Source organism: Strongylocentrotus purpuratus, unplaced genomic scaffold, assembly GCF_000002235.5.
Source record: "Strongylocentrotus purpuratus isolate Spur 01 unplaced genomic scaffold, Spur_5.0 spur5_scaffold_12, whole genome shotgun sequence".
Taxonomy (NCBI): Eukaryota; Metazoa; Echinodermata; class Echinoidea; order Camarodonta; family Strongylocentrotidae; genus Strongylocentrotus; species Strongylocentrotus purpuratus.
Genome location: NW_022145597.1, coordinates 11,888,932 through 11,941,399, shown reverse-complemented (window position 1 = coordinate 11,941,399; position 52,468 = coordinate 11,888,932). Strand labels below are relative to the sequence as shown.

At 37.2% G+C, this 52,468-nt stretch overlaps 3 protein-coding genes across 3 annotated transcripts; 1 reads left to right on the top strand and 2 right to left on the bottom strand.

Annotated features, from left to right (window-relative positions):
• Nucleotides 1-14,367: 14,367 nt before the first annotated feature.
• LOC115922468 (probable E3 ubiquitin-protein ligase HERC4) lies at nucleotides 14,368-26,001 on the bottom strand. Its single transcript, XM_030981368.1, has 11 exons — nucleotides 25,774-26,001; nucleotides 24,834-24,985; nucleotides 23,585-23,665; nucleotides 22,634-22,729; nucleotides 20,085-20,318; nucleotides 19,272-19,379; nucleotides 18,230-18,351; nucleotides 16,952-17,113; nucleotides 16,129-16,303; nucleotides 15,528-15,630; nucleotides 14,368-14,642 (listed from the first exon to the last, which is right to left on the bottom strand). The coding sequence occupies exons 1-11, from the start codon at nucleotides 25,904-25,906 to the stop codon at nucleotides 14,368-14,370; spliced, it is 1,641 nt and encodes a 546-aa protein (XP_030837228.1). The 5' UTR covers nucleotides 25,907-26,001.
• A 138-nt stretch (nucleotides 26,002-26,139) lies between these two features.
• LOC115922467 (regulator of chromosome condensation-like) lies at nucleotides 26,140-34,383 on the bottom strand. Its single transcript, XM_030981367.1, has 10 exons — nucleotides 34,167-34,383; nucleotides 33,370-33,577; nucleotides 32,067-32,143; nucleotides 30,849-31,088; nucleotides 29,607-29,698; nucleotides 28,406-28,530; nucleotides 27,328-27,796; nucleotides 26,871-27,049; nucleotides 26,478-26,568; nucleotides 26,140-26,175 (listed from the first exon to the last, which is right to left on the bottom strand). Exons 1-10 carry the CDS (start codon nucleotides 34,342-34,344, stop codon nucleotides 26,140-26,142), a joined length of 1,695 nt encoding a protein of 564 aa, XP_030837227.1. The 5' UTR covers nucleotides 34,345-34,383.
• A 4,143-nt stretch (nucleotides 34,384-38,526) lies between these two features.
• LOC115922466 lies at nucleotides 38,527-50,014 on the top strand. Its single transcript, XM_030981366.1, has 9 exons — nucleotides 38,527-38,763; nucleotides 39,998-40,185; nucleotides 40,694-40,907; nucleotides 42,101-42,177; nucleotides 44,663-44,878; nucleotides 45,301-45,392; nucleotides 47,774-47,904; nucleotides 48,444-49,539; nucleotides 49,901-50,014. The coding sequence occupies exons 2-9, from the start codon at nucleotides 40,008-40,010 to the stop codon at nucleotides 50,012-50,014; spliced, it is 2,118 nt and encodes a 705-aa protein (XP_030837226.1). The 5' UTR covers nucleotides 38,527-38,763; nucleotides 39,998-40,007.
• Nucleotides 50,015-52,468: the final 2,454 nt, after the last annotated feature.

The following is a 52,468-nucleotide window of genomic DNA, read 5'->3' as shown; positions in this document are numbered from 1 at the left end:
CGTGCGAGCCTAACGCAACACACATGGGAATCGTACAACTTGCATAAATTAAAAATAATACTGCTATATACATGTATCTTCATGCCCTAGATCATTACAAATCGTACTTAATGCCAATATTATTGTCTCAACTACAAGATAAGATATCAATTAACACTTACAACAATCTGATTGTACAGGATTATGAACAACTGTTGGAATTCAGGCAACTTCTAACTTTCCTTACGGAGGAATAATGCATGGTACATGTAGGTAGACGTCGAGAATCATCGATAATTTGTTTATGCTCGTTTCCTAGCTACTAGACTTAAAATCATCCTCGTGCGTGCCTAGTTACCTTTGACAATTAATATGAACGACCACCCGAAAGCAAAGTAGTTTTGGTTCAAGTGGGAACATATTAAGTAGGTCAGTGGAATGAGTGACGGTTTGTTCGTCTCTCGACAAATGCGCACTACAAAGGCACTTTGTAATCACCTGTAATCACTCTGTAATCACCAAACAATTAATGTACGCACACGTGATCCATTTTGACGCTTCTCATTTGCTACATCCTTGAACCCATTCTATAATGCCAAATGGCTCATACATTCGTGTGAGCCTAACGTAACAGACATGGAAATTGTGCAACTGGCCTAAATTAAAGGGAGAAAATGCATATCGTACCTAATACCGTTATTCGATGTCTTCACTACAAGAAACGATGTCAATTAATACTTACAACAAAAGGCTTATATACAGGATTAAGCAAAATTTTTGGTAATTCGGGCAGTTTTTCTAAGTTCCCTTACGGAGGAATGATGGCGGCTCGACGTCGAGAATATTCGATAATTTTTTTATGTTCGTTTCCAAGCTACTAGGCTTGGGCGCATCCTCGCGCGTGCTTAGTTACCTTTGAATTTGACGTCAAAAATCAATATGAATGAGTATTCGGAAGCAAAATTAATAGTTTTGGTTCAAGTGTGAACATAATACGTATGTCAGTGAAATGCGTAACGGTTTGTTCGTCTCTCGGCAAATGCGCACTACAAAGGCACTTTTGTCGGCAGGAAAAAAGGAAGAGAAAAATATTGATGAAGGAGAGAGGAGAAAGACGAAAAGCCAGTAGATAGATAGAGAGAGAAAGAGAGAGAGAGAGAGAAAGAAAGAGAGAGAGAGAGAGGAAGAATTAAAGATAAAGGGAAATGAAAAGGTAAGACACAAATGGAAGAAAGAAAAGAGAAAGGCTCGCGAGAGAAAGATACACAGAGAGAGGGGCGAAGGAGGGGGGGGGGGGGTGACGAAAAGGAAAGAACTAAAAGAGTAAATGGACACATGGATAATATATGCTCGTGTGAGCCTAACGTAACACATATGAGAATTGTGCAGCTTACATGAATTAAAAATAATACTGTTATACACATGTATCTTCATGCCCTAGATAATTGCAAATCGTACTTAATACCAATATTATTGTCTAAACTACAAGATAAGATGTCAATTAACACTTACAGCAATCTGATTGTACAGGATTATGAAAAACTGTTGGGAATTCTGCGGGCAGTCTTTTAAGTTCCCTTACAGAGGAATGATGGCAACTCGACGTTGAGAATCATCGATTATTTGTTTATGTTCGTTTCCTAGCTACTAGGCTTGGGGCATCCTCGCGCGTGCCTAGTTACCTTTGAATTTGACGTCAACATTAATATGAATGAGTACCCGAAAGCAACATTAATAATTTTGGTTCAAATGTGAACATATTACATATGTGATTCCATGACATTTGCTCCGGCGACAATTGCTCCGCTGTAAATTTCATACACTAATCGAATGGCTAACTTCAACCCTGGATTCAACACTATACCCTACCCTAAACCTAACCCTAAACCTAACATAAAACCCTATTGAAACCCTAACCCTAACCCTACATCTTAGACGAAATAAAGCCCGGAGCAATTGTCGCAGGAGCAAATGTCGTGTCACCACATATGTCAGTGAAATGCGTAACGGTTTGTTCGTCTCTCGGCAAATGCACACTACAAAGGCACTTTTGTGGGCAGGAAAAAAGGAAGAGAAAAACATCGATGAAGGAGGGAGGAGAAATACGAAAAGCCAGTAGATAGATAGAGAGAGAAAGAGAGAGAGAGAGAAAGAAAGAGAGAGAGAGAGGAAGAATTAAAGATAAAGGGAAATGAAAAGGTAAGACACAAATGGAAGAAAGAAGAAAGAAATGCTCGCGAGAGAAAGAGACACAGAGAGAGGGCGAAAGGGGGGGGGGGTGACGAAAAGGAAAGAACTAAAAGAGTAAATGGACACGTGGATAATATATGCTCGTGCGAGCCTAACGTAACACAAATGAGAATTGTGCAGCTTGCATAAATTAAAAAATAATACTGTTATACACATGTATCTTTATGTCCTAGATAATTGCAAATCGTACTTAATACCAATATTATTGTCTAAACTACAAGATAAGATATCAATTAACACTTACAGCAATCTGATTGTACATGATTATGAAAAATTGTAGGGAATTCTGCGGGCAGTCTTCTAAGTTCTCTTACAGAGGAATGATGGCAGCTCAACGTTAAGAATCATCGATAATTGTTTATGTTCGTTTCCTAGCCACTAGGCTTGGGGCATCCTCGCGCGTGCCTAGTTACCTTTGAATTCGACGTCAAAAATTAATATGAATGAGTACCCGAAAGCAACATTAATAGTTTTGGTTCAAGCGTGAACATAATACGTATGTCTGTGAAATGCGTAACGGTTTTGTTCTTCTCTCGGCAAATGCGCACTACAAAGGCACTTTTGTGGGCAGGAAAAAAGGAAGAGAAAAACATCGATGAAGGAGGGAGGAGAAAGACGAAAAGCCAGTAGATAGATAGAGAGAGAAAGAGAGAGAGAGAGAGAGAGAGAGAGAAAGAAAGAGAGAGAGAGGAAGAATTAAAGATAAAGGGAAATGAAAAGGTATGACACAAATGGAAGAAAGGAAAGAGAAAGGCTCACGAGAGAAAGAGACACAGAGAGAGGGGTGAAAGGGAGGGGGGGGGGGGGGTGACGAAAAGGAAATAACTAAAAGAGTAAATAGACACATGGATAATAGTATAAAAATTAAATTAATGAAATTACTACCAAACATCTTCAAGGGTACGATAACAAGGGGGAAAAATAATGTCCCTTCAATGGCTGGCCCACATGCAGACCTCATTTCTGAGCTTTACTTGAATAATATAATGATCATGCTAAATCTTAAACTTAATCATGCACTTTAATTCAATTCTATATTTCTTATCGTGCACAAAAGGAGAGAAGTTTGATGACGAAATATTAGTTGAAAAATAAATAATAGTTTTAAATTAGTTGCAATTTTACCAAATAAATCAAAGCAATTATTTAATTAGCACGTGATTTTACCTTTGCGTATTTAGCCACCTCCATCCCCCTTCTCATTCTCTCTCTCTCTCTGCACGTCTGTCTTTCTCTGTCTCTATCTCTTTTTCTGATGCTCTGCCTCTTTCTCTATTATTTTGTTTAAGATTTCAGTACTAAAAATGTTATTCAGATATGAGATTTGATGAAATGAATGTCATTGCAATGACTTACATAAACAATACAAAGACCAATCATAAAAATAGCACAAGACGAAGATATTCAATAATGTAATTTAAATCAGAGATGACATAAGTATTGATAAAACACCATTTTGATGGATAGATCATAAAAAGGAAATGTTCCATAAATATGAAAGAATTTTATTTTTTGATGTAAAGCGTAGAATATGTAATATATGTAGAATTTAAGGAAACTAAATAATGTTTTTAAAAATGCGAATGAAGTATAAGCTATACATTCAAGTTGTAATTGAAGTTTACCCCCTAAAGGCTATGATGCAATACATAATTTAGATAGTTTCGACCCCTCCCCATAGTACTTGCAAGTCATAACATCTGATAAGACCAGTGGTTTTGTAAAGGAATGTGCATATACAGATGCATACATTATAAATGAAAATAAGCCAGTAAATAATTTAAAGAGATTATGCAACTGTCCCCCGCCCAAAAAAGGAGTACTAATTCAATCTAACAGACTACTTTTGTCAATATATGGCACTAACCAGGACGTACATGTGTAGGAGGATGTAGATAAGTGAGAGTAGAACATTCTTAAAGACATAAGGAGTGAGGGTATGGTTGTGGAGAAAGATTACATAGGGAGTACATATAACCACACTAGCAAATGATTAGTAATGCATGAAATCATACATATGTTATGATAAAACCAGAACTTAATGACAGGTAGTTATGTATGTAATCTATTTGTGTAAAAACTCCGAAATCTGGTGATTTTGACACGGAATGCATTATGCTTGATAGTGAGATTTGAACACCACCTAGGTATATATATAGCGTGCCGAGAATTTATGAAAGTAACTTTTATATTTAAACGCTGAAATGTACCGATGGTGCCACCTTCCTTTTGTTGTCCGTTTTGCATGTGTCCCCAGTGTACTCTATCCATCTAGGAATCATGTGCTGTATTTCATGCTTGGGTAGGGGAATAGGAATGGGGGCAAGGCCGGTGAAATGTTTTCAATTGACTCGGTAACATTGTTGAAGGGTCATGAAAAATGCGTATTTTTGTATGAAATGTCACTAATTATATTCCTTGAGCTGTACTAACCCTCTAACATGCAAAACATCATGAAAAAATTATCAAACCACAACGATATTTATGTTTTTTTTTAAGGCAATTCTCTCAACCATTTTTGATTTTTTTTTTCCAACCATTTTTCCATGAAAATAAGACATAATAGACAGGCTTTAAAAAAAAAAAAAATCTTTCGACACTTTCATGCACGGGAATGGTATATAGAGCCAATTCATTGCTTTGTGACGATATTACATTCACGTAAAAAAAATGCACTTAAAATTTAATAATACAGTTGGGAGAATTAAAGAATCGATTAGATCATTTTTTCCCAGTTTATGTCATTACAAACGGTCTATTTTCACTCAAACTTTCAGATTATCTTTAATTGTACATCTAGCATTCAATTCACTACCTTAGCACCATTTTCTCTCATCTGAACAATGATACCAAGTCCCTTTAAGAAACTTGACAGGAGTGTGATGATGATAGACTTTGTTATTTTACTCTGTAAAAATTAACATATAAAACTACCAATAATAAATATCATGCTAACCGTCATATCTGTAACACAATTCAATCTCATCAAGAATAACAGATGCATTGTATGCTGACTTGCATTCAGATTTAATGGAAAATATTCATCAAATAGCACTTAGCATTATGAATATTTGCCCGTTATAATATTGACCAAGTTTCATGTCTATTTTCTTAAAAGATTTATGAAATGTTGCTTGTAAACTTTTTCAAATTGCTGTCAGTATTATCTCATATTTCCGTATATACATGTACAAGCTGGCCGGATACACAACGTCTGTGTATATATATGATAACTTCTGATAATATCACCGAATGTTCCTGCCTAAATATCTACCCCCTAGATATCTCCATGGTATTTGGGCATGCAGGTACCCGAGTACATTATATTCTATGCCGGTAGATGAATAGAATGAACTACATTTCAACTCAACAAGGGCATAAATAGCCTAATAACAAGAATGCACTCATATGTGCCTAACTTATGGGGAAGCATGGAGCTATAATAGTTCCATTATGGAAGTATGACCCTCTAGAAGTCTAGGTACACAATAACAACACAAATTCTACCTCGATTCGTGTCCTCATGATATGCCACAGTTGTATGGTTACCTGACATGATACCCCTAACCTTCGCATCAAATAATAATCTTTAGTCCTTTTGTCTCCATATAGTTGTAAACGTACTTCTAGTACAGTGCCCCCCCCCCCTTTGTTAACATCTAAATGCCTTTGAAGTACCCGCCGGTACATAATTATAATGACATGCCTATATGCATTAATATACAACTAAAAGATGTTTGCGAGTGTATTCGTAAATATGCTCTGCACGCAGGTTTAGTCACAGTCACAGTCAACGATAAAAAAAAAAAACGTGTCTCGGCGAGTTCATTGTCCGTCTCATTGTGACTTTAAAAAGTGCAGTGCATTAGTGCATGAGCTAACGAGGTGGGTCTACAATATGAGTATGAAGTCGGGAATTTGACTAAAAAACAGATAAAAAAAGCCGAGAGTCGAATGATCGTGGCAGCATTAGCATCATAAACAAACTGCAGTGCATGCTGTTGCGACTTCGCGTAAACACCCATTGAATTACACGCGGCGTGCATTGTGACTTTTTGTTGCACCTTTTTTGCACGACTGTTATCACCAAAAAAAATGAATGGACGCGCACACGTGATCCATTTCGACGCTTCCCATTGGCTACATTCTTGAACCTATTTTATAATGCCAAATGGCTCATACATTAGTGTGAGCCTAACGTAACAGACATGTAATTGTACAACTTGCCTAAATTGAAGAAAAAATAATAAATTGTCTTCACTACAAGATAAGATGTCAATTAATACTTACAACAATGGGCTTATAAACAGGATTAAGCTAAATTGTTGGGATTTTTGGAAGTTTTCTAAGTTCCCTTACGGAGGAATGATGTCAGCTCGACGTCGAAAATATTCGATAATTTGTTTCTGTTTGTTTCCTAGCTACTAGGCTTGGGGCATCCTCGCGCGTGCCTAGTTACCTTTGAATTTGACGTCGAAGTGAATATTAAGTAGTCTTGGTTCAAGTTGGAACATAAGTAGATCAGTGGAAGTATTGACGGGTTTGTTCGGTCCGGCGCTAACCCTGGCCTAACTAACAGCTGCATTGAAGCGTCTCTCGGCATGCGCTGAAAAGATCGAGGAAGAAGTGAGGAGAAAGAGGAAAAAGCCAGTAGAAAGAAGGAGAGAGAGAGAGAGAGAGAAGGAAGAATTTTCAAAAAAATGGAATGAAAAGGAAAGGTACAAATGAAAGGAAAAAATGGCAAATTTTGTGAGAAAATGAGACGGAGAGAAAAAGAGAAAGACGGGGGGGGGGGGAGGAAAGGGAAAGGAAAATACTAAACTAAACGTAGGCACCGACTAGAAGGAAAGTATTAAGAGAGAAGAGAGGAAGGAGAAGACGAGCTAATACAGAGAATGGATAATACTATATTGTAATATGATACTACTATCAACAGCGAAAGTAGTGACCCTTCAATGGCTTGGCCCACATACCTCATTTCTGAGCTTTACTTGAAAACTATTTTGATCATGCTAAATCTGAAACTCACCTATATCATACCTGCATGCACTTCAATTCTTTTCCATCTTTCTAATCATGCACGCAAGGAGAGAAGTTTTATATCGTGGGTATATTAGGAAGATATATAATTTTGAATATTTTTTCTTTTTAATTTGTTGCAATTTTCCCCAGATTTTCTAATTAGCATATGATTTCCCTCTCTCTCTCACTGTGTGCCGTTGTTTGTCTGCATCTCTGTTTATCTGTCTTTCTCTTTGTCTCCCTGTCTCTCTAGCTCTCTCCGATTCTCTGCCTCTCTCTCTCTCTCTCTCTCTCTCTATATATATATGTTTACGATGTCGGTGCCTACAATTATTATTCAGATATGAGATTTGATAAAATGAGTGTCATTGCAATTATTTTCAACTGAACCACACATAGACCACTGATACTAGATAGTGCAAGACAAAAATATTTAATATTGTAATACAAACCAAAGATGACATGAATATTGATAACACATTCCATGGAAAGATCAGTAGAAAAGAAATGTTCCACAAATAATAAAAATAATAATTTGTAATGCAAAAAGTATAACGAAACTAAATAACTGTAAAGAATGCTAATGAAGCGCAAGCTACATTCAACTTGTAATTGAAGTTTACCCCCAAAAGGCTATAAAATAATACATTCATTAGTTAGTTTCACCCCCCCCCCCCTCCTCATAGTACTTGCTGCCTCTGAAATGCTCAATACTATAACATTTGCAAGTAATAATGCCACTCTACTAGACTACTTATGACAATCTATGGCACTACCTTAGGGTTGAGATGTTTCAGTTTTAGTTTATTTATTTAACCATAAAAATGAAACATGTACATACAAATGAGTAACATAGTAAACATAATACGGTAAAGGACACCCTTAGAAGCAAATTGCTTGTGGTGGGGCCTTAAGATGTATAGCCTAAAGATTTAGACAAGTGAGGGTAGAAAATTATGAGAATCCCCTTGGGAGCACAAAGGGTCATGTACAGGAGCAAAATTAGAGGAATAATTAGTAATAAATAAAGCAAATCACCAGTTTCACAGAAGTCATGAATATCAAATGTGATAGCCTAGTTTGACAAGCCTTCAATTAACACATACAAATACATTTTCTGGTCATAGGAATTCGTATCCATTGCATGACATTATGAGGAAAGCAACATCCTGAACACATAAGGAGCAAGGATATGATTATGTAAAAAATATAACATAGAGAGTACATATATCTGCATTAGCAATATTATTCGTGTACTAAATCATACAAGGTATTATAAAAGTAAAACTAAATTACTTGTAGTTGTCTATGTTGACTTGTTTAAATAAAAACTCCTACATCTGGTAATGTTGACACGAAATGCAATGTCGTTGATATTTGGCGTTAATCTTATACAGCGCTTGGGGGGATTTCACAAGTTTACAAATATAAAGCTTCAAAACTAACAAGACACGGCTCATTAAATTAAAAATTTACCTACTCCCCATACCTTTATTTCGTATTACGTTAGCTTTGTCTTGAAAGTATCCAACGATATAGCCCCTTGTACATCATTTGGCAAATTATTTCATGTTAAGGCCTCTCTATATTTAAAATATCTGTTCAAAGTCCCAGTCTTTGATCTTATTTGTTTTCATATTATACAGACTTGATCATGTATAGTCAGCAAATATAAACCTTTCGACTTATTATTCACGAGCTTGTTTTGAGACAATCTTATACATCATAATTGCTCTATTATTTGTTCTATTATTGTCAAGTGTATTCCAATTTAGTCTTGTTAAAGTTTCATCTGATGAGGAATACCAAACGGACCTATTAAATATTTGTGCTGCTCTATTCTGATTTTTTGTTGTTTTTGTTTTGTTTTTGTGTACTTCCAGATCCGAACCATACTTCATGTACATCACAATAATATCACTGTATATATATATATATATATATATATATATATATATATATGGGTGTGTGTGTGTGTGTATGTGCGTGTGTGAGGGATTTGAAAGGACCCTTTATTGCACATACTTATTTAGATATTTGTTTTATCCAGAAGGGGAATTTCTATTATAAAGCATATTTATCCAGACTGGAAAAAAAAACAGACCTGAATTATTGCAAAGTTATGCTGAATTCGCTGGCTCTTAGAATACAAAAATCCATTGAAGCGTTTTTTGGGAGACCCTGTAGCACTGCTTTTATTTCATCTTTATTGTATCTGCTTTTTTAATGTAAATAGAAGTAACATCATACAACGTTAAACCTGAAGAGGCTATGGAAATAACTTGAAGAAACAATAAAACCATGAATCAAAGAATATAATAAATGAATGAATAATTAAATAAAGACAAAAACAAACAAACAAAATTAAGAGGTATGAAGAAAAAAACGAATAAAATATGGTAAAGAAATATCCCTGACCCTAAGCGATATGAAATGGGCAGTCGTAATAAGACAGGGCGACGGTCAAACGATCTTCCATGAGTTCGAGGCTGGTATACATAGGCAGCCGTAAGGCACGGCGGTAGCCATGGTTATCGCAGCCATGGCCCACTGGCAACATCCGGTAAGTAGATCAGTGGAATTATTGACGGGTTTGTTCGGTCCGGGCGCTAACCCTGGCCTAACTAACAGCTGCATTGAAGCGTCTCTCGGCATGCGCTGAAAAGATCGAGGAAGAAGTGAGGAGAAAGAGGAAAAAGCCAGTAGAAAGAAGGAGAGAGAGAGAAAAGGAAGAATTAAAAAAAAATGAAATGAAAAGGAAAGACACAAATAAAAGGAAAAAATCGCAAATTTTGTGAGAAAATGAGACGGAGAGAAAAAGAGAAAGACGGGGGGAGGAAAGGGAAAGGAAAATACTAAACTAAACGTAGGCACCGACTAGAAGGAAAGTATTAAGAGAGAAGAGAGGAAGGAGAAGACGAGCTAATAAAGAGAATGGATAATACTATATTATAATATGATAATACTATCAACAACGAAAGTAGTGACCCTTCAATGGCTTGGCCCACATACCTCATTTCTAAGCTTTGAAAACTATTTTGATCATGCTAAATCTGAAACTCACCTATATCATACCTGCATGCACTTCAATTTTTTTCCATCTTTCTAATCATGCACACAAGGAGAGAAGTTTGATATCCTGGGTATATTAGGAAGATATATAATTTTGAATAATTTTTTTTTTTTATTTGTTGCAATTTTCCCCAGATTTTCTAATTAGCATATGATTTCCCTCTCTCTCGCTGTGTGCCTATGTCCGTCTGCATCTCTGTTTATCTGTCTTTCTCCTTGTCTCCCTGTCTCTCTAGCTCTCTCCGATTCTCTGCCTCTCTCTCTCTCTCTCTCTCTCTCTCTCTATATATATATATATGTTTACGATTTCGGTGCCTACAATTATTATTCAGATATGAGATTTGATAAAATGAGTGCCATTGCAATTATTTTCAACTGAACCACACATAGAGCACTGATACTAGATAGTGCAAGACAACAATATTTAATATTGTAATACAAATCAAAGATGACATGAATATTGATAACACATTCCATGGAAAGATCAGTAGAAAAGAAATGTCCACAAATATTTAAAAATATAATTTGTAATGCAGAAAGTATAACGAAACTAAATAACTGTAAAGAATGCTAATGAAGCGCAAGCTACATTCAACTTGTAATTGAAGTTTACCCCCAAAAGGCTTTAAAATAATACATTAATTAGTTAGTTTCACCCCCCCCCCCCCCTCCTCATAGTACTTGCTGCCTCTGAAATGCTCAAGACTATAACATTTGCAAGTAATAATGCCACTCTACTAGACTACTTATGACAATCTATGGCACTACCTTAGGGTTGAGATGTTTCAGTTTTAGTTTATTTATTTAACCATAAAAATGAAACATGTACATACAAATGAGTTACATAGTAAACATTTACGGTAAAGGACACCCTTAGAAGCAAATTGCTTGTGGTGGGGCCTTAAGATGTATAGCCTAAAGATTTAGACAAGTGAGGGTAGAAAATTATGAGAATCAAACTCCCCTTAGGAGCACAAAGGGTCATGTACAGGAGCAAAATTAGAGGAATAATTAGTAATAAATAAAGTAAATCACCAGGGGTGGTATTCTGAACCCTGTGTTATCTCTAATATTGTTGTATCTTTGGAGATAAGATAAAGTTGGTATTCTGAACACTGTTGTAACTTTTGTGTTATCTTTTCTTGTATCTTTTCTCTTATCTCATTGGCCGCGCCTGCGCTCATAGTTTGGTGCGCTTGTAATTGTGCGTATTATTAATAAAGGGGCATTTAATCCCCATTTGCATATGCGCACGGGAGATAATTATGTCGAGATAATTGGTATTCTGAAAGTTGTTGTATCTTTTATCTTATCTTATCTTGCATGGTATTTACAACAATATTTACAACAGGTAGGGGGTTGTTTTATCTTTCGTGGTGATATAATGGTGGCAATATTTTTTGCCCAAAACCAACTTCGTGCCAATAGACGAGTTAGAAAAAGATTGTGTGTGGACCGGAAACATCACAGATGAGAACTTTTTAAGATATTACATGCTAGGATATGACGATTTTAATGCTCTCATCTTAACCAATATAGTGAAAGCGTGATTTGTCTTCATGATCCACATTCAACAGCGCATAATGATGACGCGCGTAATAAGTGCTCAAATAACTAATTACGCCCAAGATTAGTATGCGCTAGGCACATCTTCAGATATGGCATAAAGTATTCATATTGGTTGACCTACTTATCATGCTTATATAAAATAGATTTTGATTGGTAGGGTCCATAAAAATGTTAATAGTGGTCAAAGATAAGATAAAGGCGGTCCTTCAAGAGATAACACAGGGATAAAATGTTGTTCAGAATACCAACTTACAACAATATTAGCGCTGTGCTATTTCTGGAAGATACAACAAAAGATAACACAAAACTTACAACAATGTTCAGAATACCGCCCCAGTTTCACAGAAGTCATGAATATCAAATGTGATAGCCTAGTTTGACAAGCCTTCAATTAACACGTACAAATACATTTTCTGGTCATAGGAATTCGTATCCATTGCATGACATTATGAGGAAAGCAACATCCTGAACACATAAGGAGCAAGGATATGATTATGTACAAAGATAACATAGAGAGTACATATATCTGCATTAGCAATATTATTCTTGTACTAAATCATACAAGGTAATATAAAAGTAAAACTAAATTACTTGTAGTTGTCTATGTTGACTTGTTTAAATAAAAACTCCTAAATCTGGTAATGTTGACACGAAATGCAATATCGTTGATATTGGGCGTTGATCTTATACAGCGCTTGGGAGGATTTCTGATAGTAACTATAAAAGAATGCTGAGATGAACCGATTGCGCCACCTGCCTCTTGTGGTCTGTTTTATCCGCGGTACTTTCTGAAAGGTGTGTAATGATACAGACTTTGAAAGCTTCCGAAACTTCTGGTGAATTTAGGAAAATAAACGTTTATATTACGTAATCTGTGTATATACCATTAATTTTAAATAACAAAAACAAGAGTGGAGCTAAGACAAACCCTTGGGAAACACCATATATATAAGTTTGAGTTGAGTTTGAGTTATTTCATTGATACACGGTAAAAGCCCAACACAGTTTGCAGACTGGTTTCAATCAGGGCCGTGTTGATAAAAAGCAACATAATTATGACATATGAACAAAAGTAATAATAATAACACTGACAAATTTACAACCAAATACAACAATATATAGAAAATAAACTAGAAACACTTCATTATTTAAAGCTATATTTATAGGCCTAAAAGATAAACAATTAAAGAAAGTTATGAACAAAAAAATCTGTTGGTTTATATAAATATAAAGAGTATTACAAAAAAGCGAAGTCTAACAAGATAAGATATAAGTTAAGAATATATTTATGTATTTATGTTTAATATTAAATAGGTAAAAGTTTAAAACAAACACAAAAGAGAACACACATACAGGTAAAGTTATATATTACACAGAAATCTGGACAAATGCGTATTCTATATTGTGTAGAAATAAAAAGAAGTTTGGAATGATAATAAATACAGCAGAACATATGAATATAGATCAGTCAAATATTACATTTTTTTAAGAGACAGAAACTGATACCGTATTGCATAGATCATATTACACACAATTAGAGTTTCAAACAAAAAGTGATTTCATATTGTGTAGGAGTAATAAATAATATGTAAGATAATGAATTGGCTAAAATTATATAGACATGTATAAGTTTACAAATATAAAGCTTTAAAAACTAACAAAACACGGCTTATCAAATTAAAAGGTTACCCATCTCCACACACACTTATTTCGTATTACGTCAGCTTTGCCTTAAATGTATTCAACGATATAGCCCCTGGTACATCATGAGGTAAGTTATTCCATGTTAAGGCCCCTTTTCATTTAAAAGATCTGTTCATAGTCTCAGTGTTTGGTCTTTTTTAAATATTCAAGAACTTGTTTTGAGACAACATTATACATCATAATTGCTCCATTATTTTTCCTATTATTGTCAAGTGTTTTCCAATTTAGTCTTGTTAAATTTGTTTTAAGGCCTCATAAATGTGAGATCCCAGAATAAAAACCGTGTCGATCATCTAAATTAGTACCCTTTTGTGAGGCATTAATCCTCATTACTGTCAGTTATGACTTAAGGACATAGGTGCGCTAGTTGATTAGCATAGTAGCACACACATACTTTAGCAGTCATGCAAAAGAAACACTCGCAAATTATTGTGCAATACAATCTGAGAATGTATACTATTATCTAGATCTATTAGGAATAAATCATTGTCAAAATCATCCCATAAATTGGGGTAAAAAAAAAGATTCCACCATTATGACCAACAGTGTATAACGTTTAACCTGAAGAGGCTATGGAAATAACCTGAAGACATAATAGTTATATGAACTAAAGAATATAATAAATGAATGAATAATTGAATAAGTAAATGAAGATAGAAAGAAATTAACTTACATAAGAACTGTATAAATGAATGGTAAACACCATTTATATATAAATGGTATAAATAAAAAGAACATGAATAAAATATGATAAAGAAATATCCTGTTCATCTAAGCGATATGAAATGGGCAGTCATAATAGGACAGGGCGACGGTCAAACGATCTTCCATGAGTTCAAGGATAGTATACATAGGCAGCCGTAAGGTACGGCGGGAGCCATGGTTATCGCAGCCATGGCCCACTGGCAGCAGCCGGGTGAGTCTGTCTTCGGTGTCGCACGGTTGCTCGTCCAAGGAATCGTCCATGGGTACCTGGAGGTGGTCGATGTGGAGTCCTAGGTTTCGTAGTCCACCAACCGGGACGCGATCAGACCCAGCGACAAATACTGCAACAAGATAAATCATAATAATCATAGTAATTATTATAATGAAGAAAAAAATAGTAGTGAGGATAATGATAATAATTTGAATAATGATAAAAAAAAAGATGATATGAAAAATACTGATAAACCTCACGACATCAACATTGTCGTCAAAGAGAGAGACAAAAGACTCCAAAACAAAGATCTGATGATCTTATCGAATTCATACTACAGACGTGCATAAGTAGAACAAAAGAGTATAAAAAAACTTGCACTTGATTGCACTTAGTGCTTTTAGTTTTTTAAAGTCCTTCGAGACACAAAAACGTTATACATCATTATAATTATACCTCTCTTTAGAATGTTGAAAAAATCTAGTCATCTGACTGGTCGAAATTGGAGTCGTGATTTTAGCCATGTCCGCCTACCGGTATATATAGTTGTTTTTAAAGATGCCTGCATGCCCCAGGTAACGGGCCGCAGAAACAAATTTTCTAAGATCCCCATTGGTTTACGTGTAAAAAGTTTCTATGTGCGAGCGCGGATACCATTTAGTGCGTTTTGCCCCCGATTCCCGAATGATCGTAACGTTCAGGCAAATTTCCAGCGAAGATGGTGTCTCAGACTTTCTGTGATGTATAACCAGTCTTCATCCAAGAAAAGGATAAGGTAAGAATTCTTTGTAGATTTGTTTGTGAATTTGGTATATAAAAGTTATATATCAACTGCTTTAATATTCGAAGCATAGCTGTTTCTTTACTGTCTCTCGGGGACGCCCCTGCGCGCCTAGGGGGTCATATCAGGATGTAACGTCCCCTTGAGCCTATAGAAAAAGCGATGCCTCTCATAGCAGTCAATATATCAATATTATGGAATAAACAAAATGTAAATCAAACATTTTAGACTTACCAAGAAACTTTCTTTTCATGTCATTGTCTAGAGCGTGAAATACCGTCCAGAACATTTTGATGGTTGGGTGTGAGTCTGTATATGGCTGTTTATACTGGGTCGACTGAAAATAAATCAAATTATATATCATAAGAAAAATAGAATGTGCAAATCTTCAATGTGGTTTGTAATTTGGGGGAAGTTTGACAAATATTAATGCTCTAATATTCAGTCAATAACCAGATAACGAATCATTCTTAAACTTTGTCGATGTGCTATTTGTATATAAGTGCCCTTTTGTGAGGCATTAATCCTCATTACTATCAGTTATGATAAACATAGTAGCATACACATGCTTTAGCAGTCACGCAAAACAAACACTATTATTCAATACAATCTAAGAATGTATGCAAATAGATCTATTGGGAATAAATCATTGTCATAATCATTCCATAAATTGGGGTAAAAAATGTATTCCACCTTTATGACCAACAGTGTACATGTACATGTATATTTAAATGCATAGTGGTACACTTCCGTGTTTAAAAGATCCGTTGACATTTGCGGCCATTGACACCTTGTGCTAAGTGGTCTATCATCTATTTTTGTTGGTCCGTATTACCTGCTCAAGAGCTTTCCAATCGAAGTGTTTCTCTCCCATGACAAGCGCTTCCAGCTCGATAGGTCTGAACATATCAAAGGCGGCGGGATTGAAGACTCTGTTGAATCCTCGCTGGAAGGCTGCAAACTGTGACGGAACCAGGTAATCTCGAACCATATTGTCCACGTAGAGATGTCTTTAGCGCAAAGAAGATAAAATAATAGTTGGAAGATTGAGATTATCAAAAAGCATTAATTAACTGAGGATTTACGCAAGGGTATGCAGATCAGAAGCATGCAGTCGGCGTCACTAAAGATAATATTAATGGACTAACTGGACAAAGCATAACATTAAAATAATACCAAATGTTGTCGTTATTAACGAATGAAATTCTTTCTGTATTTATTACCACCATGCCTCTTGTTTTTTAGAAGAGAAATACTAATGTTCTCCCGGCAGGAAACTTACAACACTGAACCCAGTTACCCACTCTGGCAAGACTTTTTTAAAAATCTCCTATAGTCCTGGATCACTCATCATCTTCATGATCGGGTCGTCACGAGCCGAGGCGCACCTTATTAACTCTTCGTCCGCAAAGCAGTGCCAATGCATGCTATGATTGAAATGGATACGACTAGTGTATGATGCTATTTAATAATCAATGAAATAAATCAGCTACATTTACATCGACAGTGTACATATCCATACTAAGAATTCTCAAGGCATTAACAAAAATACTGCTATTATGAATATTATGCCTAGCTTTGTCCAAGCTGCCTTCAGACAATGTTATCTTTATAATTATGTTGCCTACACTTTAGATTTTGGATCCTGTTTTCCTTACACATTTTCTTTCGTGACATCGACGCTCCTCCCATTCTTCAGCTCCACCTTTTCACCATAGCAACACCCCATCACGTAATCTTCTGTTCCAGTCCGCAATTTAGACATCTGATCTGCGAACTCCTTGTCGAGCTCTGCCACTTCCTCCATATCACTATTAGGGCTAAAAATCAACTTGAAATCAAAAGAAGTTCATTTCATTATAACAAAGCACTTTCATAAAGATACATGAATACACAACTTAATCTATAATTGAAATAGACAAGAAAAACAATAGATAACAATTCTTTTTTAAATACAAAATAGGGAAAATATGAACATTAAATTAATAAACGAATAAACCTATAAACATCTTATAAATAATATGCCAGCGCTGCCACCAGTCTGAGAGTTTCTTATTCTAGACACTACAGACACTACTCTACCGTATGCCTCTATACAGGAGGAACTCACGTTAGATGTCGAACAAAGATATTATAAAATCTATACAATTTTGTTGAATGAAGGTGATGTTTTTGTTATGACCAGGCGATATAATGAAGCATAATAAACACAAAGATGTGATTATATGCGCTCCCATTCGGGATCGCATTCAAATGTTTCTTTGCAGATGGTCGCTTCGTTTTCTTCTCCAAAACACAAGGCGACATGATTTGGGCTAGTTACCATGGATCTTATGAAGTACTACTTGTTTGGCTAAGCATTATAATCAACTTCTTCTTTCGTATAAACTGGATATCTTTTCCATGTAACGAGGCCCTTGATAGAAAAAAATAAATAAACTAAAGATCACTTTGTGGTATCACTAATAATAATAATGAAAAGGCATTTATATAGCGCCGTCTATCTAGACAATTTTATCCCGAAGCGCACAAGAAAAATAGAAAGAATGAGAGAGTTCTGATGAGTGTCATACTGCCAAGTATAGGCATTGTTAAAAAGATAAGATTTCAGCTTGAATTTAAAGGTCTCTAAGGGTTAGGGTTGGTTATGATTCTCAAATTGTATGGTAAATTATTCCAAAGAGAAGGTGCTGCAATGAATGTATTTTTTTCTTCAGATTCTAAATCTCTTTTGTTTTGATACCAGTTTGTGTTGTTGTTGTGACATGTAAGGGTACGACCAATAAGTGCTTCGTCAAATCCAGAGCCTTTATTTCCTCCGTCACACCGAGAAAGAGCTATCTCGTTGTTCGTGTGTTTTTGATGTTCATGTTGTTGTTGTTGTAATTGTTTTTGTTGATGGAGGTGGTGGTGGTGATGTATAAAGAGCAACATACCCCTTTCCTAGAAGCTTGGCGTAGAGGAGTTGTGGGAACGGTAATGGAACTATTGCCTTGTTGTGCAATGAAAACCCACACAGAAGACCACATATCTCGGCTAGTTTGGAGTCCTCACAGTCCTGTTTTACATAGGTATTCAGGAAAGGTGGTTTAGTTAAGTTCATTTAAATGAATGCGCATCGCACATGCATATTTTTGTTATACACAAAGCAAATTAAACAAATATATACATGTTAAGCGTCCCCGCCCGCTTCTTTTTTGGGTGCCGCCTCCTATTTTTTGTTTGTGTGTGTGTGTGTTGAAATTTTGAAGAAAAAAAAAACATGAAAAACGCTGCTAAAATGGATCTATTTCTGATTTAAAAAAAAAAAAAAATGTTGGCGGCCATATTGAAAAATAGCCGACTGTCAGGAAAAATGTACCGAGTGGCCATTTTGAAGAAGAAAAAAAAAGGCCTCCTCCTTTCTATATTTAAAAAAAAAAGCAGGACGCTAAACATGTTTTCTTTTTAACTTGGCCTAATGCATTGTTTTTTTCTGAAATAAAAATGAAGAAGCATAACCACAATACAAACGCACTATGAGTCCTAAATAAGAAAAAAATCACCCAGCCAAACTCTTGAATGATCATAATAAAAAGAAAAAAATACATAATAATATAGAATTGATATAATTGTTTTCATGGGTAAAACGTAGCAATAACATGTCATCCCCAAAAAATCAAACGCAACTTTCAGTAAATCATATTTAGAATTTCTTTTGAGTGGCGTTCTCTTGATACTTGTTATTCGAATTCCCCAAAAAGCAATTGACTCATGCAATACCTTCAATACCTTACGAATTGCTATGTATCGGAAAAAAGGCCAAACACATAGTCCAAGTATGTTTTGAACATATTGTACCAGACAAAAGAGGTGAAACTTGGAAGTCAATCTCTGAATAATTAATTAGTTTAAAGATGTACACTCAAATTTGCCAAAACAAATTCTTAAAAAATGCAGGGTCTAATCACAGTAGAAATTCCGAAAATGATTATGTACCTTCCGAAACCAGACAGGCGAGTGAGTCGGGTCGAGTTCGTCGACATATCGGAAAAGACCGTTCTTTCCCGGATCGAAAAGTTCTTCAAAGACAAGCCGGAAAAAATCCTGTTTTTATAGAATAAGAACGCATACATATAAATGTTGGAGGTAAAGGCTCTTGACTCTCAAGTGAGATCACGAGTTTGATCCTTATTTTCTGTAATACTTTGTTCTTCTAAAAACTTTCTCTCTGTACTGTGCGTCCCAGAAAAAACGAAACCGAGAATTATCGATGTTTTATCATAACTTATAATCAGCCATGCATGAAGTCTTTTGTTCAAGGGCTGATCGTCAAAGAAAAGAAGTTAAGTCTTTTATTAATTTTGTTTGTTGCTACGGCAGGCAGCCAGTGAAAACGAATTCGTTTAATAAAATTATAGAAATGCAAGCATTACTTTAAACAAAAAATACTTTGTTATTCCTTGCTCATTTTCCCTGATTGAGGTGTCATATGAAAGGGCAAAAACTGAACTTTTTTTAAACGTGATTTTCTCTTTGAAATTCAGATACCGTCCGCCATATTACTTTTTGCTTCCCTTTCTTCAAATTGATTTAAATCACCCATGCGTGAAATATGCATCATAGAAGTTATATCTAATAAAAGATGAGGATCTAAGCTTTACAAATATGGGTCATTTTTAAATTATAATTGTGATTAAGTTATGATAAAACATCGATAATGCTCGGTTTCTTTTATCTGGGACGCACTGTATATATATTACAAAATTTATTAAAGCGGTGGCTATTACAAGGATACCAATAATCACTTACCATACTTAGAGCCCCCGCGTCAATACCCATTTCACCCATGAATCGGATCCTGAGAGGTATTTGAAACCAGGACCTCGGGAAGGTCAGCATCTCGGTTAACTGCTCCCGGACACTCCTCCCGAAGATGTCATCCCGGTTTACGTTAAGGAAAAGACGCGGACTTGGTACAGTAATCCCCAAGAGATAACATAATCCAAACATTGGATCTTGCCTTGTTGCTTGTTCCATGGCATTCTTGTAAGCAATCATTGAAAAACATGAGAACTTTGAATTACAGGATACTAGGTAAAACTAACTGCAACAATCTTTAAAATATTATACATATTTATTGTCTACACTTTCTAAGGTTTTTAGAAAGATGATATATACTCGGACTGTTTCCTTTGTAAAGAATCATGATATTTTGTTCTAATTTTCAATTTGGTTTCGGAGAAAAACATAGCACTACTCATGCTTTATTGTCTCTTGCTGATGAGGTGGCACATGCTATTGATAAACCTTTACACACGTTGGGTACATTCCTGGACATCTCTAAGGCCTTCGACACGATCAACCACAATATTTTACTTCATAAACGTCCTGCTATGGTGTACGTGCGAAGGCCTTGCAGTGGTTCCGGAGCTGCTTTTCCAATAGAAAACAGTATGTTTCCTTGATTAATGTTAACTATGTATTTCATGATATGAACTTTTTGCGGCGGCCCCCAAGGTAGCATTTTGGGTCCACTCTTATTTATCCTTTATATAAATTATTTCTGTAAATCGTCTGACATGTAGTCATTCATACGATTTTGCCGATGATACTAATGCGATTATTTTTTTCTCACAGTAATCCACTTACTTTATCAAAAAATATTAATATTGAACTATTACAGATTTCTCAGTGGATTAGAGCTAACAAATTATTTTTAAATTGTCAGAAAAATAAATTTATGTTTGTTGGTATATTGTTTTTGATAATAAATTGTTAGAAGATGTACTTCATATTACATTTTTTGGAGTAACTGTTGATAATAAGTTTCCATGGAAACGTCCAGGGTGAAATGTTATATTGATAATATTTGTAAAACCATTTCATGTAATATTGGGGTAATAAATAAATTAAAAACTTGTCTCCCAATTTCGTCCTTGTTTATGTTATACTCATTTTTAATATTGCCATACCTGAATTATGGTCTTCTTACTTGGGGGAATGCGCACAAATCGCTGTTTTGAGATTATTATTATTACAAAAAGGGCTATTCTTGTATATGTTACTTTCCTACGCTCTCATACAGACCCATTATTTTTGTATAATACATTATCAAACGTTAAAGGGATAGTTGAGTTCTGTTTTCAGACCGCAAATGTCTTTAAAGTGCATGGTTATTGCTCTTATTCTTATCTATGACATTAATAGTGCCCTTTTAGAACCTAAAATTGCTATGAAGGTAATTTTAGACCCCAAAATGTGTAAAATTTAGCCAATACGATCATACCAATTCAGCTCTACTTTTTTTTTTTTTTAAACACGGTGACCGTTAATTAGTTATTTAATTAAAAGAAAATTACACTAGCCGTCTAATTGTGGGTAATATGAACAACATGAAAATGCAAACAAAAAACCAACATCGGCATTGGCTGAAATACGACGTAAAAGGCGTTAATTCGTTTTTTTTTTTCAACGGTTTTTTTTCAAATTTTTCAGAATATCTAATATTTGTGGTGGTACACAAGTATTTGAAATCGTTATATTTCATCCGTCTCTGAACCGATTTTGATCAAACAAACATGATTTAGTCATTTAAATATTATGTTCTTTCAAATGTGACACTCAGTTTTTCATTATTATCACAAAAAAATAAAATGTGTAGCGCCCTCTGCAGCAGAAATCGACTATCCCTTTAACTGCTTGAACTTGTACCAATTAGGCAAATTTATGTAACAATATGATAATAATAAGTTACCTTCAACTTTTGATTTTATGTTTTTTTACAAAACCAATCAGTTCATAATTAACCAACTAGACGTTCAATTTCATTTGCCCCTTTTCAAAACTCTATTACCTCAGAACAAGTTAATTTATGTTGGTCCCCCATTTTTGGAACACTCTTGATATAGGCATAAATCATTCACTTTCACCAAATTCTTTAAAAACAAAATAAAGTTACATAGTGTTTTTTAAATATCAACAAAATGTCACCAATTGGTGCTAAATAAAAAAAAAATTCATCATGCTTCCTACGTACTTCCTATTTTTCATATACACTGTCCTCCATTCATGCGGTTCACATCCACTCACCCCTTTTCTTTTGTTGTCCATGCAGTTCATAATTCTACCCTTGTGCTTCCACACTGCGTTTTATATGTTGATACATGTTTTCTTCAGTAGTCTCCGTAGACACAGGCATGAGTAACGGTAATGACATTGTAAAGCGCATTGTACTCCTCGTCACTGTTTTTCAAACCCGCATTTCATAGGCTTAAATGGACTAGTGCAATTGTAATGATAGACAGTTCGGATTCGTTGACTGATCTCAATTTCTCACGAAGAAATAAAATTGTACTTACATCTTGTTCACTTATGTTATGGGATTCAAGCATCTTTGTTTTCATCTCCAGATCAATGAGGAATGGATACGACGCCCAGGATAATTTCTGCAACGGCTATAAACATCAAGAAAGAGTACACGACCGTTTTTCTTGTTTAAATTAACACGAGAGTAAACATAACGAATTTATTCATACACGTTAAAAAGCCAACACTGTGGGGAAATTAGTTTTCAATGGGTCCTTGGAAAACATTGCAAATACATGCATTAACATTGCAAATGTGAAAACATATAAAGCATTTCGTTAAAATAAAAAGCATTTCGTTAAAAAAGATAATTTAAAACAAAAGCATCACTATAGAGACATTCTGTTCTTGTTTTATGTTAGTTTAATCATGAAATCCATTTTTTAATTAAAATTTCGTCATTTATTCATAATGTATTTATTGCTGGTATATTCAGACAATGCATAGATGATATGCCAATAAGGTTAAATCAATCAATATGAATCTATATACAAATATTAATGTATCATAACCACTTCGAGATCTGTCCATAATCCTTGCTATCATGTGAAAGTATTCACTCTTGGCAGTTCTAAAGAGAATTCAACTATGTTCTTAAAGGTGTTTCGATGTGATACATGGCACTTTTTCATTTATACCAGATGTTTGGTAATCCGAAAGTTCAATTTGTCATGTTCAATACTAAAAAATGATATTATGACAGTTCTTAACCGTACCCCGAACAAGAGCCTAATAAACAAGGGCCTAATAAATAAATCGGGCACATTATGCCGATTTTTTAAAATTCTGAAAATGAAAGAAAACCCTATATCATCCATTTCGAAATTGTGAACTCCTGCTGCAACGAACCTTCGAGGAACAAAAATTGATTCTTTGACAAAACTATTGTCCCCCCCCCCCCCTCCTCCTACACTAATATGAACGGTCAGACCCGTATCACTTACTTGGTGTGGACGTCTCCAGACTTTGTCTAAATTAGGGATGTAGAACGTCTTAATGGAAAGGATGTCATGCTGTAGATTAATCTAATATATAGAACAAACAAATACAAAGGATAACACAAATATTATGCGAATTCTTGTTGAATGAAATGCAGATTTCGATACATACGATAACGTATATATCATATTACTCTCTGAAAACATTTACACATATTCAATGTGAGCTAGACATCTTAACCGTGTAGAAAATTATCCTTACAGGAAGGGTGGTGGTGTTGGCGGTCTGGGCTTACAGATCCCGAATTCATGACTTTCCTCTTTCAAGATCGGACCTTGTGTTGGGGATACGGGGAGAGGGAAAAAAAAAGGGGGGGGGGGACATTCTGACCCTTTACTACCTGTGAAATCTTCCTTTCAAAAAACCAATTAGAGTAGAATTAAGCTAGTATGTCACGATAAATATTTGTGTGTGTGTCGATGTTTGGATGGTAGGGTATGTTTGTGTTGGGGTGGGTATGCAAGTAGCTATAATTGTTTGGTTCATTGGGTTTTATTTTGATTGTTTCATTTTGTTTGATTTTGATTTGATTTTTTGCTGACATGCATCAAACAAACGACCTTTAAGCCCGGGGGGGGGGGGATTACTCAGATTTGGTTTAAACGGGGGCATGCCGCTTAAGCCTCAACACCTCTACCCATTTTTAAGGGTCAGTTGGGTGATTTTTCTCGAAATACAGGCCAATTTTTCACAATGCAAACACCCTAAAGCTTTGGAAACTTTAAAAAACGGACCCATGTTAAGGGATATTTTTGTTTAACATGGGACCCATATTTAGGGATTATTTTTTGAAAAAGTGACATATTAGAGCGGCACATCCCCGTATGATTTAATATGTGGGTAATCCCCCCCCCCCCGGGGGGGGGGCCTTTAAGATTTATTTTTCTGTAAAGTTACTTGTAAAGCGAGAAAAGGTCCTTATGATAATTGTACTAACAATGACTAGACATTTTGCTCCTGCGATAATTATTCTGGGCTTCATGTCGTCAGAGGTATATGGTTAGGGTTAGGTTGCAATTCAGCGTTATGATAGGTATAGGGGTAGCATTGATGTAAGATATAGTGTAGGGTCCAGGATTGAGGTTCGGAATTCGGTTAGTGTAGGAAATTAACTCCGAGCAATTGTCGCAGGAGCAAGTGTCTTACAACCGTACAAAATCACACGACTGGTTCAAAAATTATTAACTTACTCACCTCATTCAAGGAGCTGAGAATTCTCAGGTAGGTCCAAAAGTTTGCCAGTTCCTTCTCCAATAGCACTCTGTCGTGGAATAGGATTGTGAGGGACCGTCGGTAAGCCATGATTGTACGTCGAAAGGACATCGGTTCGAACTTCCACCAACGAGCTATAAAGGGGCAAATTGGGGATAGAGTACAGGTTGTATTATGTTATTTAGTGCATCGCAGGGTTGAAATCAAGATTCCATTCATGTTTTACATTGAACTCGCTGTCAGATCTTAGGTCAGACAAACTCGCTTCACAACTTTTGTTTACATCGCTACCACTCTCTCTACCCAATTAACTTGATCGCTAAGACTTTCTTGAAATAAACTCAATGGGAATTTTAAATATATACTGTATCGCCTACATAAATTCACGTTCAGATTGGTAATAATGCTATTGCAATGTTCGCACATTTCGCACCTTTATAGGCTTTCGTCAAGCTTTAGGCTGTTGAAATTGTCTAAGGATGATTTTTCCTTAAGTCTTTAGGATCGTGTTGCCTTTGCTTCGTATTTTCTAAAAAAATCCCATGACATGAGGAAATTGTCTTTATCAATTACAAACAACCTCGGAAAGCCCGAGTACAGGAAAGTACTTCGAAAACAGTGAATACCTAACAGTGAACATAGTGCTCTCATCATGAGTGGCAGTGCGTACGAAAAGCATGTTGAAACTCTTCTTAGGTCAACTTGTTCTCAACATACATTTTGAGAAAAAAATTGCTTTGAATAATTTTTTTAAAAATATGATTTTAGCCATTTAGAACGAATTTGTATATGATTAATCATTTAGGGATTCTGAAGATAATTAACCCATAGCAATAAAACATATAACGACAAAAAGTTGACTTTGCATTTTTTCCCCGATGCCTTTGGCTCGGTTTTTTTGAAGTTGTGTCTGACTGTTTACCAGGTGTTGCCGAATTGGGTTTCTTTTCCCCGGCCTTCGATGCCATGTGAAGAAACCCTATCAACCTGTCTGCAGCGGCCAGGGCACGGCGCCCCCAGGGGCGGTGATGGTTACTGAACACAGGACATTCCATCAGAATATAGATGAACCGAAGGGCTTCGATGTGGGGTGTCGACTGAGGTATGCTGGTACACAGATTAACAGAGATCACTTCGGAGAGCTGTAGAAGATGATTATGAGAAAATGTAATTATTTTGTAGAATTTAATTACTGGTAAAGATATGGCATAAATGCAAAAATACCAATACATTAATATGTGTAGTATGTTGTATAACATTTCAAGTTAATCATGTGGATTGGCAGTTGTTACTTTTGGTTGCGTTTTAGAAAGATCCATTTGATCTAAACGGCAAATCATAAAAAAACATAAAAACAAGATAATCAAATTATTAAAAAGAATCAACACGAAAAAAGTATTAGAAATTACGGTGTCTGGAGAAAAAAATACTCTGTTGAGTTCACCAAAAACATTTTTTTTTAAAGATAGATTTTTCGCATCCCATCCTCGGAAACCTGTGTTTTCTTGATGAATTCGTTTTCATGTGTTCGTTTAATAACTACATTCTTTCCTTATCAATATAGAGAAAACTGCAAGATATGATTAATTTGTAATTCACTGTCAAGCTGTTTAATATTAGGTTCACCTTTTCAATAAGATTGTCGTTCTCGCTGATCACTTTGTAAGCCCTTCTTGCTGCTTTTAGATCAACATTCAGACCATTGACTTCGTTTGGTCTGAAAATATGAAGTACAAACATTAAAAACCGAACCCGAATATTTTTAAGAAATCAACTAAACAGAAATTTTAATTACTTTCTTATCGCCCATAGAAACGAAGTTTCGATCGTCGCACATTACAACAAGAGATAGGGCACAAATTTCAGGCTATTGATGTTACTTTTGGTTTATTTTCCAAAAGTAATTGGACAATCCAAAGATAAGCTACGGATGTTTCATAAATTAACAATGATAAATGTAGATATAAAACAAGATGAATGACTTGCGAAATTATTATCCTTTTAACACATCATCATTACCCTGTTTGGCGGAAGGATGCATTTAGGCAAGCGGGAGATGAGAACACCATGCTTGCTTGTCGGAAAGGGGCACTCTCTTCAGTGATGTCTCCTTGCATGTCACTTAAACTCTGCAGCAGTCCAGCAGATAGTGTACCGATCTCCCGTCCAGGAGTAATTGAAATATGGACATCTTTCCTCTGAGGGTAACAAAAGAAAAGGCATGGAATGAATTCCAGCTCATTTTCATGCTCGAAATGGTATCAACGTCATAATACATCATAACCAGCATTTTAGCTCAGGTATGTGAGGTTAAATCTATGACTTTTTGACAAAACGTAATACTTAACAACTTACCTCAAATTTATTATTGAATATACAGTATATCTTTTTCTATGTTTCGAATATTAACATTTTTAGGTTGTCAGGCACAAGAGCAACAACAAAAACCATAACATACAAATAGAAGTACACATACCACTGGTTCATCCTGCTCTATGATAAAGATGTTTTCCTGTCCAGCGCACAGTCGGCGCCAGGTTCGTGGTTGCCTTTGATGGTTCTCCTGACCAACACAGGTTATGCCAGATACATCTTTCAACGTTTCTCCCGCATGACCGTCATGTTCGTTGGTGACTGAAGGTGTATCAAATGTAGCAGAAAGATCAGTGATGCCTTCCTCATCATCCTCGACATCATCTCTGCGGGTTCCTTCTTCGAATCTTTCGACATGTTCGTAGTCCTCTACAGGCCTTGATGGTTCCCAGACCTTTGGATCAAAGCCGTAACGACCAGGTGGCCAATCAGTGGACGATTCAGGTTCAAACAAGTCAACCATCGAAGCTCCTTCAAGGGGTTCAAGCTGTACATTTCCACCCTTTTGGACCTTCTCATGATCAAGAACGAAGACCCCATTGGTGATTTCATCAACTGCATATATACATCGACTGCAGGGAACGGCAAGAGAGAAATCTAAAGTGTCGAAATATGTTGCTATATCCTGTTTTTTCAGTGGTGGATTCACAATAAACTATTTTATCTCATTAATGTTGACTCATTTTTAGCATCTTTTGAAATATTTTTTAAGCTTGTGGTATTGATCCATGAAAGACACAACATTGCCACGATAGAATCATGTGTACCCTGTGGTAAGTACATCGACAAATGTAATAGTGGTCCATGTACATGTATTTGATAATCTTAGTTAATTCAGCCACCGATTTAAATCAATAAAAGTGTATAATGGTACCTGTGGACAACACTGCATAATTATCATAATACTGTACATCTATTATCTTGGTTCTAAAAGATATCAACAGATTAAAACCATCTGTAAACCATCAAAGTCGATGTTTTTATAGTAATAACAAAAAAGAAAACATTGAAGAGCTATAGCAAAAAAAAAATAAATAAATAGGCTTACGGTCAAACTTGTCTATAAAGGCCACCCAAGAAACAGAAAAAGCGGCCACTACATACAGGTGGTCTTTATAGAGATAACATTAATAAAGGTATGACTGAAAAAAAACGAAAAACATGTCTACATGAACGCATACTTTGTTGATTGTAGGAAAGAGAACGTGCGTCCGGGTCGTCCAGGTCTCAGTTCAGACTTGCCCCATTCGTCGGACTCACAAGGGCACCTGTCTAGACCCATACCATATACCAACAGCTGGCCATTCTACCAAAAGGAAAAAACGCGAAATTTAAGAAAAGCGTTGTTCAAGGAGTATAATCACAAAACAATAATTTGTATATTTTTGGAAGATATGAAATCTCCTTACTAAAACTACATCAGGCATCCAACTGTTTAATGATTACAAGAGATGGGGGGAGTAAATATAATATTAAAGGGAAATCCAAAATTGACATAAATTACTAAAGAGCAAAGGCAGAAAATCAGAAAGTTTGAATGAAATCTGATTTTTTTTTTTTTTTTTTAAGTTGTTAATATCTAAAAGTTGTAAACATTACAGGTGTAGGTTTATCAAATTCACCGAATCGGTAATGTCTTTGTGATGTAAATGCAGACAACTTTCCGATCTGTTCAAACACTCAAAATGACAGAAATATCAATTTTCTTTAAATCTATACGAATCAGGAGGGTGTTTAATCCTTGGAGGACCTATAATGATATGTATTTATGGGTTAGGGTACGTTTTCTGGGGGTAATATAATTAACATAAAGAATGGTAAAAAATCCCTTGGACTGACAAAGTTAATAATGAGGAAGTTCTTAGAAGAGCTGGAGAGCAAAGGAAAATGAAACGTGAAATGAGGATTAGGCAGTTGAAGTTCATGGGTCACTTTGCTTTCCAACATAGCAGGAGATGGATTGCCCGTTTACTCTTAGAAGGCCTCCCTTATTGTCTCCATGTGCCACAATATATTCATCATGGGATAGATGTACCATAGGCTTCAAGAATATTTAAAAAAAAAGTTGTCATGGAGTTAATCAAGACCGGAAATGTGTCATTTTTAAAAATTCATAGTGTTGCACAAACAATCCCCGGCTGGGCCATCAACCGGTGCGTATTGGTTTGTGCAAAATTGCACGTGCGGCAACCTCGCGTGGAGGCGAAGAACGCAACCAGTTTACAAAAGTGTGTTGACTGGTCCTTCTGCCTCTCTCAAAATTGCTACATCGTCATTTCATCTTGTTAAGAGTATAGTACCGATGCTCGAACCCATGACCTTCGAAACTGGGTCCAGTGTTTAAACCACGCAACTACGAAACGTCTTTAAACGTGTTCCTACCTGTTTAAGGAAGCTTGTATGGTGCATTCCGCACGAGACAACATTGACATTGCCTTGTGATAAGGAACACAACTTGACCGGTAGCTTCACATCTAAAGAAGTGTGTTGGAAGATAAGACAGTTTGACATAGGTTAATAGAAATGTACGTACTACACATCCTGGTATCAAGCAAGACTGTATCCAGTGAACCATTACCAAAACAAAAACATTAAATATAATATGCTATACATGATAGCATTCCTATCCACCACGCAATAAGGTACATAATACCCTGACGTATTATTTTAGGAATTGTTTTTATTCCTTTTTTTCCTTTCTTTTTTACAATTTTCTTGTCCCTTTTTTTGGTTGTTGTTGTTGTTGCTTGGTTGCTTGACGACGTGTCATGAAGTATTTAGAAACAAAGATGCAATATTATAGTAATAATGACTGATATGAGAGACGCAGTTGTTTTTATACGCTCAAGTGGAGGTAACATCGTGCTATCGCCCCAAGGCATGCCGAGGGGTGATATCACGATGTAACCTCCCCGAGAGCCTATAAAACAACTATGCCTCGAATAATAAATCATTCATTATAACTCGTATACCGAAGAGGGTCATAAAATACATGTGCGACTTACCAATCATGGTAATCAAGTTTGTTTACGCTATTAAGACCTAGAAATCTAATCTCAATAGGGTGTCTGATCGCGCACCACTCGAGTCTGTGTGCTAAAATCCTTCCCATTGAGATTGCACGCATATATCCATATGCAGTCTAGATCTACGTGTAATCATACCCGCCTACCAGTCAATAGTCTTTTGAAAAGTGCACTAGGGCGCTTTTCAAAAACTATTGACTGGTTTTGGCAGTTTACGTTTCTTTAATACGCGAATTGATAAATTAACGACTCCAATTTCGACCAATCAGATGGCTTGATTTCTAAAGTGAGGTATATAATAGCAATTATTATCTTTTACAGGCTTCCAAGTTGTACAATAAATCAGTGTATTTAATATTTTTAGCGCAGCACCCGGATGACGGATCAATTAATATTGTTTTCGTATTGCCCTGTCATCCGGGAACTTCAACTGCCAATAGAATATTGCTCGATTATCGAAAATCTACAGCATTTTACCGAGATAAATCAAATGTTGTTATTTCGCTAGTCGTCCTGATATAGATAATAATAATACGAATACTGTAGGGCTTTGTTTTCGTGTGATAAAAGAATATATTATATAAATACTGTCGCTTACCATCTAACTTCTGTAATCCCAACTGCCCATGCGTGTTACTGCCCCACACAAAGATTGACCCGGTAGTGGAAAGAGCAACGGAGTGAGCGCCGCCAGCGGCAATGTGTTGCACGGGAATTCCCCAGAGACCTTCGATTTCAATGGGTTTCTCTGCATGGTCCTTTGCTTCCTTCGCGGCCCACTTGGTCTCCACACCTAGCTGACCATGACGGTTGCAACCCCATGAAAACAGCCGCCCATCTAGCAAAAAGGCAGTGAAATCAGTTCCATTCTTACAATATACACACACAGGCGCTGTTGCGATTGCCTAGTTAACAATGCAACGAATCACGTATCCGTTATTAGGAAATAAAATGAAAGTAAACTTAAGACATCAATGAGATTATTAAAACTAGTTAGATGGGGAAAAAGAAAAATTACTGAATCATGGAGGTAAAAAATATAACATGTTAAATCTCTTATAGCTTAGATAGGCCTATGTCGTTTTCAATTCTTTGATTTTTCATCTAAGCTTTCGTTAAGATATTGTTTTGATAGCATCTTTCGAAGAATCTGTGTCGGCAAAGCATTACCACATTAAAGATATCGAGGAATCATATATAGATGACAATTATAAAGAATTAAAACAGTAAGACAGAACTTTCAAAAAGAGCTTAAAGGCAAATACTAAGAAAGTAGGGAACACTTCACAGTAAATAAAGAGCCCTCATCGTTCACTTCGACGCAGTGTGTACAAAAGACCTATGGTAAATCTTGTAAAGTCAACCTGCTGTTGAAATTTTAAGCGCCTAAATTATCCTCTTAATATTTGAACGATTAGTCATACACAATACTTGAAGCATATACATAACAAATATTTTAGATCTATCCCCAGTATTAATTTCCTGAAAATGTATGATTCAATATTCAGTATATTTTGTCTCATGGATGTCTTTAATAAACATACTACCTTGAATTAAACGATGAGGGCGTTATGAGCCTATTTCGAAGATCAGGACAATTATCCCGTGAGCAATCAAATCAGAAATTTACCTTCTGATTTTCTTCGGGGGTGGGGTGGGGGTAATTCTCCATGGGGTAATTGCCCTTAGGGGGGGGGGGGGTTATTTTCCGGGGTTTATTTCCCAGGGGATTATTGTCCTAGAACTGTTTTGGAAGTATTTGATTGCCAGCGGTTTTCCAAAGTTGTGTCGGGACTTGAATAGAAAGACGTATTACCTAGAGTGAGTGCGATTGAATGGACGTCTCCGCAGGCAATCTGGATGACGTCATAGTTTGAGAGTTCCTCGATCAATCTGAAAACATGCATGTTGTAGAATGATTAAAGGTAGGATATTTTACCGACATCACCACTGCTGTAATGTATCAAAGAGATTCGATCATACACAGTATGTCCTCAGTTATGTATTTTCAATTGCGCCATCTTTCGGTGAAGGCATACAGAATGATTTCCGGTTCCTGTCAAGGAGTTGGTAATGCATCATGGCTGTCGATTCGGGACATTGTGAGCAGCACATGGCAGTATACGTTAATCAAAATAGTGTGAGTAAAATATTCTTACATTAAGATCAATTTAAATCAACACTTTTAAAATTGGCTGACTAAAATTAATAATTGTGATGGGAGCCTATAGTTGTGTGCAAACTTGCACTTGTGGCAAATAGGCAACCAAAGTGTAAATGTATTCCGGAAATATCGTCGCGAACCAAGAGGTCGATTTTTCAATAAGTTGCATGTCCCCCGGCCAAACCAAAATTAATTAATTATCTGTATGCCAGAATTTGATTTACGCATCGTATATATGAAAAGGGAAATATGCTCTGATTTATGCCCCCCCCCCCCTCCCCCCCCCCCCCAACTCCCTTGGCGGCAATTCCATAATCCAAAAGGCACCTGTTATATATTAGTAGTTGACTGGTTGACAATCGCTGTATAAGCATTTTATTATTTTTTTTATGTTTAAGTGAACTCTACAGTCTAACTTGTTTAGGGGCTAATCAGTCATAGAGGAATGTAGGAGTAAATGCACAAAGCAGTCTTGTGTATGCCAATTTGCATACTCTCTCTCTCTCTCTTTCTACTACCCCCCCCCCCCCCACCTCCGACCGGTACTAGGACAATTACCCCTTGGGCAATGACCCCCCCCCCCCCACCCCCGGCCAATTACCATCGGGAAAATTACCCCCGAGGACAATTACCACCCGGAAAATTACCCCCCGAGGACAATCATCTCTTGAGGACAACTCCCTCCCCCCCCCCCCTCCAATAAAAAATTCTGCTTTTATTTATAAAAACCAACTTATTATCAGGGTGGACTTCCCCTTTAATAAACAGGTGATAATTGTCGGGATAATTGACCTCGGGGGAAGGTTGTCCTTGGTTGTCTTGGGGGGGGGGGGGGTATTGTCCTACGAGGTTCCGGGGTCGGGGGGGGGGTAGTTTTCTGGAGGTGATTGTCAACGGGGCTATTGTCCTGATACGCCTGCGGCCATATAATCCTGGATCCGGCAGTTAACCTAACCTTGGTGTGAAGTCTTGTGTAATCTGGCTCTGGTTATCATATCTCTGCTTCTTTTTCCGAATACCAAGCTGCCCGACATCGTTCCTACCCCAGCTGTAGACCCGACCATCGGCAGAGAGGGCAAGGAAGTGATGTCGACCACAGCATACGCTCACGATGTCAACGCAGGGTTCATTCTCCTCTTCGGATGTCGGGAAGATCACCTCGACTGGTTTGAGAGGAGGTTGAGAATATTTAATTGAAATTATTTGGTAAATATCAGGCCTCTATTTACACATTTAAGGTATGTTAAGATAGTAAAGGGATCAAAATCCCTCCAAGCAAAAAACGAAAGAAAAACGGGTGAAACAAAAAGCGAGGGTGGACGGCTATCAAGAAAAGAATAAAGGATCGGGTTCAATATACGAAGCTTTCGACAAACACAAAAGTCAGAACTTCAGTGACCCCCCCCCCCCCCCCCCCATGCTCATTATATTCAATCATCTGTACTAATTCAGCATTCTTCTTGGGGGAAGAAGAAAACAAATTTATCACCACTATCAAACTTTAGCCTGATATTAGGCCTATGCCAGTATTAATGTATTATTGATTCACATGTTCTGAACAGAGGAGAAAAATCTTTGCACTCTCTCGCTCTCTTCCTCTCTCTCTCTCTGTCTCTCTCTTTTATTGTTGAATGAATTTGTCAACTTATTGATGCAACAATCTGGAAAAATATATATATTTTTAACCCATTGCTTCCGGAATCCTTTGCTCTTCCCATTAAGCCTATTTTCCAGTATTCATCAATTTCTCACCATAATTCTCCTGTTTGCTAACGCCTTTCGGGTCACAGGTGTAGACACGCCCATTAAAGGTTGTCATGACAACGCACTCTGTGTTACCGCAGGCATCTTTGATCGGATAACCTTCTAAAGATGTCCTTTTGAGCATCATGATAGCATCACCATCATCCGAATAGTCCCATGAAGCCATTGTGTTGTTTCTAGGAGAGCAAAGAAGTACTATAAGTTAACTAAAAACCGAGAAACGGTTTTATTTATGAAAAAAAAAAAACATGCGGACGATAGACCACGCATTCAAATTAATTGTTTTAAATTGAAATCCAACATCTACTGCTAGCTCTACACTACTAGTGTTCTTTGCTCAGCAAACAAGAGGGCAGCATATAGGGACAGTGACATCTTGTCCTTTATTTAAAGGTACTATGTCCCATTTGCAGGCCAAAAAAAGAAAAGGTTAAATTCCAACGGCATTTGAAAGACAATACTAATTTAGAACTTTCCTCAAACCGAAAGGGCCTGAAAATGGCTTTTAGGGGAAAATAACCAACATTAGTTGTCTAATCGACAATTAAGTGATTGCAATCACCTTAGTAATAGTCAGATTTTCAGACCCTTTTATCGAATGGTCGTACATCTTGTGCTGCACAAAGATTCAATCAGTTTAATTTTTGCCATAACAATTAGTGGGTTATTGATTTAGACAAATGTTCATGTACCTGTTACAGCTCATTTTATGTATGTTAGTACCAACGAAAAAAAAATGTGTCTGACAGTGAAGTATAGAGGGTAAACGGGTTTTCTTGCATAATTTGAATGCTAGACACTGCTAATGTTTAAAGTTCACAGATAGGACATAATATACATGACATATTCATAATTCCTGCAAAGTTTTACAGTATTTTATGTTGGCTGCAAAAAGGACACAGTATCTTTAATTTTCCCCGTCTATGGTTAACCGATTGTTTTCCCGCGCGACCCGAGCCTGCATCGAGAACAGAAGGTAGGGCGCGCTTTCATTGAAATTTTATGGATTACACAAAAAGCGGTGACAGTCATTTTTGCAAAATTGTTTGTCTCATCAGACACCTCGAACCCGCGCGAATTATGAAAGTCGTGAGAATCAGACGCTGGTCCGTTTGTGACACACCACCTCAAATTTAAGAATGAGCATATCTAGGTTTTGTCCATTATAGTATACGCAGTGGCGTAATGAGCCAACATTTTTGAGGGGGCTGAATATGGCGTATCGCGTAAAATCAATACAAAATTGCGAGCGAGCGAAGCGAACGAGCACAAATTTTGACATTTTTAGTACAAAAATCCAACTTTGTGATAGATTTTGACTTAATATTCAGAAAATAATATATTTCACCCTTCTCTCTTTCCTTTTCTCTTTTTTTTTCTTGTTCGTAAACAAATTGGGGGGGGGGGGCTTCAGCCCCCCCCCCATCTGTACGCCACCGAGTATACGTACAACTACGAAGTCGATCCGTCCATGAGTGGTAAGGTAAGGTAGTAGCCTGTTTAGCCAAGTAACGTACCCGCTGCCAACGATTATGTCACACAGAGGATTATGTCACAATAGCAAATTTACAGTCTCCTATATCTAATGTACATAATAGTTGTGATTTATATCAATCGCAAATGATATCAACTCCTCAAAAAACGAGAATAATAACGTAGAATAATACAGACAAATAACATAACAATCGTAACTGCAATATATTATGTTCTATATAGCCTACCTCTTATTCCCGTTCTACTCCTCTCTCTAATTTCCTCTGTGTCTGTATAGATATAACTTTTTGGTTACCTGTGATCGAGCACTAAGCAAAGTCACAAATGAAGCATATCGTACATTTGTAGGCCTATGCATCCAGTGCAGAAACATAATGCTCATAGTCACGATAAAAAAGAGGCGGGGATTTACGTTGCGCAATAATAACATCGCGATCTCAGCATACGCAGAGCTATTGTGTAATCAACGTTGAATATACGGCCACTTTACAACGCAGATTATATGCACTCGAACGGGGAATCCCCATGTTAGCGATGAAATGGCAAAACAAACAAAGCCAAGCTGCCAGCTACGCGCAACGTAAAACACAATGACAGTGTTTACATATTGCCTCGTGTAAAGGAGCATGCTACGTACATGTTTTTCTAATACAGAGTAAAATAGAGGTTTATAAACCAGAGTGGCTGAAAACAATTCAGTTATTTTTCAAAGTGCAGTGGAGTGTATTATTATTCTTTCTCCTCAAAAATCACACCGTTTCATCCCCTGACTCATCTTCGAAACATCTTTGTAGCGGGATATCAAACGATCAATTCAAGGTTAGCTATCAAGCTAAAAATAGCGCATAGGGATTCCCAGACAGGGTGTCATGTGGCTTGTTAGTCTAACAATTCAGACTCTTTATTCTGGTTGACGCTTCATCGTGCACAGAAAATGATTCATGCGATTAGACGTAAGGCGTAGACCTACGTGGGGGGGGGGGGGGATCGAGCAGACCTCTAAAATTTCGAAAATAACCACCGATAGAATATTCAGAGTACTTTAAGTACCCCAGAACATATCTTGGCTCATATTTGCAGGCACGTAGCCAAGGGGGGGGGGGGGGGGGGGGGGGGGGGCACGTGCCCCCCCCCCAAAAAAAAAAAAATTAGACCACTTTTTGGACCTCGATCGATTACATGTATGTGTGCCCCCCCCCCCCCCAAACATCAATCTCTGGCTACGTGCCTGCATATTTGGTTACCTAGCGAAATCATTCCATGTTTTGTTCTGTGTATTTTATTGATGAAATATTCTTACCACTGTGATTTATTTATTTTTGCTTACCAGACGTAAAATTATACTCTGGAAAGCTGATATTCGGGCATGCAATATAAGTTAGCTACCTCTCCAACCTTCGCATTATGTGCAGCACAAGGCCATCCATCGCCTTGAACACTAGTTATTTTTGAACTGTTGGGGTAAGGTACCCCTCCCCCTCCCACCCCTCTCTCTCTCTCTCTCTCTCTCTCTCTCGATCCCCGCATGAACCATTCCCTATGTACGATGGAGCTTTAACTAGAATAAATGGTCTGAATCTTTAGACTAATAATTCACATTTTAATCCTACTTGGGAATCCCAATGTGCTATTTTTCAACTTGATAGAATATCCTGAATCCAAGATGATTCCAATACCATTATCAGTGGACAAAACAGTATGATATTTGAGGACAAATAATTATTAACCTTCACTGCACTTTGAAAAATACAATTAAATTGTTTTTAGCTGGTTGATAAATATGTCATTTCTCTGTAAGAAGAAACAAATAGGAAAATGCACGTTTCATTATTATATTTCTTTATTATACAAGAGGCAAACATGTAAAAGCTGTAAGTGTGTTTACGTTTCACGCAGCTGGCAGCTTTGGTTGTTGTTTCGAGGTAAGTGGTAGCCTATAATCTAGGCGGAGTGCCGAGCTTTTTTCTTTGCTGCTAGACTAACCCTATTAAAGCACAACGTCTGATACGGCGAGACTACGAACCGTGAGTCGCGAAGCGGCTCACCGCCTATAATCACTGGTCTAACTAATCAATATTCATATATATTAAAAATGGCGGATCTATGAATCATTCAACAGCCCTACCAAATAAGGTACACCTATGTTACGTTCGACCAATCAGATATAAGAAACCGCAACGAAAACAAATTGCGCTCGTCCATTACTATTTTAGAATCCGTGGTCGCGTAGAAAATCACAGCACAAGGGGATTAATTGCTTGGTATATTGCACTCTTTCCAAAACCAGTAGGTAATGCAACAAAAATATCCCTGCCGGCTTCAATAACGCTACGAATAGCGGATTCCTGCAGTTCTCTGAATTTTCCATTAAGAATGCCTAGTTTGTTGGCCGCATATGATAAACTTTCTCGCAGAAGATCGTCGTCGCATGAACTACCCGCCATCTTGGATGAAGAAAATGACGTAATGTCACGTGATTTATAATATGCATATGCATAGACTCTTCTCCATACGTGTTTCTGATTGGTTGAGTTCATTTCGTATTCATGAGGTTTTTTCGTACGAAAACTGCCACGGATTCATGGTCGATAATAAAAAAAAACAACGACTAAAGCTAGACCAGTGATTATAGGCGGTGAGCCGCTCCGCGGCTCACGGTTCGTAGTCTCGCCGTATCAGACGTTCTGCTTAAGGTTAGTCTAGCAGCAAAGAAAAAAGCTCGGCACTCCGCCTAGATTATAGGCTAGGTAAGTGGTTGTTTGCCGTGTCTTCATTTACCATGGACCTAACGTGGAGAAAATCCCCTTTTAAGCGGCGCGCTAGCTGTCTGTGCCGTATAATAACCCTATTATGTTGGTATCATTCAACGTCGATTACAAAATAGCTGTTCACATCGCGATGTTATATCATTCCGCATCGTAAATGTGAGAAAACCACCACCTCTTGTTTATCCGGAGTATAAATATCATGTTTCTGCATTGGATGTTTGAGAGGCTGCAGTAAGTGCCCGATCACAGCTTACCCAACAGTTTAATATATGATTATAAAGACACAGAGGAGAATTAAGAGAGGAGTCGAAAGGGAGTAAGAGGTAAGCTATAATTGGTATTTCAATCACAGTTGTTATGTTTTTTGTTGGTATTATTCTACTCGAGGGCCCCGTCTTGTAAGGAGTTGATATTAGGGACTTTTAGATTGAGTGGACGAGAACACGACGAACGCCGACTGATCATGCGTGTCAACGCACTTAACTGACCATGTTGACTAAAAATATAACAATTTTAGATTGCACTCGACGATATACATGCATGCAGGAAGTAACACTATGAAAATCATGGACAAAGAAAGAGGACAAAATATACAGTTCCTCATTCTACCCTCAACAACTGAAGAACATCCCTTCACTGCTATTATGTAAAAATGTGTAGAACATGTGAATATGCATGTGACACCTGTTCTATACATAATAGCAGGGAAGGGATGTTCCTTTGTCTACCTGAGGAACTGTATAATTTTATGCGCACGCGGCATACTAGTACCTTGAGCATGTAAAGGCGCTAGATAAATACCATTATGTATGTTTGTATGTACTAGACGCATGCACAGTGCCTTAAAATGACGTCACACGTTGCAGTCAAGGCTGTCAACATGCAAATCTAAAAGTCCCTATTAATCGCAATAGTTTATTTACGATTTAAATGAATCGTAACTGTAATAAAAACATCAGGGGGTGTTTCACAAAGATCCTAACTTGAACTTAACTCTAAGTTGGACTTAAATATTATGGAAAGCTGTTAGCGTCATTGAAAATGGTTTGTAAAAGTTATTTTAAAAGGCATAAAATGTTGATTCAAATGATTCATATTTTCTATTATCAAGGAGATTTCATGTTCTTGATGTGGAATTTATGAAAAATCTAAAATACTTGAATTTTTGCTTTTGAATATATTTCATTTTAAGGCTACAAATGGCTCTCCATAATATTTAAGTCCAACTTAGAGTTAAGTTTGACTTGGGATCTTTGTTAAACACCCCCTGATGTTTAGTGTGCCTGCATTAGGGGCGGATCCAGCCAGTGACGATGGCGGGGGATGGGGGAGGGGGCAATAAGTGAGAAATACTGAGCGGCGAATAGGCATGGGAGGGGTAATGAGCATTTTTTTTGGAACGATTTTGCTTGTAAACTACGTCGAATATCTCTTTTAAATCGCCTGTCATAATAACCAACCTGTGCACACACATAACGTGTGGGTAAACCATAGACGGGTAAATCAAATAAAGGACATAATGTATAATAAACTTATAGTACCACTTTGCTCTTCTAGCAACAACACAATGGCTTCATCTGATCATTCGGATGATGGTGATGCTATCATGATGCTCAAGAGGACATCTTTAGAAGGTTATCCGATCAAAGATGTCTGCGGTAACCCTGAGTGCGTAGTCATGACAACCTTCAGTGGGCGTGTCTACACTTGTGACCCGACAGGTGTTAGCCAACCGGAGAATTATGGTAAGAAATTGATGAATACTTAATGCTTAATGCAAAGAGTAAAAGGTTTACGGAGGCAATAGGTTTATTTTTTATTTTTTTCTCTCATATTGTTGCATCAACAAGATCACAAAGTCACTCAAAAGTCAAGTCAAGAGCAATGATTTCTCTGTCCTATTCTCACTTGTGAATCAATTAATAATACATGTAATAATGGCATAGGCCAAATATCAGGCTCAAGTTTAAAAGTGGTGTAGATCTTTTCTTTATTCCCAGGCAAGAAGAATTCTGAATTAGTACAGAGAATTAAATATCATGAGCATGGGGGGGGGGGGGGGTCACGAAAGTCCTGACTCTTGTGCTTTTCATAATTTTCGTACATTGAACGCGATCCTTTTATCCTTTTGTTTTGATAGCCATCCCCTTTGCCCCCTTTGTCTTTCTTTGTTTTTTGCTTGGAGGGAATTTGCCTTAAATCTGTATATAATTGCATTTGAATATTCCTTCTGTCAACTTTCTCTCCTACCAGTCGAGGTGATCTTCCCGACATCCGAAGAGGAGGATGAACCCGACGTTGACATCGTGAGCGTGTGCTGTGGTCGACATCGCTTCCTTGCCCTGTCGGCTAATGGTCTGGTCTACAGCTGGAGTAAGAACAATATCGGGCAGCTTGGTATTCGGAAAAAGAAAAAGAAAAAGAAACATCATAACCGGAGCCAGACAACGCAAGACTTCAAACCAAGGTTAGGCTCAGTGCTGGATCCAGGATTCAATGACCGGAGGGTGGGTGGGGGGGGGGGGAGATAGAGAGAGAGGGGGGGGGGGGGGGGAGAGAGAGAGAGAGAGTATGTGTGTAAATTATCATACATAAACCTTCTTTGTGTATTTACTCCTAATTGTCTGAAAATAAATTTTCCTTGTGGCTGATCAGCCTATTATGCTAAACAAGTTTCCCAGTAGAGTCCAGTTATATCAGTCAATTAATATTATGTAATAGGTGCCTTTTATAGTATGCAATTGCCACCAGGGGGGGGGGGGGTTACAAATTGGAACACATTTTCTTTTTCATATTTGATGTTCTGAAAAATAAACTGAAATTTTAAATTCAAATAGTTATTGAAATTAAATCCTGGCATACAGGTAATAGGATTACCATGTAAGCCAATTTAGGATTGACCGGGGGCAGGGGGAGGTGGGTTGGACACCTTTGCAACCCATGTAAAAGACCTCTGGGTTCGCCACGATATTTTCTGAAAATATTAACACTTTGGTTGCTTTCTCAACTCTCTGCATGGTCGCCCATTAACCATACGTGCAAGTTTGCACAGAACAATAGGCTCCCATAAAAATATTAGTTTTTCAGTTAGTTTTAAAGAATAATTGACAAGTACTACGTTAGTTTAGATAATAACTAAATGTACATGAACAATTATTTAGACCTCTCCGTGCTTTTGAAGTAATTTTCAGGAAATAAGTTTGGCCTACATTTCTCGCAGCATTATTGATTTGATGTATCTTCAACCTATAGTTTTATTTTGAAATTTAGGAAGTTTTTTGTTTTGTCAATTAAATTCGATTAAAAAGTGGACAAACCTTGATGATTTGAGATTCACAAAATGATCTGTTATTAAGTATTATTTCATGTTCTTGTTTATTAATTAGCCAATTTGAAAGTGTAAACTTAAATTCGTCTTTAAGTCTGGGTGTTCTACTTACACTACTTTGGATTTACGTATACTGCCATTTGCTGCTAACAATGTCCCGAATGGACAGCCATGTCCCACAATGCATCACCAACTGCACGACAGGAACCGGAAATCGCTCTATGTATGCCTTTGCCGACAGATGACGCAGTTACAAATACATTGCAGCAGTGGTGGCGATGGCGGGTAATATATCCCAGCTTTAATTATTTCAACAACTTGCATGTTTTCAGATTGATCGAAGAACTCTCCAACTATGACGTCATCCAGATTGCCTGCGGAGACGACCATTCACTCGCACTCACTAGAGGTAATCAGTTTTTCTTTTCCAGTCAGACACAACTTTGGAAAACCGCTGACACGCAAATAATTCGAAAACATCTAATAACGTACAATATATATATACATATATATGTGTGTAAAATAAACAATTCAAATTATTACTGTGGATATTGTTTTAAAATTTGTTATTTAAATGCTACACGTATTGCCTAAGACTTATCGTCTAAGGATTAACAGGAATATTTAGACTTTCAAAATATCAACAGCAGGTTGACTTCACTAAATGTGCCCTATTGCTTTCGTACACACTGCACCACAGTAAAAGATAAGTACTCTACATTATATTAAACTGTGACGCGTTCCCTGATTTCGAAATATTTGCCTCACGCTCTCACGCTAACAATGAAATTCCTCACGCACGAATCTTAAATAGCTAAATAATAATGAATGAATTATGCGACCAAAATCAAGAAATTAGAAAGTTTTCCCGCCTTTCATTGACGTTTCCTTAACTTATAGAAAAAGAAGACGATTCGTTTGACCGTTCTCGACTCTTAATCCTTGTCTGAATTCAGTTTTTCCCTCCCGCGCGAAGCGGAAGCTTTGACGTTTCCTTGAATTATTAGAGAAATAAGACGATTCCTTGTACCGTTCACGTCACTTAATTCTTGTCTGAATGCAGATTTCTTACCTCCCACGCGAAACGCGGAAACTTTAAATAATAGAGAAAGAAAACGATTCGTTTTAGCGTTCTCGACTCTTAATCCTTGTCTGAATTCAGTTTTTCCCTCCCGCGCGAAGCGGAAGCTTTGACGTTTCCTTGAATTATTAGAGAAATAAGACGATTCCTTGTACCGTTCACGTCACTTAATTCTTGTCTGAATGCAGATTTCTTACCTCCCACGCGAAACGCGGAAACTTTAAATAATAGAGAAAGAAAACGATTCGTTTTAGCGTTCTCGACTCTTAATCCTTGTCTGAATTCAGTTCTTTCCCTCCGGCGCGAAGCGGAAGCTTTGAATTGTAGAGAAAGAAGACGATGCGTAGTATCGTTCTCGGCTCTTCATCCTTGTCTGAACTAAGTCTCTCCCCCCCCCCCCCCCCCGGCTCCGGCGCAAAAGCTTTGACGTTTTCTTAAATTATTAGAGAAAGAAGACAATTCGTTGTACCGTTCTCTTCACTTAATCCTTGTCTTAATGCAATTTCTTTACTCCCACGCGAAGCGCGGAAACTTGCCGTTTCCTTAAATTATAGAGAAAGAAGACGATTCGTTTTACCGTTCTGGATTCTTAATCCTTGACTGAATGCAGTTTATTTCCTCCCACGCGAAGCGCGGAAACTTGACGTTTCCTTAAATTATTAGAGAAAAAGACGAATCGTTGTACCATGGCTAGTAACTCCATGGTTGTACCGCGTTCTCGACTCTTAATCCTTGTCTGAATTTAGTTTCCCCCAAAATTTTAAACCTCCGATTTCTTTTGCTGATATTTTAGGAAGGTGAAAAATTGAGAAAATTTGCCGGCCGACCAACATTATACATCTCACCGACTTTAAACTTCTGCATTGATATAATACACGAGGATCTAGCAAGAATACCGACACAGCAGCATACCTATGCGTATCTTTCCCGCTCCCTCGACGAGACGACATCACCCAAGAATCCCCTTTTTAGTTGACTTCCATCCCTCCTCTCTCATGCTCTTACCCCCACCTCCCCTCTTTCTTTGCTCTTTCATCTCCCGTTTCTTTTGTTTCCTTTACCTTTTTTCTTTATTCTTTTTTCTTTTCCCCTTTTCTTCCGTTTCTTCCATTCCTTTCTTTTCCTTTTTTCCTCTCCTTCCTCTTTTTCTTTTTCTCTTTCGTTCTTTGCTTCTCTTTCCTTTCTTTTCCTTTCTTTCCTTTCTATCCCTTTTCTTTTTTCTCGTTGTTTCCCTCCTCTTTTCTCATTTTCCCGACGGCAGCGCAATTGTACCGACAATATTCTGACTGTTGTGGGGGGGGGTCGAACCCCCACTTCCTCCCCCCCCCCCCCCACACACACACACACCCCTTTAACGACGCCCCTGGACACAGTCACACAAAGTGGTTAAGATGAACATTGCACGTTGAGCTTCTTCGAGAACCATTGTAAAACAAAACTCTACCCAACTCGTCCACAGGACGAGTACGTATAAACATCGGTCTATACATCTACCACAAGGTTATTAGATATGTAAAAATACCTAATATGCGAACTGAAGATGGGATTTTTATTCAATAACGTAAGTAATTTAGTTATTAGCATGTAAGTAAAAAGTCAAAGGCATGAAATATGCAACAATAACAATTATAGGCCATTTGTACCCGGCGAGGGGATGCTACGCTTTGCGTTGAATTGTTTTGGTTGGTCAAACTATTCGTGCTTTTCTTGATTAAAAGTGTAACTAAAGTGTAACTTAACACTTTGTGTATGTGTGTTTGAGTGTAGTGTATGTGTTATAAAGATGGAAATGTTTTCACTGCCTCTTTGCTAGATCGGCGGCTGTTTTTATGGGGTTGCAATCTTCATGGTCAGCTAGGTGTGAAGACCACGGAGCAAGCGAAACCCTTTGAAATCGAAGGTCTTTGGGGAATCCCATTGCAGCACATTGCTGCTGGCGGCGCTCACTCCGTTGCTCTTTCCACTACCGGGTCAATCTTTGTGTGGGGCAGTAACACGCATGGGCAGTTGGGATTACAGCAGTTAGATGGTAAGCGACAGTGATTTCTAATATTACATCTTTGTTTCGAAATACTTCATGACACGGCTTCAAGCAAGCAAGTAACACACGAACATAAATAACGAAAAACGAGGAACAAGAAAATGGTAAGAAAGAAGGTAAATTATTTGTAAAAGTCAATATTTTTGGGAAAAGCATGAAGCAAGATCCGGGTAATACGTAAGGGCATTGGGTACCAAATTGCATAGTGGATAAGAACAATATTATGTATCGCATATTATTATCATTAATATATAATTTTAACAGGTTAAGGGTTTTGACGTAATCCATCCTCCACCCCTTCACCATCCCCCCCCCCCACCTTTGGATACACCCTTGATACCAAGAGGTATAATTTGTATCTTTCCATTGACCTAAGTCTTACTGTCTTATCTTCTAACCGTCTTCTTTAGATGTGAAGCTACCGGTCAAGTTGGGTTCCTTATCACAAGACAATGTCAAGGTTGTCTCGTGCGGAATGTACCATACAAGCTTCCTTCAACAGGTAAGAGCACGTTTAATTTATAGAGGTGTAGTAGATTAGTGGTTTAAACACTGAACTGGAGATTCGAAGGTAATCGGTTCGATCCCCGGTATGACTCTTCGTCGGTTGCCCGGTAAAAGAGCATATAAAGGGAGGGCGCTGGTAGCAAAAATGGGGAACCGGGAAAAACGCGTTTGAAGTTTTAACACTTACCTCAAGTGCTCAAAATGAAATTGTTTCTATGTTCCATGTAGTCACAACTATTTTTAGAGAAAAATATTTACCTGATTTATTATGTTCTCAAATTAATGTCCAAATATATCTTTCTTTCGATACACTACGTTTTGCTTGAAACAAAAAAGCCCGAACGCGCAATTTAACCCGGCAAAAGGTAGTGTAGCGCTAGGCGACGTTTAGCCGGGCAACCGCCGACTTACACACTTAAGCAAGGCATTTAATCTGCATTGCTTCTCCCCACCCAGTTGTTCAATTGGTATCATTCTGGAAGGAGGCGATTTATTATTACTATTATTATAATCATTATCATTATCATATAAAAAGCATGGGCTTTACATGTAGTAATTTATATTTGTTGGTATACATTTTTTCAGCAGTGTCATGATTATTGTACATTTATACAAATGATCACAACTTACTTGAACAACTACCTACTTTTGGTTACTCTTTGATTTACTCCTCATATAAGTGGAACCAGTCGCAGATGAAAGATAATCCTTCTTACTGCTCATATACTTTACACTTGTTTACTTCGTAAAGTGAGATCATTCCATGCTAATATTTCATTATCAAAATATGAGCTTGAAATAATAGGTCCCTGTCGAAGCTTAACAAGATAAAATGCCGATGTAGCGATCCCGAGACAGGTAGAACGACCAGTGAATGTACTCTTGCAAACTTTGGCGCTCATTCTATAGTTATTTTCGACTCCGTGCCAGCCTGAATTAAACACTTTGGTTGATTTTCGTTTCTCTGCACGATTTACACACGTGCAATTTTGTACAAAACAATAGGCACCAATCGATGGAAGGACGGATATATGCAACACAATGGATTTTCAAAATTAAAACTTTCTGTTGTTGATTACCTCCATGACAATCGTTTTCTTTAAAAACCAGTACAGATTAATCTTGCACTAAAAACATTTAACTAATCTTGCAGCCTATAGTATATATATCCCATGATAAATACAATGAGACGTATGGATATAAATTTATGTGGAATTAAAGAAAAAAGGGCAATCCAACTCTTGCTATAAGTTCAATTGTATGAAAGCAGCACAATAGGTCTAACATAATGGTGAAGGTTTAAAACAAATCGGACCAATACTAACAACAACAAGTTATGAATGTTAGTAATATGAGATTTTTAAATCTTGAATTGGCACTGAATTTTTACGTTGATGCGAATAACTCTACCGTTTGACGTGTACAAAAATATCGTAAATTGAAGTTTTCTCCTAAATATCTTCTCTCTTAAAGGCTCTACTCAAAGTACACTGTTGGTCATAATGGTGGAATAATTATTTTTACCCCAATTTATTGAATGATTTTGACAATGAAGCAATCATTTTCAGTGTAAGAACAAATTGGAGTTGTGAAGAGCCCATACATACACTGATATCAACATTTGGATATTCACAACTTTGTCATGTTTTGTCCGATTTCATTCAATAATGCCACCCGTCTACTTTAAAGATTTTTCTGTTTTCCTCCTAAATAGTTTGCTATCAAGGCTGGATATTCATGTAATATCATTTTCACCCTCTACCTCCCGTAGATGTTGACCATTCAAATGCCTGATATAGTTTTAGTGAGGATATTTCAGGTCTTCCAATAAATATACATATTGAATTGGATTGAATTTATTTATTCACCACCATTGAAAATATTAAAACAAAAGATAAATGTACAATGACAATGTCAATATAACATGATTTATAAAAAATACATGTTCTACAGCGATACACATATGCATTATGACAAATATAAAGTAAACTTTGCTTCAAGAGTAAAACAATAAATGATTATTTACAATGAGTTTGTGATCGATGGTAAAATAGAGTCAAAAATAGCACATGTGCTAGTCGAGTCTGACTCTCGTTATCTAACGCCTACAATAAAGTTAATTGAAAAATACATGATGGCTTTCCAATCTTATAAATAAGATTTGTGTACAATACTAAAATGAGACTGGTTACTATATACAACTATACTGTTTAGTTACAAGGTTATGAATCGTGGTTTTCACTAGAGTAATTCTGTAAGTTTTTACGAAGAGAGGTTCAAGATCTCTCAATTCTTAGATCATATATAAAGTATTGTTTTGTGATTGGTCTTCTTGAGTTAAATATTTTTTTAGATCTCGCGATTTCTTTTCCGTAGAATGGCCAGCTGTTGGTATATGGTATGGGTGTAGACAGGTGCCCTTGTGACTCTGAAGAATGGGGCGATTCTGAACTGAGACCTGGACGCCCCAAACGTTTCCGCACGTTCTCTTTCCTGGAATCAACCAGGTATGCATTCATGTATTTTGTTGTTATTATTTATTGGTTTGTTCGTTTTTTTAGTTGTTGTTATTTTCTGCTATAGCTTTTCAAAGTATTGATTCATTTATTTTTTCCCCACAAAATTAGCATAACAGTCCCGTTTTGTATGGCAAACTGATTGTCGGGGGCCTCTTAATCTGTTGATACTTTTAAAACTAGTAGATGAAACACTGTTATAATGATTCTGCATTATTGTCCACAATAGCTACCATTAGAGACTTCCATTGATTGAAATCGGTGGCTGACTAAACGACTAAAGTAAGCAAACAATTAACCTTGTCTCTGTGCTTACCAAAGATTTCACAGGATTCTATCGTAGTAATCTTGTGGTATTTTTTCTTGGAGGAAGACCCTCAGCTTCCAAACTATTTCAAAAGATACTAAGAATGAGTCAACATAAATGAGATGAAATAGTTCAATGATACTCTCGTGTTAATCCACCACTGAAGACAAAAAGTATATATCGCAACACACCTTCGACTTCTATATCTTACCGTTCCCTGCAGTCGATGTACATATGCAGTTGATGATGTCACCCACGACATCTTCGTTCTTGATCACGATAAGGTCCAAGAGGGTGGAGGTTTACAGCTTGAACCCCTTGAAGGAGGTTCGATGATTGACGTGTTTGAACCTGAATCGTCCACTGATTGGCCACCCGGTCGTTACGCCTTTGACCCAAAGGTTTGGGAACCATCAAGGCCTGTAGAGGACTACGAACGTATCGAAAAGTTCGGAGAAGGAACCCGCAGAGACGATGTCGCTGACACCAATACAATGGTCAGAGAGACAGAGCAGCAGGAGAGAACAGTCACAGACAGCAACCATGGTGATTCAGATGGTTGTACGAATGAAGCTCAAGGCACCACAGAGCATGATTCCATAGACGATCGAGGATTTGGTGGATTTTATGAAGACTGCAATGAAGATTTTTTCGACTGCAGTAGCAGCATTGACGACGCATACATTGATGATGATTCCTTTGTGACTTGCGATGAGGATTATATCAGTATTTGCTGTGATGCATTTCATGATGATCCGGGAGTTAGATGTTCGCACATTGATGAGCAAGAGGACATGTCAAGGAACCATACATATTCAGTTGAAACGTCACCTGAGCCCCATAGTAAGTCTTTCGACGAATACAGACAATCAACAAAGGACAACGAGGGAGCAACTACGGACATGGATAGAACAGCAACTGAACTTCACTCCCGACAGTCGGGAAGTAATATCTCTAAGTCCAACACTTGCTCAGAAGAGAGGATTGTGATACTTTCATCTGATGCTGCAACACATCCTGCGGTTTATTTGACCCTAGGCACCGCAGATACTGCTGAAGAGGGTGTTTCTGTGATGAATGAGCCCGCATTACATATTGAACACCCGGTTCCTTTTGAGGACGGCATCACTGATCTTTCTGCTACATTGGATGCAATTTCGGTCACCAACGACCATGCCTGCCCTGCGAGAGAAACGTTGGAAGATGTATCTGGCGAAGCTGATGTTGGTCAGGAGAACAATCAAAGGCCACCAAGAACCTGGCGCCGACTGTGCGCTGGACAGGAAAAAATCTTTATCATAGAGCAGGACGAACCGATGGTATGTGTACTTCAAGTTGTATGTGGTGGCTTTTGTTGTTGTTGTTGTAGCTCCTGTTTCCTGACAACCCAAAAAGGAGGAAGACAACCTTGAAATTATTTGGTCATGTTTAAGGCGTCCTGAATATGATTTACGAATTGATTTTTTTTTCTCAAATAGAAAAATATTATTTCATAATTTCAATAATACATTTTGGGCTAGTTGTTTAAAATTACATTTTGTCCAAAGATAATACATTTTACCTGACATGAATTATTCAATAATAATCTAATTTGCTGGTCATGATGTCTTTTTAGTTGTTATACCATTTTGAATATGAGCGGGTATTCATTCCAAGCTTCTTCTTTTCTCTAAACCACAGAGGAAAGATGTTCAAATTACAATTAACCCTGGAAAGGAGATCGATACACTATCTGCCGAACTGCTGCAGAGTTTAAGTGACGTGGGAGGAGACATCACTGAAGAGGACGCCTAATTCCAATATGCAAGCATGGTGTTCTCATCTCCTGCTTGCCTAAATGCATCCTTTCGCCAAACAGGGTAATGATGATATTTTAGAAGTAACATCATTTCACAGGCACACATCTCGTTTTAGTATCTTTATTTATCAGTATTGCTTTATGATGGGTGGATTGGGTTCCCTCCCAACCGCCACAGCGTAGCTTACCTTTTGATTATACATGTTCCGAATGGATTTGTATCTTTAATTTACTACGCTCGAACTTAATTTTTTTAAATCAACCAAAAGCAAAATCACTAGCCTAAAAATTTTGCCCTACCTCGTATAATGGGCGACAATCCGAACATTATTTCTATATAGGCGACAATAAACGGTATTGAAATCTCTGTTAAATTGATTTCTTGAAAATATTTGACTTCGCATTTTAATATTTCTACTCTATATATTCAGACCAAACGAAGTCAATGGTCTTAATGTTGATCTAAAAGCAGCAAGAAGGGCTTACGAAGTGATAAGCAAGAACGAAAAACTCCTAAAAAAGGTAAACCTGATGATATTTTTACACTTTACCTAATAATTCATCATTATATTTATATAATTTGTAACCATATAAATTGTTATCGAACTACAAGCTAATCATATTTTCCATTTTTCTCTATTTTTGATGAGAACAGAATTTATTTATCGAACGAAAAAATATGTATTTATCAAGAAAACACACGTTTCCTAGGAAGAGATACGGATAAACTGTTTTGGGTAAACTCAACAGAGGAAGTAAATGAAACACCACGATTCCTAAAACTTTTGTTTTGTGTTAATTACTTTTAATTATTTGATTTTCTTGTCCGGAAAAAATGTTTTAATTTGCTGTAAAGATCAAATGGAACTTTTGAAAACGCTACCAAAGGTAACAACAAATTAACAATTACAATACAACGTTACTATACGCCATGCTACAAATTTCAAAACATCAGTTATGTCATCTTTTGGACACAATTATGCCATATCTTTACCAGTAATTAAATTCTACAAATAATTTCATTTCCACAGCTCTCCGATGTGATCTCTGTTGATCTGTGTAACATCGTACCTCAGTCAATACTCCACGTCGAAGCTCTTCGGTTCATCTTTGTTTTGATGGAATGTCCTGTCTTCAGTAACCCTCACCGCCCCTGGGGGCGCCGTGCCCTTGCCGCTGCAGACAGGTTGATGGGGCTCCTTTACTCTGCATCGAAGGCCGGAGAAAACAAGGCCAATTCAGCAACACCTGGTAAACAGTCAGAAACAACTTCGAGAAAACCGAGCAAACGATATCGGGGAAAAGAATGCAAAGTCAAGCTTTTGTAAATTTATTTAATTTTCTTAATGCTATGGGCTTATTATCTTAAAAATTCATAAATGATTAATCATTTATCAAATTCGTTCGAACTTGCAAAAAACATGTAAAATATGAATATCAAAAGCAAGATTTTACAAATTGAACTCGATAGAGTTTCATATTTGCTTTTCGTACGTACTGCCCCTAATGATAAATAGCACTATGTCCACTTTGAGGTATTCGTTGTTGTCCAAGTAGGGTTTTTCGAAGTTGTTTCTGATTGATAATTACCATTGAAGACATTTTGTGCATGGGATGTTTAGCAAATACAAAGCAATGCAACATATTTAATCTGTATTCTATGTCCATTTGCCACTTTGTAGCTCGTTGGTGGAAGTTCGAACCGATGTCATTTCAGCGTACAGTTACGGCTTACCGACTGTCCCTCACAACCCTATTCAAACACCGAGGACTACTGGAGAAGGAACTGGACAACTTTCGGAGCAACCTGACAGTTCTCAGCTACTTGAATGAGGTGAGAAAGTTACTACTATTTGAACCAGTTATATGGGTTTTTACAGTGGTACGAAACTTGCTCCTGCGACAATTGCTATGAGTTAATTTCCTACACTAACCGAATTCCGAACTTCAACCCTCGACCCTACACTATATCTAACAGCAATGCTAATCATAAACCCTCTATAACGCCGATATGCAGCCCTAAACCCAACCCTTTACCTCTTACGAGATAAAACCCTGAACAATTATCGAAGGAGCAAATGTTGGGTCACTGTTAGTATAATTATCGGAAGGTCCTAACCTCGCTTGCAGGCACGCATACAGAGTTGGTACTCTTAAAGGTCGTTTGGCTGATGTACGCAGCAAAAAATGAAATAAAAATCAAGCAAAATTAAAGAATCAAAATAAAGCACTGGGATACAAACAATTATAAACACTTGCATACAGGTCCACGCCAACACACATCCATCTCTGAACACATCCAGACCCACCAATTCATACACCCAACACCCACACGGACACAGACACACTCACATATTTGGCGTGACATACAAGTTTAATCCTACTCTAATTTGCTTTTGGAAATTAAGATCTCACAGGTGGTAAGGCTGGGGTCTAAATACTCCCATCAC

Coding starts and splice junctions, on each gene's coding strand:
- LOC115922468 (XM_030981368.1), bottom strand. CDS start 25,906: ATGGAATGTCCTGTGTTCAGTAACCATCACCGCCCCTGGGGGCGCCGT. Junction 24,986..25,773: donor ACCCAATTCGGCAACACCTG/GTAAACAGTCAG, acceptor GCCCCTTTATAG/CTCGTTGGTGGAAGTTCGAA. Junction 23,666..24,833: donor TTCTCAGCTCCTTGAATGAG/GTGAGTAAGTTA, acceptor TCTATATATTAG/ATTAATCTACAGCATGACAT.
- LOC115922467 (XM_030981367.1), bottom strand. CDS start 34,344: ATGGCTTCATGGGACTATTCGGATGATGGTGATGCTATCATGATGCTC. Junction 32,144..33,369: donor ACACAAGACTTCACACCAAG/GTTAGGTTAACT, acceptor GCATGTTTTCAG/ATTGATCGAGGAACTCTCAA. Junction 27,050..27,327: donor TAGAGCAGGATGAACCAGTG/GTATGTGTACTT, acceptor TGTTACCCTCAG/AGGAAAGATGTCCATATTTC.
- LOC115922466 (XM_030981366.1), top strand. CDS start 40,008: ATGGCTTCATCTGATCATTCGGATGATGGTGATGCTATCATGATGCTC. Junction 42,178..44,662: donor TTCACTCGCACTCACTAGAG/GTAATCAGTTTT, acceptor CCTCTTTGCTAG/ATCGGCGGCTGTTTTTATGG. Junction 44,879..45,300: donor GGGATTACAGCAGTTAGATG/GTAAGCGACAGT, acceptor CGTCTTCTTTAG/ATGTGAAGCTACCGGTCAAG.